The sequence below is a fragment of a genome, unplaced genomic scaffold (genome assembly GCF_019419815.1).
Source record: "Pyrus x bretschneideri cultivar Hongxiangsu unplaced genomic scaffold, Pyrus_bretschneideri_v1 Contig40, whole genome shotgun sequence".
NCBI lineage: Eukaryota > Viridiplantae > Streptophyta > Magnoliopsida > Rosales > Rosaceae > Pyrus > Pyrus x bretschneideri.
Window position 1 is genome coordinate 1,029,346 of NW_025999724.1, and position 72,089 is coordinate 1,101,434.

General features: G+C 36.6%; 4 protein-coding genes and 1 long non-coding RNA gene across 5 annotated transcripts; 2 read left to right on the plus strand and 3 right to left on the minus strand.

Moving 5' to 3' along the window:
- The first annotated feature begins 1,780 nt into the window (after window positions 1–1,780).
- LOC125469156 lies at window positions 1,781–2,839 on the plus strand. The gene is made up of 2 exons (XR_007251518.1): window positions 1,781–2,079; window positions 2,312–2,839. It is a non-coding gene; the product is annotated as an uncharacterized LOC125469156 (long non-coding RNA).
- A 3,576-nt stretch (window positions 2,840–6,415) lies between these two features.
- LOC103956374 (probable protein S-acyltransferase 12) lies at window positions 6,416–10,013 on the minus strand. Its single transcript, XM_009368346.3, has 7 exons — window positions 9,789–10,013; window positions 8,826–9,075; window positions 8,102–8,193; window positions 7,643–7,769; window positions 7,463–7,548; window positions 7,085–7,150; window positions 6,416–6,973 (listed from the first exon to the last, which is right to left on the minus strand). The coding sequence occupies exons 1-7, from the start codon at window positions 9,975–9,977 to the stop codon at window positions 6,857–6,859; spliced, it is 927 nt and encodes a 308-aa protein (XP_009366621.2). The 5' UTR covers window positions 9,978–10,013; the 3' UTR covers window positions 6,416–6,856.
- Window positions 10,014–19,669: 9,656 nt separating this feature from the next.
- Window positions 19,670–22,799, plus strand: LOC125469144 (GRF1-interacting factor 2-like). The gene is made up of 5 exons (XM_048566188.1): window positions 19,670–19,771; window positions 20,367–20,505; window positions 21,367–21,443; window positions 21,877–21,961; window positions 22,045–22,799. The coding sequence occupies exons 2-5, from the start codon at window positions 20,407–20,409 to the stop codon at window positions 22,537–22,539; spliced, it is 756 nt and encodes a 251-aa protein (XP_048422145.1). The 5' UTR covers window positions 19,670–19,771; window positions 20,367–20,406; the 3' UTR covers window positions 22,540–22,799.
- Window positions 22,800–27,945: 5,146 nt separating this feature from the next.
- On the minus strand, window positions 27,946–29,800 carry LOC125469083 (transcription factor MYC3-like). The gene has a single exon (XM_048565993.1). It carries the CDS (start codon window positions 29,556–29,558, stop codon window positions 28,068–28,070), a length of 1,491 nt encoding a protein of 496 aa, XP_048421950.1. The 5' UTR covers window positions 29,559–29,800; the 3' UTR covers window positions 27,946–28,067.
- A 12,356-nt stretch (window positions 29,801–42,156) lies between these two features.
- Window positions 42,157–44,588, minus strand: LOC103964261 (transcription factor MYC2-like). Its single transcript, XM_048565907.1, has 2 exons — window positions 42,916–44,588; window positions 42,157–42,413 (listed from the first exon to the last, which is right to left on the minus strand). Exon 1 carries the CDS (start codon window positions 44,427–44,429, stop codon window positions 42,939–42,941), a length of 1,491 nt encoding a protein of 496 aa, XP_048421864.1. The 5' UTR covers window positions 44,430–44,588; the 3' UTR covers window positions 42,157–42,413; window positions 42,916–42,938.
- Window positions 44,589–72,089: the final 27,501 nt, after the last annotated feature.

Below are 72,089 nucleotides of genomic sequence, written 5' to 3' on the forward strand. Positions count from 1 at the left end.
GAGTTCGTAATATATTTGCCCTAGAAAGGGATTTTTATTTAAGTGAAATGTATAAGAAAAAGCAAAGTTTATTATATCTTTTATTGTATTCTACTTTATGCTAGCTTATGCTGTTTCAGGGTTGTAAAGGTTCAGAGGGAGAAACCTCCAAGACAACTACAAGTGTACAACTACACAAATCAAACTGAAGAATAATAAAAGTGACTTTATGTTGTTATCATTTGCAGAATGTCGAACAAACCAACCCGAGTTATATATATATGGATGACAGGGTTTGTACTCCTGCTTTAGGGTTGCAACAAAATACCTTTCAATTATTTAGAAAAGAAAAATGGGCAAAAGAATAAAGTCCAAGATGTATAAGCAGCTGATGACAGCAAGAGCTGGGACTACCCAAGAACAAAACATCCCAAGATAAACTCTACATTTACATTCGAAGCTGAAAGCTGCACAATCTAATGTCTACGTGTGTGTGTGTGTGCGTGTGCGTGTTGGCGTTCTAAAATTGCAAAATTGCAGAGTAGTTTTCCATACACATACCTGTTTTTAAAGATAAACATATAATAATACTCTAATAATAAAATTTTCGTATGATTTAAATGAACACTTTTTTTTTTTGTACCCAAAACTTGTGATCTATCCTCATTAACTTCAGCTTACCATAAATCTAAGTGGTTAAGAACGTTACCTCTACACCTGAGGGTTTGATTTACATTCGATAATTTGTTTCAAAATGATGTCATAATTTAAAGTTTGATAATTTGGATGATAATGTTACTAATAATATCGTGATGGAGAGGGTAAGGATAACTGCGTATATGTTAACTAATCATGGTTGATGAGAAGAGAAAAGGTGTAGTCTATTTGCCTAAGCTGTGCCCTCGTAGCTAGAGGAGGAGGAGGAGGAGGTGGGGGGGTGGGATGATGTGTCATAAGATATATGGATCCTATGTTTCAATTTTGTTTTTTACATTGAGCCCTGATGGTTATAAAGGATTGAAGCTCATATAGCTCGTTAGATCTTTAAGATTAAACTGGAATAAATGATTTGCTAAATTTAAATTATTTAAGTATACTGCATGTAAAGAAACATGATTTTTCGTGTCGAATAGAAGAAAAATAATCATAAAGAAAATTTATCACCTTCAACCATTTTATTTCCGCAAAGAATAGAATCGATAAGTTTTCTTTAAAATATAGAAAAAGGAATCGCCTCTTTTCCCCTCTATATTTTTTGGAGGTGGATTGTCTGCTCTTCCATTTCCATACTCTCCTCATGTTCTCCTATTTGTACGGTTACGGTTGAGCCATGTCAACATTTTATATTTCTATTATTTTTTGTTTTATTATTTCTATAAAAATTAATATAAAATGTTGACGTGGTTTAACCATGACCACACATCACAGGAAGGTATAAAAATAAGTATGAAAATAGAAGGGTAGAGAATCCACCTCTATATTTCTCACCTTCATTGAGTTGAACCCAAATTTCTGTAGTTCAACAAATGAGAACGAATCCTCAGTTCCACCTTCTAGTCTTGCCGGCTTGCCAGCCAGCAGATTTATGACCATTACAAATCTTGAAAATAAAATTGAAAAATAAATTTTTAATACGTTATGAACAACCACTAGTACAGTTTGATCACTTAAAACAAGCCACTTGTCAAAACAGTGACCAATATATATATTACAAAAATAGATTCATATAAAATCTACCCCAGATAACTTGGCAAATGCGTTGTTTGATCGTGATACGTAATCATTTTTCTCCTTTATATTTATTCTCTTTAACAAATAATAACTTTGAGAGAAAGGCACGTCGGATGTTTAGCTCAATCAGACTCTTTGGTTGTTCTTGTGTGACTTTGCAAAGTCCAAAGCCCTCCTCAGAACCTTACTCCCTTAGTATTAATCCACCAGATCCATGGGACTCTTGCCCTCCAAGCTCCCAACACTCTCCAGTTCTTATTCTTAGGGTTTATGTCCCTCCTTTAACACCTCTCTCTATATCTTCACCCCCAACATCTAACTTAATTTCCACATCTCTCAATCTTCTTCTTCATCACCAATAACACCGAGGTATGTTTCTTTATGCTTTTGTTGTTTTGTTTTATGGAACTTGTGCATGCGTATATAGAAATGTTCTCTTGTTAGACTGTATGTCAGATTAGAATACATGATATAGGAAAAATGTTCTTTTATCACACTGTCTAGCTACTTAACATGGCAAGGAAACATTACCCTACAAATTATGAATTCGATGCTTTGTTAATTTTCGTTCCTTTTCGTTTTTTAACCAATATGATTTCAGGAACAGAGCCAGGAATTTACTTTTTCGATCGTTATTTTGATGGGATTGAACGAGGAAGACAAAGAAACAATAAGTTACTTGGAACAACAAAGAATTGTGGAGACAAGAACAGCTTGCTTTTGGTCAGTTCTGGCGAGTGTGGCTGGAGGACTCATGTTAGGGTGGTGGGAGTATCAGTATCATCCTGCAAATAGGCAGCTGTGGATGGTGCCCTTTGGTCTCGTCCTATTTGCTACCCCAGCCATCGTTTGGTTCTCCGTCGTGGCCTCCGATATCTGTAATCCGAACGACCATTATGTTACGAGGGTGAGTCAACCCGTTCACCTCAATGACTCGGTGGTTCCGGCCAAAAAAGATGAGCAATGGAGTAACCATGTGGATCATGTATAGATATTAAAAAAATAAAACAATATAATATATATCGCCCACCTACAATTTGTTAACATGCGTGGAGTTTTTCTATAAGGGACCTGTTGACTATTAATTAATTTTTGTGGTTTATCTTGATATAGAATTACATTAGTAGTATGATTTAGTTTTGGTAGTTGCTGTATAAAGATTTAATATCTTTTTAAACCCAAATTTACTACCTAAATTACCCTCATAAATTTCATTCAAAATATATATTTATATTTACACTCATTCCTTAACAATTTTCTTGGTGAACTTGGACTTCACGAGCTTCTTGATCACCTTACTTCGGGGCTTTGCTATTACAAGCTGATAGATCAGAAGAAAGAATAAAGCATAAACTCATGATCAAACAAAAATATGAACTATATCAAACAAAACTAGTCTACCATAATATCATACCTTGAGACCCTTTCTACCTACATTTTTCTGGACCTCTTCAAGCATAGTGATCCCGCCAGTATCGATGCTTCCAACATCTGTAATTTGATTTTAATTTTAGCATTAGACTCGTAGTAAAGCTTAATGGCAGATATCGTAAAAGTTTAATTTGTGACCGTTGCAAATTGATCACTTACTGCCAATATCTATTATAACATACTGTAAGCTTGTTTCGCCAAAAGATTTTATCTTGTCTCCCTCCTCATGTATCACTTTGAGATCGTGTGGACCAGATTTTGAGCATAGATTAAATCTCTATCCCGCTGACTACGTTGTTTTCATACATCGATATCTAATTTGTATTTTATTACCTTTTCCTTAAATAGTTTGCATTAGCAAAAGTAGATATTGGTGCATCAATTTGAAGAATAATAACTCAGTGGAATATTATTCGACGTATGATCTATGCTTCCACAAATCGACGATGGGGTCTCATCACCGGACAAAGAGGATACTTGACATCTCCTTTCCTCAGCACGGCATTCAAGGTCATGGCTCCTCTGTTTGCTGTTTATCCAAGGCGTTTGGCTTCTATTGGAATTATTCTTTTGTCAAGTTTGAAGATTAAGCTGTACTTCCTCAAGATGAAATAGATATTGAGCCTTATATGCTTGAAAAAATATGGATGTCTAGTTTATGAAGAATTTTACGGTTCATGATTTTCGATTTTTCTAAAAGATGTTAGTGCTATTTTTAGTGCAGACAACACATAAAGATGATTTCTTGCGAATAAATGGCTCAGATAAATGTTGATTAATTGCGTGATGAAAGTAGGATAAACATTGTGTTATAGTAGAGTTTGATTATTTGGGATGTGGATTTATTGATAAATTTTGGTTTTATTATTAATTTCATCTTATACTTGATAGTAATTATGCAATAGAGTAAAAAAAATAATTCACAATTAAAATTTAAATTAAATGTAGAAAGAAATTATATAGATTCAAATAAAATTTTCCATTTAAAAATCACAAATAAGGGGGTTGGGTGGGATATGGGTCAGGTTTGTGTGGTTGTAATCACATCATTGATTCATTCATTGTTAAATAATATAAAAGGTAAGAGAGCTGTTGGGGAATCAAGTTTATATGATATAATATAAACAGGTTAAGAATGTTGCCTACCCTAGTATTGCATTGTCCCAAATAATATTGATGCTCATCGATAAAAAATCTTCCAGGGAATCTTCCCTTTCCTCGAGTAAAAGATTTTTTAGTGAAACTCTGAATGCGTGATTATTAAAAAAAAAATTTAAGTAAAACTTTAAATACGTGTAATCATTGAAAAAACCATACTTCTCAGGTACACGTAAACGTTGTACCATTTGTAGGAGTTGAAACTAACATTTAAACGGTTGGCTTCTATAGTCATCTTTTTATTGCTAAGGCTGATTTGATATTGTTGTACTTTGAACAAAAAATTGATTTTGTTGTACTGTGAGAATAAGTAGCTGTGAAATAAAGGCAGCATAGTGTTTGGTAAACTTTTTTGTAAAATTGCTTTTGAAAAAAAAAACAGTATTATAATGTTTGATAAACTTTTATGTAAAACAGATATGAAAAAAAGTTGGTTTTTCAAAGCTAGGTTTTGCAGCTTTGTGTTTTTGACTTTTTTTGACCCAACACTATGAAAAAAAGCTGAAGCTGAATGTTTACCAAATAGAAAAAAAATATTTTTTTTCAGAATCACGTTAATACCAAACTAAGGCTAAGTCATAGGCTACTCGGATTTTAATTGAAGGCTTATTTTATGACTTTGCACCTTGAACCTCTATTCACTTCATTTAAACGAGATTCTGTCAAATCAGTGAAAGTGGCGTCTACTTTGCTAATGTGGCCATGATACCTGCTAATTTTCTGATGTGGCAGTCACATCAACTTTTTTATGTCAATTGGTGGCACCCTCCCCCAATCCAAACCTTGCTTTCTGTCTCTCACTCTTTTCCTGGAAAAAGATCTTCTTTGATATCTTTCTCTAAAGATTACAAAACAAGTGATTTAGACTTTTAAAATTTGATTTAATGATTTAAAATTATTATAACTTTTAGAAGCCCGGATTTCAAAAACTGTTGGATTAAAATTCAAGAATCCGGATCACTTGATTCACGGACTTCGAAGGAAGAGATTCGGAAAGGATCCCTTTCCCTCTTCCCTAGCCCCATCTCCCAAGCCGCCCCCCAACTATGAGCACTCTTGCCACCACACGCCACCATCCACTCTCCAAGAAAACACCTCCCCATGCCTAGCACTTTCTGTGGTCAATACAGCACGAGGAACAGCTGTAACGGGCGGCGACTTCCGTGCCTGTATATGTCCTAACAGACACGCATAAACACATGCATACACACATACATACATAAACATATAAATTTCTACTAGTTCGCTATTTGTCTGCCGAGAAGTCTGAGGAAAGTGAAAGAAAAAGGAAATTACTTCGGTATTCTCGTATTCCATAAACATGTAATCATATCCCAATTTCACTTTCGCAAAGCAAACGAAAATCAAAATTTCAAGAGCTGCATATCTTTTTTTCCTTTTCTTTTTCACGAAGAGTTTATGGGAAGCCAAACAGAAAATCCCAGAAAAACTATGTCTAAAAACATTCACTGCAACATTTCCACTGTCTTCTGAAAATCTGGAATCTAAGAACAGTAAATGCACGTAAAGTTCGATGAATAAATGATCAAATGGGGGTGTGCAGTGGCCAGAGAGCTCAGAGCGGGGAGTTGGGGCGGTGCTGGCTTGGGAAATGGGGTTGGGAAAGAGAGACGGAGAAAGAAAGAGGTGGCGTGGGGAAGGTCCCGCCAATTGGCATACAAAAAGTGATGTGGCTGCCACATCAGCAAATTAATAGGTCCGGTCCATCACCACATCAGCAAAGTTAACACCAATATAACAAATTGGTCAGAATCTCGCCAAAGTGGAGCGAATATTGAGTTTCAATGTGTAAAGTGGCAAAATTTTAGTTTTAAGGGGAAAAATGAAATTGAAAGTGAGTTCCTTGGGGCAGTACAAAAAAAAAAGCCAAAACTGAAAGAAAGAAGCGAGCAAATTAATCAAAACTACCCTTATCTAATGGAACACACTTGCGCCTTGATTTATGATGAGCAAATATTTGGTGATTTACAACATCAAACCAAATTTTCAGCCAACTGGACATCCAAATTATCACCCCAAGTCGACATCAACATCCCGTACAACGTGAATGAGTTACTGGCAATCACAATTTCCGGCAACGAATAGTTCGAGGAAGTAGAGCAAACTTAGCTACACATCAATATAGATTTATACATCTCAGTATAAAATCTTCGACGCAACTACTTCAAGCACAGCCTTTTCCCCATATCCAAGAAATTGGGGTACACGTAGTTTGGACGAGGGACAAGACATGGAGCAGAAAAACAATCAGTATAAAAAATTGATGGGTAGCTAACTGAGTTTTTTTTCCCCCAAGCAATCACTTTCCTAGTTTCCTGTTTAGGGTGATCCTTCTGAATCCAATTTTTCTTCAATGTATAAAAGTAAAAATAAAAAACCACGACTCAAATTTAAATCCTCTCTTAACTATAGACTAAGTTGACTGAAATGGACAGGGGTAATACACCTTTATAGACCCACTGTAATCAGCATGTATGAGTCTGTAAAGATATCTAAATGGCTGGTGGGAGGTAAAAGTATGGGAATTCACCAAGCATCAAGCCTCAGTATCTGAAAGTGTTGGAAACTCCAGTCCCCGAAGGGCAGGTACGTTGTCTAAATCCTCTTTTGAGAACAGTGGTAAGAGCCACAGTGCCTTCTTCGTGCCGAAAACCTACAGGAAAGGAAAAGAGTTAAAAATCATCAAATGTCTGATGGAAAAACGGGTTACATAAGCACTAAGTGAGAGAGAGAGAGAGAGAGAGAGAGAGAGAGAGAATTCCACCTGCTCAAAATTCTTCTTCCTGCCCAAGTCATACTTCCATCTGATTGCTCCTCTCTTTTCATGAACCTGAAACATTGTTTCAAATAGTTGCATACAATTGTGATCTTATAAGACATGATAAATCATAAACATGTGGCATTGTTAAATTCTTTGTAGATTCAGGTTACTCTGATATTTGGATCATTTTGGACAACTGTAGCAAATTCTTATTTTACAGTGTATGTATTCATAAATTAATATAGAAACTCAAGCAGAGGGTAGTAGCCAGATGAACATAATTTTATCAGGTAATTCAGGTCTCAAATGGTAAGTGCAAACTACGAAAATATTCATAAATCTTACAAACGGTAGAAAGAAAGTAGCAGGTGAGTGTATTACCTCAACTGTAGTAGTGTTGCTTGACAGAAGGGACGCATGCATAACCACAAAACAAAGAAGACTCAGTGCAAAGGCTAAATTAAGCACTGCAACAAGGTAAACAATCTGTAAGGAGCAAGTAAACAATGAAAGTGGAACCAATATGTGAACATGAAAATGATTTATTCGGTGGAATATTACCAAATGTCAAAAAAATGACTGCAAGATTTCCAGGAGATTCAGAATGATCCGTGGCTTCAGAGAAGAAATGGATAAAATTTGGCAGCAAAACTAAAGTATCCATTGTCGTCTCCAGAAATGTATAAAGCTTTCAAGGCACAAACAGAAACTGGAACGAGTGAGCAAAAACAAAGGGACAGTAAAATAGCCAATTACTCCCACTTTTAAAGTTTATTTGCACACCATAAGGTATTTATTTTATAATCAATTGCATTTCCCATCACTCTCTGCGAGCCCCACTTCCCCCAACGCACACACACGTCAAAGATAACTCAAACATCTCCAGTTCCCAGCCCTAGATTCTGTGGGATTGCCAGCCTTTGAACAAAAAATCTGGTGGGGAAGGAAATCTACACAAATTTCTTATTTCGTGAGTTGTGACTGCAAGTACATTAATAAGAAAAAGGAATATGTCATTACCAAGAAAAGAAGAAAAAACTTGTAGTTGCGTGCACCAACACAATTCACCACCCAAACACAATGGTGATCCATCTTAAGTACACATCTTTGGCCTACAGAGCATAAAAGAAAACAAAATGATTATCACTTAATAGTTAATAGACAGTTTCACTGATCACTGAATGTTAAATAAGGATAGCGACAATGTTCCAAAGTTGTCAGGTTATCAATGACGACATAGAGTTGCAAACAAAGAACACGCCAAAAGGACACATGCTACTACAATTTAAATAACCGGATAGGATGTTAAAGAGTCAGATCGACATTTAACAGTCTTAAACCATCTCTCTATGCATATCTTTGCTGACCAAGTTCTCAGGAACTTCCATAAACAGTGGCAAAGAGAGAAACATCCAACGGTAAATGATAACTTTATTGATAAAACCTCTAGAAACTTTATTGATAAAGCTGACAACACAAAAATGTGAGAGTGAATTCATATATTCGGTACCACCCATGGGACTTGGAAGATTTTCTAGGGAGATATTCTATCACAACACCACCTCAAACCGATGGCATCTCCTTGCAAGAAATATAAAAATCAAGGATAAAAGGTACTCTTACATGCATATGGGAAGCAAAGAAGAAAAAGAAATGCTCCATGGGAAAATGCACAAAAAACAATAATGCATGCCCAGATACAAGCAACATATGTATCGTCAACATTAGAAAAAAAGTTGCTTACAGACAGAGCAATGATGGCATCGTGGTGGCTTGCCATTTTGGCATCGACTACAATACCCTACTTGTGGTCTTCTTTCTCGTCCATCTGAAGATTGTGTTGAAGTGAATGCCTCGGGTTCGATATTTTCTGACAAAGTCAGAGAACTACCAGCCTCTAAGTTTTCCTCCTCTATTAGAGGTTTCCAATTTTCCGGAACAGAACCAGGGTCTTTAAAGACTACCATAAAGTAACTCCACAGTAACATTACAAGCTGCAACACAAATACAAATTCAAACCGAGGGCCAAACTTGAGTTAGTTTTCTACCAAATCAATCTTTCTACTCAATTCGGCTTTCTCAGAAGTCATAAACAAATAACATTATTTATCAATGTATTCTCATTTTAAATTTTGCTATAACAAGCTTGAAAAAATCATATATGACACGAAATCAACATTCACTCTCCTTAGTCTTTGTCAAAGGCAAAACTCCCACGGGTCCTCGATGTAAGTATGAAACATACCTCTCTACTTACTAAGTTTTTTAGAACAGTTGTAAACCAGCCAGCAAAACTGAACCCAATCTTTGATTTGTCTCCCCGAATTTCGGGTCTAATTTCAAATTCAGCTCTTATTAGCTTGTCAGACATTCGAGACCAACTTCGTTCAAGCTCATCCATCAGTCTAAATTAGTAAATTGTACTAACTAATCTAAATTGTGCTCATTGCAGCAGCTATCAGCAGCTATCAATCTACTTAATCTACTTAGATGCTATCTAACCACATCAATTTAACTCTACTAATTAGACCCTAATCATACAAACAATAACATCAACAGAAATTAACACACAACACACAAAATAAAAACTGGGTTGTTTACAATTTCCAATTTCCCGATTGCCCCTTAATTAAGATTAAAAAACAACAGAAAAGAAAAAAAAAGGAGAAAACTTGAAGCATCCACAACTGAAATAGTTGAGAATTACCAGAATATGGAACATTACGATGATGAAGAAAGCTAGAAACGAGTGGACCCCGCCGCGAAGCAGCTCGGGGCCCCAAGTGACTACGACGATGGCATAGTAGGAGACGGAGATGATGGCGGCGACGAGGAGGATCATGAAGTAACCGATGATTTTGAGGCCGGAGCAGAGCCTGAACAGGTTTATCTCCATTCCGGGATTGATTGGGACTCGAAATGGCCGAGATATCCCGATTTGGAATTGCGGGAGGGTGAGTGGCCGCCTGGTTCGAGGGGGAAAGAGGCGTTTCCAGATGTCAGGAGCCAGGATTAAGGTGTTCCGGAGTAGGATTGGAGTGTTCCGGGATTTGGAGATGGAGGAGATGGAGGCGGTAAGGGACTCTGCAGAGTGAAAAGTCGACTTCTACTTTTGACATTTTACTGCTACAGTAGTTGTAACTGAGTTTGGTACTTTGGGCGCGTCGGAGGATTTGTCAGAAACTCATTCCACCTCTTCGTCTCTCCGCTCTCGGTCAGGAAGATAAATTTTGTAGATAAAATTTTGCAAACTAAATAAACTAGAAGTAGATGATTATGTTACTGCATAGTATTGATTAACGTGCTTATTTCTTATTGATAATACATCATTTATTTTTCAATTTAGTATGTACATCATTACCTTAAACAAAAAACAATTATTTGTTATACTCATATTTTATTGAGAGATTATAGAGAGACCGGCAGCTGGCAAGCAAGAGAATTTGGTGATTATGTTGTAATGATTTATTATTCTTTTTTATTTTTTTGGTGAATAGAGGGGGTGAAGAAACCCCAGACGAACTAATACATATCAATTATAATAATAAAGTGGCCCATAAGGGCACCTACAAGATCATTCGTTAGATGTTGTACAAGTGATTAAGGAGGAAACTGAAAAGAACACAGCCCAACTGAAAAGAACACAACCCAAGGTCCAAATTGTAGCTTCATTTGGCTAGCTAATCTGCAACATTGTTCACTTCTCTGAAAATATGCTTTAGCTCACAAAGCTTAATTCTCTCCTCAAATCCCTGCAACTTTTCATAAGGATAGCAAGGGGTGAAAATTATCTTGCACATGCTGGTTCAACAATAATACAGAAGAGGAAGAGTCCATCTCAATAATTAACTTAGATATGTCTTTTTCAATAGCAAGCTGAAGTCTGAAATACAATCTCCAAACTTCGACTTCTATAATTTGTCATTGCCTAGATTAATAGAGAAACCTCCCAAGCAATCACCATTGTGATCATGGAGAATTCCTCCAACACCGATGTTGCTTGAAACCATTTTCCTAGATCCATCTACTTTCAACTTATGCCAACCAAAAACAGGAGGCTCCCACTTCAACATAACATACATCCGAGAATGAGGTTTATCAATTTTTAGAAGGGAATCCATCCATCCAAATCCATATCCAACAATAACCTTTTTAGGATCACTAGGGAGGAAGAAATCCAAATTAAAAATCTAGTGGTTCCTCCATTTCCAGATATACTTGGAAGCAAAGACAAACAAACAATTCCATGCGATCTTGTTAGACCACATTACCTTGGACGTCACGTTAGCCATCAACCAGGTTTTCAAGTCCAAATTAAAAGTATTGCACAATTAAGAAGGAATCCGTAAAATATCCTAAATGCATTTAGCTTTGCTACATTCCCTCAGAATATGTGTAATGGTCTCCAAATGCCCAGAACAAAGGTTGCAAAAGGAATTCACAATTAAGTTTCTTTTGGTTCTTTGCTCATTAGTAAGTAACTTACCTTGAACAATAAGCCAAAGGAAGAATTTAAGTTTTTTTTTTTTTTTGGTGGTGTGGGGGAGGGGGGTGATTTTGAGAGTCCAAATGCCAAGCCAATAAAAACAGGCCTTTTTCTTTACAATCATATAACACCTTATAGGCTGTTTTTACAATGAAAGTTCCATTTGAAGTGCATCTCCATATAAGTTTGTCCTCACAAGCGCCAACAATCCCAGCAGACCAACTGATTGTTTTTGAAAAAATTTGAAATAGGTCCAATTTTATAGGCCACCTTTTGAAATATGTCCAATTTTTAGTAACTTTTGACTTTTGAAATAGGTCCAATTTTTAATTACTTTGGACCCATCCCAAAAGACCCAATTATTTTTTGGACCAAGTTTTTTGGAATAGCAGTTCTTAGCTTATTGACGTCCCACCAACCACCCCGAATGAAAGAAGAGACTGAAAAGTCCTCATCGGGAAAGTTATTAGCATCAATATAATTAAATAAAGGATCATTCAACACCTAATGGTCTTTCCAAAACTTGAAACCATCACCCTTCCTAATTCTCCATTTCATTCCTTTGCGCAACAAATCAGTTCCATAAAGAATTCCTTTCCAAGTGTAAGAGTAGTCAGATTCCTTTCCACTTGTAAGAGCAGTCAAACTTCTCATGTAATTTAGTATCCAAAATAGAGCTCCCTTGCAAGTATTTCGCCTCATAGATTTTTGCCTAGAAACTTGTATCATTAGCATTAATTCTTCATCCAATTTTAGCTAACAAAGCTTGATTCATCTATGCCGTTTTCTTTAATCCCACACCTCTAATGCATTTGGGCCTACAAACAAGGTTCCATTGACATAAATGAATTTTCTTTTTTTGCTGAAAGTACCCCCAAAATAATTTTCTATTTAACTTATCCAAATGTTTGCATACACTAATCAGGAGCTTAGTGGTTTGCATAGCATACACTGGTGTTGCAAAAGTGACTGCTTGAATTAAGGTGGCTCTTCCAACCATTGAAAAGACATTACTCTTCCAAGAAGAAAATCTACTCTGAACTTTATCAATCACACCCTTGTAAGTTAACTTGGAGACTCTATATTGGATCAATGGCATCCCCAAATAATTTCTAAGATTATTAGACAAAGGAGTGCTAAGCAGAATTTGTCAATACATCTCTTCATCACCCTAGCTTGTTTTGGTGTTGCATCTGCAAAGAGTATAAGATTATATGTGGAAAAAAAATAGGCAAGAGACTCCGGGACCAAATTGAGAAGCTTTAATAAGTTTCCATTAACCATAATTGACTTCATTAGTAATAATTTAAGACAATTTCTCAATACAAAGTACAAGCATATAAGGGGACAAAGGATCCCCTTGTCTGATACCATTACTAGGCGTAAAGCTCTCAGTTAATCCACCATTAACATGCACCTGGTATTTAATAGAGGCTATGTAGTCCATAATAAGATGAACCAAACTTTCAAGCAAGGCAATCTTATAGAGCACACCACTAATAAAGCTCCAGTTTAAGCGATCATAAGCCTTGGACAAATCAATTTTCCAAGCCAAAAAACTTTTCTTACGCTTGGACTTTCTAAACTTATAAAGATTTTGTGCAATGAGAATGTTATCTATTATATGTCTGCCAGGCACAAAATTAGCTTGACTTGGACTTATTAATTGAGGGAGAAGATGCCTGAGATTAGCTATAATAATCTTAGTTATGACCTTTTATAAAGTGCAACATAGACTGATTAGTCTAAAATTTAGCATCTTTTGGAGGGTTCTCAATTTTAGGAACAAGAGCAATTAACGTATTGTTCAAATCATGTGGCAATCTATGAGTTTGAAATGTTGTTTTAACCAAATCAATAATATCACTTGCACGTCTGCCCTATTGAGCTTGATAAAAGCAAGTAGGAAACTCATATATACCCGGTGCTTTAGTACCTCCAATACTAAAAATGCTATCCTTAACTTCAACATGGTCAATCTCTCTATTACGTGATCTAATATTATCCAAATGAACAGAAGGAAACAATTTAGGCAGAGAAGTAGCCTGTCTAGACCATTGCCCATGAGAGAACACTGTTTGAAAATACTCCATAACAAGACTCTTCAGGTTATCAGGGTTTACAATCCATTCAACTTGGTCATTCTTCAGTCCCTCAATTCTATTTCTCCTTCTCCTCACAATCGTGGTAAGATGAAAAAATTTGGTATTACGATTGCCGTCTTGTAACTATTTCAATCTAGACTTTTAATGCCAGAAGATAGCTTCTTGATTTAAAATTTCGTTGAACTTTGAAATTAATTCCCCCACCAAGTTGAGAAGAAAATTGTTTAGGCCTCTACACAGTGCTTTCTGGATACCAGCAATGCATCCAAGGAGCTTCATCTTCTTCTGCTTTAAGTGTCCAAAGACATGAATATTCCATTTTTTCAGAGACTCAATTAGACCACAAGTTTTGTCCATGGCAAAAACATGAGAATTACCCCAATTTTCTGCAATAAGCTCATCAAATGTGTCATGCCTAAGCCACATAGCCTCAAATCTAAAAGGTCTTTGAAGAGGATTGAGGACTTGAGTATATTGAAGATTGATTTTAAGAGGACAATGATCAGATTTAGTATGTGGTACGTGGTACGTGGAGAACACATGCTTTTGGGAACAAGTTTCGCCAAGCCATATTACATACGCCTCTATTAATTCTTTCTAGAGTCCTCTTGTTAGTACAAGTGAATTTAGGACCAACATATCTCAAGTCCAACAAACTATTTATATACACCCAAGATTTAAAGTCCTTGATCTTACAAAGAGGAGCACCACCAAGTTTATCACATCCCTCTACCATTTCATTGAAATCCCTTGCTAGCATCCATGACATGTGGTGGCAGTCAGCTACACCATTAAGGTAATCCCACAATTTTCTTCTCTTCGCAATACAAGGTTAGCATAAATGAACGTAAACAACCAAAGGTTATAACCAGCTCCTTTTACACAAGCTGAGATGGATTGATCAGTGGTGCTAATAACATCAACATGAACCTTGCTGTTATCTCAAAGAAGTGATAGCCCTCCAGAAAAGCCATTAGCATCCACTATTTCAAATAAAGGAAAACTTAGCGATTTGACCACATAAATGGCTCTCGTACCACTAATCCTGTGCTCATAAATCGCAAGAATCTCCATTTTGTGGTTCTGCTTTAAATTAGTAACATTATTCTAAAATTTGGTATAGCTAGATCCTCTAGAATTCCACACAATTATATTGATGCTTAAAATTAATATGGATTGAGAAAGCAGAGAGCCAACATCATCCAATACCAAGCACTACACCTCTAAAAATTTTGACAAAACGCATACCCATCATATAAAAATCTGACACTATCTCCCGACAGATCAAAGGTTAGGATACCCAGAAAATCAAGAACACATAAAACCCTATAAATTTGCAAGTACAGATTAACAAAATTGTGGAAAATTATAGAAATTTGGGACGAATTACCAAATTAACTTAGATGGCTTACTAGGTTGCAATCATCTGCATCAACAATTGAGATTGTAGCAGCAAGGATTGAAAAAAGGATTTTCCTTCGATTAGCAGAAGGGCTAGTTTGCTTTCACTAAGAAGAGAGAATTTATTACAAGGGAAAAAGGAGAAAAAACTCTACAAGCAAAAAGGAAATATTGTAATAAAAAGGTGTGCTTGAAAAGATGGAAAAGATGTATGATTTGACTGGGATATGGGGAGGAGATTTTTAGAGGGTCCAATAACACTGTATAGGAACAAGAAAGAATAGGGGAAAATGGCTAATTGGGGAGAATCACGAGAAAAAGGTTGGATTGAGAGGCCAAATCTGGGGGAGAGGAGAAGAAGAGTTAAGGGCTCATCGGGAAAAGGAACAGCAGGAAGAAGCTCACAGATGTGGGGAGTTTTCACAGAGGAAATGGTTTTATTTGTTAGAAGAGTTGAAACTTTGTTCATTGCTAGAGTCACAAAATTTAAATTTAGGCATAAAAGTGGGACGAAAAAAATTTTAGGTATGAAAGTTGGAATTTAACAATAAGTGAGAATTACCAAAAAAACCTCAAAATTGTATGTGCACTTACGCATAATAACCCAAATAATTTTTTCAAAATAAAATCTCAACCCAAAAATAGAAATTGAAGATTTAGAATTTTCTCATAACTAAAAGTCTAAAATGTTGGTTTCAAACTTAGATTATACAATCAAATCCTAATTATCAAACACAACCAAATATATAATACACCATCGTGTGATTCACCAGTGCCAATAATCAAACTCAGGACGTGCCGAGCTATTGAAATTTATTAAAATTGGTACTAAGCGGAATATCCTGTATATAAAAATTATAATCTGCTAGACTGACTAGTCAAGTCCGCTAGTCTACTAAAATAGATTTATTAGTCAATAAATCAAAGATTCAATAACCAATTTCAAATGCCAAAAGCTACCCTAGTCAGTACTGCCTCAGTTCGTTCCAAGTTATTAATGTGTCAAGTGAGCATGATTGTGAGCACATACAAATTAAATATTCAAGTGATACATGTATCATGTATATGTATGTGAGATATGTAACACAATATATATAACTTTGAACACAAGATATTTTTGGCCGGAAAAATCTATCTCTGGGTTAAAAAATGGGGGACTCTCCAGTCTCCACTAAGTCCAATCCACTAGTGTAATCAAGATTTTTACAAAGTACCACGCAAAGCTTAATTCCTAGACCTAGTCTACAAAGCAGTTTTATCTTTGTGCAACCTTGCCTTATACAAGAGAGATTCCTTCGATCTTCACGAAGTGGTAGCTCCTCTTGAGTTCTTCACCTTGTGGCATCGAAAATGTGTTGTCTCCACACTTCACAAGATAATAGCTCCTCCTGAACTCTTCACCTTGTGGCACCAAGACCAACACAAAAGTTATGCATACGATGATATTGCAATGATATGCAAATCTTGATTCAAATGTCCAATCAGTTTCTCCAGTCAAACTGTTGAAGGAAGAAACTGACGAGAATCCTAAATTGGGTCAGTTTTAAAGATTTAAAACTAGAAACACTTGACTCCAAATTTAATGCGAAACCAAAAACAATGCAACCCTCATAAGAAAGTAAACTCCCTTTGGTTAAGCAAGTAAACTACCTAACATCTCTTTTTCATAAAGCATTGGAATAGGCACGAGAACCTGGAATTAGAATCTTTTCCTGATCTTCATGAGGTTAGTTGTAGCTTTGAGATCTCCTGTATCAAAATAAAATTCCAATCCAAACTCAAATGCAGATTGACGTTTTTTTTTTGTTTGAAAAATCATAAAATCGAAATGTCATGTTGTAAGAAAAGAGAAGAGGAGTACATATTTTTTATTTAACGTTTTCCACAAAATGGTGACGAAAGGGATAACTTGTACAAATCTTTACATTTTCCAAGTCGATATGTTTAATGCATGAAGAAGGTTTTGCAACTAAGGTTTCATAAATGAAGAACAAAGAGGAAGGTGAGGCCTTAATGCCCTTTTCTCTCTTTCTCTCACTAGGAATATAATCTGAAAATCTCAAAATGAACAAAGGAATCAGCTAAGAATCTTAATCCCAAAAGCTTTGGTTCATTTTTCAACCCACATGACACGTGTCAAGCTTCAAAACAATATGAAAAGATTAAAGGTGACAAACATACATTCGCCAGAAAGCTCTCAGTTAGCCTACGTGGGCAGGTCTTAAATTGTGTGCCTAGCTTGCTGGAAATCTGTGTGCACGGCAGACTAGACATCTAAGCTAGTTAGACTGAAACATGAATATAGACGTGAAATGCATATGCATGAACAAACCTTGTGAAATGAGATGTGCTACATCCTTGAACATATCTTCACAGCAGACACATCCCATAAACAGAGAAAAACCTAAAGCTAGATTGAGTATGTGGTACATTTATAATGTTGACAAGGAAAGCCAAACCTAAAAGTCTAGACTTCCGATTTATTCACTCAACTAATTTGGTTGCTTTTTAACAATTGTTACTATCTAAGATTGATGTTGGATTGCTTCGTGATAATATAAGTTTCGTTAGTGTTTGGAGTTCCCCTTCCTTTTTTTTTTTTTTTTTTTTTTTTTTTTTTTCAATCTTAAGGGGTTTAAATAGTCATTTCATATAAAAGTACTAAATTCATTTAATAATAAGTGTACTTAACAATATATGAGGTGCTGATAGAAAAAACTTATAATATATACTAAGTAGAAAATGGAATTTTTTTTGAGTAAATTGTAGCAATGGTCCCTTAACTTTAACTCAATTAGAGCAATAATCTTTCAACTTAAAATTCATTACCATTGGTCCTTTAACTCCATTACCATTGGTCCTTTAACTCCATTCCCATTGGTCCTTTAACTCATCAAAAAGTGCAGCTATGGTCCCTCAACTTTAACCCAATTGGAATAATGGTCTCTCAACTTTAACCCAATTATAGCAATGTTCCCTCAACTGTAACCCAATTTTAGCAATGGTCCTTCCAACATAACTCATTTTGACAAAATTATGATGAAGTTGACGAAAATGACCATAGTTACATATTTTGATGAGTTGAGGGATCCCAATTGTAACAATAGACATTCCAACATAACTTATTGAGAAATTTTATTTAAACACATGTAACCTATCTCTACACCCATTTGATTTTTAACTAAACTATTAATATCTCTTTAAACCCAAATTTATTACCTAATATACCCCTATAAATCCAATTCAATATGTGAATTTATTTTTACACCCATTTGATTTATAACTCTATCTTTACGCTGTCTGGAAATGGACAGTGAGAATTGAGGTATGAATTTAGCCATGGCTGACAATAAGACTGACACTTCTGTAGATGTTGACAAAAACCATGTATCACCATCTCTCTGTGTAGTCTCTGTTTCATGAGCATATGTGTCTGCTACCATACATTTTCATAGGAATCTTTCTATAGGCTTCATGAAGTGCATGGAGCACTAGTAATCAAATTGGGTTTGTTCGAAAACATTACTGTTTGTTTGACAAGATAATATCTCTGTAATTTCAAAACTGCACAATCTGATATCAATTGCAAATTTTGCTTATGAAATTCCAATCGATCCAGTACCATCGTACAAGTCTAACCAATGGCCAGGCCTTAAAGATGCAGGGCAACCACCTGCAGCCTAAGATTAGTGGCACACATTAATTTACAAGCACATATGTGGTAGACACAATACTTACTTACTTGCAGGATATCAAAGGTTGCAAATTATATTGAATTATATTGTATTTCAAGATGCATCTTGGTTAGTCTCTGGTGTTTGAATGTCAGAAACATTACTGTTTGTGTGAAATCGTAAATACTAGTTTAGTACATGAAAATTTAAGAATGTACATGTAAAATTCAAAATACTAATCTTCTAAACTCTAAAAAATTGAAATCAAACGAACAAAAAATTCATAAATTGAGTCATACCTTGGTTAGATGATTCAAAACTTCAAAATCACCATCCATCAATAAAAAAAATTTGTTTTTCTCTATGCGAGCTATTAGAGTTTTAGTCGGAATGAACGTAAGATAAACAAAGAGTGATCGTAGGGTTTAATTATAGTGTTTGAGTTTATTGATAAATTTGAGTTTTATTATTAATTTCATTTTGTACTTAATTGTAATTATGCAATAGATTAAAATAGACAACTAATATTTAAAATTTAAGTTGGGTGTAGAAATATGTTACATGAGTTTAAATAAAATTTTCCTAACTTATTTTGACAAAATTCTAATAAAGTTGACAAAAAAAAGATCATGGCTATACTTTTTGATAAGTTGAAGGACCAATGATAATGAATTTTTAATTGAGGGATTATTGCTTCAATTTGATTAAAGTTAAAGAACTATTGTTACAATTTACCCTTTTATTTATTTATTTATTTATTTTTTATTTTTATTTTTTTTATGGAGCAATAACATGGACAGTTAACTGCTAGATGGAAGAAGAGTTGGTGCGAACCGAACTCGCAAATCACATCATGTATCTGGAAAACTGTAATATTATAAATAAATAAATAAATAATTATTTATTAATTTGGGCGCCTTTTATGTTTAGAAGTCCGGAAACGTGGTCGACAACCAAAACTGAAGGGATATTCCCCAAAAACCCACCTCATCCTTTCTTCTACACTCTCGCCTACTCTAAAAAGGTACACGACCGCCTTTTCCTTGTCTTTCTCTGTTTCTCTAACTTCATTAATTTTGTTCCTTTTCCTCTTAATTTCTGCTTTTAATTGATTTTGTTTCTCTTTTGGGGGCTGATTGAGGGTTAGGGTTAGGGTTTTTGAATTCCCATAACCACTGAGAAATTTGGGAGGGAAAAAAAGATGCAGCAGCCACCGCAAATGATCCCCGTCATGCCTTCATTTCCTCCCACTAACATCACCACCGAGCAAATTCAGAGGGTACCATTTTTCCCATTTCGCTCAATTTTTATCTCTTAATTGTTTATTTGGAACTCTTACTGGTTTTTAGGAACTAATTGGCCTTCTGGGTTTTCTGGTTTGTTTTTTAATTTTTTTTGTTATGTTAATTCATTTCCCTCCCAATTGTTTGATGCATATGCTAAATGTTAAAAAACAAGGCTGAAATTGTGTACTTGAATAAAATTTGTTAAATTTTGTCCATATAGAAAAGATTGCACTTTTGCTGACAATATTTAGAGAGGAATTCCATAAGTCTTGCCATCGTTGTATAGTTTCTATGGTGGAGTGATGTATGATTTGTGATGATCATGTATAACAGTGAAGCCAATAAGAATACAGATTCATATTGTACAAAGCATATGAACGTGTGGCATATGAATGATGTTCAGGAAGAAACCTTTAACAAAGCTACGTATCCCGCCCTCAATTGGGTCGTTAATCAATCATCGCCCATTAAGGTATGAAAGAATTTAATAAAGTTAAGGTAATAACTAAAGATTATAAACATATTTCTCCAAATAAGGAATCCTAGTTCACAGTAATAGGGGAAAATTCTTCTTGATTTAAAAGAAAAACCCACAGGAAACAGTCTTCAGTTGGTGTTTTTCGAACATCTTGTTGAAACATTAGGGATGCTTAGGAGTTCTTATAGTTTATTCTCCTAACCTGTGTGAAGTGCCTTTTTAATATCTGTTAAGAATTTTTCCTCCGTCAGCCTATTTCTAGTGGTGAATCGTGATTCAGGCCACTGGATTTCCTGTTGAGAAGCTATCTAGATACCCTACTGCTGTGCAGATAGTACTCCACTGGTCCACCTCTGCTCCGAGTCTCCTCTGAAAAGTGTATCTGATGGGCACACATGATATATTTCTCTTGTCACCAAAGATGTCTTATCTCACAAGATCAGGATTCTTGATAGCATAGGCAAAATGATTTACTGTTTTGGATTTTGATAAATTCTAGTTGATACGGTAGTGGCATGAGTAGCAGTGGTCTTTTGGTAAATTTGTTGAAAGCTTTGTGCTTGTGAGATGGCTTATAGGTTAGATGCATGACAAATCATTTGATAAAATGACTATTTTGGATGTGCTAATCAGTCTTGAACTGAGCTAAGGAGTAGTTTGATGAAAGTAACAGATAAGGTGGATGTATTTCTAGTTACTACTGTAGAAATTTCCATCTAAGCCTGAAGCTATTTTGAAAGGTTGAATTACGCTTTTGGATACCTACCTTGATTGTCAAATATATTGCATTTCACTTGATGTGCGTTGGAATCAAAATTATTTATTAATAATGTGATTTTATAATTCTTTATGCAGTATCTTGATGACAACAAAAAGTTGGTTATGGCAATATTGGATAATCGAAATCTTGGAAAACTTGCCGAGTGTGCTCAGTAAGCCCCCTCTCTCTCTCCGCATATGTTGTATGCATGTGAATTATGTTTTGAATCATATGCTGGGGCTGTATAAAATTGATTGCACTTGTATCTTGTAAGTTAGGGATGATTCTGACTGATTAGAGATGTTAGAATTTTGAACTAGCCTCAGCCCTCATGGTTTGTATTGATAGCATTGTTTATAAGATCCTTAATGTTGAGAACTTGTTAGGTCTTTTGATTTATTGTAATTGTGGGATTAGTCAAAATTATTTTGCATAAAAATACGCATGGCTATGGTTTGGCTTACACATTTATTGATATGGTAGGGGCTACCGTTGGCCATTCATTTAATGCTATCTCCCAGTTATGACTTCGGATATGACTTTCTATTCCTAATTCATGGCCACAATGTGTAAGACATATACTTATTGCAATTGTGATGATTTAGGTACCAAGCTCAGCTTCAAAAGAATATGATATATTTAGCAGCAATTGCCGATGCGCAACCACTGTCACCAGCAGTGCCTGCCCAGGTGGGGGTAGTAAGCATGCCTGGATGTTTGGCTAATTCGTTTTTTTCTAACCACGCTTATCATCTATGTTTTAACACTTGCTGATGGCTCCACATCCTGCTATGCAACAGGCGGGATATTACATGCGACATGCCCAGGCAGCAGCAATGGCTCAGCAACAAGGTATTTTCCCCCCAAAAATGCCGATGCAGTTCAATAACATGCATCAAATGCACGACCCGCGGCAGCAGCAGCAGCTACATCAGCAGAACCAACAAGCCATGCAAGGGCAAATGGGAATGAGACCCAGGGGGGCCAGCGGCATGCCTTCCATGCATTATACTGAGGGCTCATTTGGTGGTGGTAGTGGTGGCCCAAACTCAGCGGGAGGCCCAAATGATGGGTGTGAAGGAAGCAAGCAAGATGCCTCGGATCCTAGGGTAGGTGGTGATGGCCAGGGGAGCTCAGCTGGTGGGCATGGCAACGGTGCTGGGATGACGGCAAGTGAATTGGCCCTTAAGGATGATTCCACATGGAAACATGTGCCTGTTGATAGTAGGTATTTTCCTAAAGTAGCTGTTGTGCTCGGTGATGTGTGACAAATCGAGCGAAGCAGTGAAAGTTGTCTGTTCTTTAGTCTTGAAGCGATTAGGTAAATGAGTTGTGTTGTAAGTCCCTTTGCATGTAGTGGATCTTGGCATCAGATGAAACAAGTGGTGGGATAAGACAGATTTAGTTCATAAGGGCTTTGGGGATGGAAGCATGTGTTCTGCACTTGATGTCTGTCTCAATATGTAACTCATAAACTGCATGCAGCAACGCGCCACAAATTCTGATCCTATTGCAAGTTTTGCTGGTAGGTTTTCGTTTTGCTTTTTCGGTCGTTATGTGTACGGATTTCTTCTTTAGCAAAAATGACTTGATGTCAACAAGTTCAGAGTTCTAAGATTGAAGTTTTAAAAGGCTCTGAATCTCCATACATTTCCAACTTTTTCCTAGAAATTTTAGGGCTTGTTTGGTATCATATTTGAAATCTTTTATAATTTCTCAAGACATTTCTTAAGAATTTTTCTTGAAAACAATATTCTTTAAAACTAAAAAACTTGTTTGGTATGCGATTTAAAAATTTTGAATCTTACAACTTAAATTAGACAAAGAGATCTAAAAGGAAGTGGCCAAGAGAGAGAGATGAGAGAGAAGGAAAGAAAGTAAGAAATGATTGGAAGAAAGAGAAAGAAGTGAGAGGATCAGAGGTGATAGAGAGGAAGAGGAGTGAGATAAAGAGTCGAGAGAATGAAGAGAGCGGATTGGAGGAGAGACGAAAAAGGTAAAAAAAAAGAAAAAAAGAGAGAAAAGGGGGAGAGAGAAAGAAGAAAAGAGGGATAGATTTGGAGTGAGAGGGAAGGAGGGAGAGAAAAGAAAAAAGTGAGTTTAAGTTTAAAAACTCACTTTTTGTGTTTTTAGATATTAGACTATTTTTTAGTTAATCTTGAGTTTAGTTTTTGAAAATAATCATACCAAACAAGTTTTTTAAGACCTAAAACTTGAAAATTGTTTTTGAGTTTAAAAAGTTGAATTCAGATAGAGTACCGAACACTCTTAATGTTAGAGCATCTTCAAAGGAGATGCCAAAATATACACATCAACTATAACAGTAAAAATAGACTACACTAATATTCTCCAACCGAAGTGTCAAATCCTATGTGGCAATGATATGGATTGGTAACAATAGAAATGGTCCTTGAGATTTGCATAACACATCACTTTAGTCTCTGAGATTGAAAATCAATAGAAATGGTCACTGAGATTGTCCATCATCCATTATTTTGGTCATTATGTTAAAAACTCCATTAAATGTCCCAAAGTTCTTGGCCGAAAGTTTTGGCAATTTTCAAAGCTTCATAACTCAATCGTTTCTTAACCAAATTCGACCCAGAATATATCAAAATGAAGATAGGAAAGTGTAGAACAAGATTATATCTATTTAGAAGCCCAATGGTTGCTAGAGATGGCTGGAAAATAGTCTGAAAGGTGACTGGTCCGCGAAAAACTAGAATACTCGTCGGAAACTGGGTAAACTTTAAACGTTCATAACTTCTTCAATAATCAACGAAATCGAGTGATTCAAAAACGAAAATCATACTTCTTGACAATCCAAAAGAATGATATCTTTTTCGACAGCTAAATCCCCGTGGTTTAGCCATCTAGAAAGATGTCATTCTTTTTGGATTGTCAAGAAGTATGATTTTCATTTTTGAATCACTCGATTTCGTTGAGTATTGAAGAAGTTATGAACGTTTAAAGTTTACCCAGTTTCCCACGAGTTTTCCAGCAAGCTAGTCACCTTTCAGGCTATTTTCCGGCTATCTCCGGCAACCATTGGGCTTCCGAATAGGTATAATCTTGTTCTACATTTTCCTATCTTCATTTTGATATATTATGGGTTGAATTTGGTTAAGAAACAATTGAGTTACGAAACTTTGAAAATTATCCAAACTTTCGGCCAAGAGTTTCATGACACTTAACGGAAGGACCAAAATAACAAATGGTGGACAATATCAGAGATCATTTCTATTGATTTTCAATCTCAGTGATCAAAGTGATATGTTATGCAAATATCAAAGACCATTTTGATTAAAAATCATTTAAATTTTATATTTAAAATTTAATATCTTCTTTTTGAAGAAGGTTCCAGGAGCAGATTTTTTCTGAAGTTTTTGTGCATCCCTTGTGATGCAACATGGAAGAGATAAAGGGGCATTTCATTTTCCTTTTCATTTTCCATCATTTCCCAAGATGCCAAAGAAATCCTCTTCTGAATTTGACAAGTTATTATTACTTATCAGTGCTAAAACTGTTGCTCGTCAGCTGTATAATGTACGAGGTGGCAACGTGTAGATACTGGAAAATCAAAATTTGACTGACATTGAAATGTTGTTTTATTTATTTATTTTGTCATGATGAGATTTGACTTTATAAATTGCGTAGCTGTATAATGATGTTGACATGACAATCACATGTGTTTTATTTTTTATTTTTTTATTTGGTCGAAACATGTGTTTTACTTTTTGATACAACAAAATTGGCGTGAAGCCAAGTAGCCAACACTAGGGCTAGAAAAATATCCCGAAAATCCCTATCCCGAACCGAAATTATCCCGAAAGTTTTGGTTTTTGAAAATTTTCGATTCGGTTATTATCCCGAACTGCCCAGTTCGGTTTGGTATTCGGTCTAGCATCTGTGAATTTCGATTTTTTCCAAACCGAACCAATTTTAGAATATTACCTCAAAAATGAGGCCACAAGGATTCGAACCCCTTATCTCCTATTAGGAATCATGGAACTTCACCACTAAGCCAACTCTCGATTGTGGAGAGTATAATACAAAAAATATATTTATATGCTTAATAACCATTAGTTACTTATACTTAACCACGGAGCCAACTCTCTATCTCACACTGAGACTCTCACTAACCTCTCGGATCTCTCTACACTCTCTCATCTCCTCATTTGCTATGTCAACATCCTCGGATTCAACACTCTCTCTAATCCCTCGAATAGTCTCTACACTCTATGCTCTCCTCCTCCTCCCTTTGTCACAAACTCAACACGTTGGCCGTCAATTCATTGACCACTACACCATATTCCAAATCCAAACTTCCATGATTCCACCTCCAATGACCTCCAAATCGAAGCTTCTCTAATCTGAAGGTGCCAAACTTCATGAAATTATTGTACCTTGATTTGGATTTGGATTCTGAAATTGAGGATAAGGGTTTTGAACTTTCAATTTGGGGATTTAGAATTAAAATTAGGATTTTTGTTTTGAAAATCCCCGAATTTCAGTTACTGCATGCTTGATTCTTTGTATTTTTCTGCTTTTGAATTTTGATCAACGGCTTCTTCGATCCTTGACTGTCTGATTTTTGATGGGTTGTCTGCAAATTTGGGATTAGGGGACTGGAAATTTGTTATTTGGGGACTGGATTCATTCGATCTTCCTAAATTAGGTTGATATCTTATGACGACATCCATTCCTGATCCCGAATCGAAAAACCGAAACAATTTCAGGATTCCCGAAATTCAGGAATACCAAAATTCGGATACGGTTTCGGGTTTTAGAATCGTATCCGAAAAGAGTTGGTTTGGGATTCGGGCTTTGGGTTTCGGTTCGGGATCCCGACCCCGAACCACCCTTAGCCAACACATTGAGTTATTCAGAATTTGATTTTTTTTTTTCAAAGTAGATTATTTTCATTAAATAAAAATAGTAGTACATGAAAAGGAGAGTCCAAAAAGCAGTCCATAACCTAAATATAAGTCCAACAACAAATAAAAAAAAAATGCAATAAAAAGGCTCAAAAGTGGCCAGATGAACAACAACAAAAAAACCCTAAAACTGGAATGAAATCCAACAGCTACAAATGTGCCTCTATCGCAAGGCGGCCGCCACCACCAAGACAATGAACCAATGAAACAACTATATGAAAGCAAGCCACCCGAGCAGTGAGCACTCTCATAATCCTACCAAATATTGCACTTTAACAGCTACCCAACACATGAGGAGAAGTACACTGGCCGAGTAATTGAGGCTGGTGGTTGAGGACGTGTAATGGAAAGTAGCAACGAAGAAAGAGAAAGGGCCATGAAAGTCCAGACTTGAGACAAGTTCAGGGAAATTGAGACAAAGTTCAAGGAAAGCCAAAACAACGGCCAAAAAAGAAAAATGCAAAAAATTAAAACCTTTCGAGTGGGAAGGATGGAGAAGAGGAAAGATGCAAAGGGTGGAAAATGAAAGGGAATAGGAAGGAGGGCTAGAAGAAGGTGGGAGTCAGGCTACTACTGACCCCAAGCTGGAGCAAAGGGCAGCGGCTAGGGAGGCTTTCAAATCTAGTTTGATGGGTGAGATGGCATGAGTTTGGGAGAGAAGTAGCTTTTTTCACTGTCTCATTTTTCAGAATCTAGTTACGTACAAGACCTCTTAGTTATCAATATAGAGAAATACTACTCGATTATAATATTAATTGCATCCCATATTTGAACACTCAGAAAATCATGTAGTTTCCTCAAATATTTACTTTCATCCTTGGAGGTTTTTTTTTTTTTTTTTTGCTTTTTCGCCCTTTTACTAATTGATGTATTGGACTAGGACTAGAGTAAAAACAAAGCGATGCTAAAAAGACAGAGAGAGAGAACTACTGTTTGATTTTTTTGAAGTATGATATGCATGTGCTTTAGGAGTTGATCGAGTAATGTTAGAGAGACTAAATTTGTAGACTAAATTTGCAAATTAAATGATGTGTCACAAATAAGAAATAAGCACGCTTATCAACGTTTAACTAATAATCCACTTATTAACTTCCATGTCATTTAGTTTATAAAATTTAGTCTTCTTAACATTACTTTTAGGAGTTATGAGCATCTATGACTTATACATATTCTACCATGATCCGTATAGGTTTATTTCTAGTTTATCTGGTTTGTTAAATTTTCTTAACTCTACAAAGTTTCGATATTAGAATTCTTAGCAGTGACTTGTTCATACAGTAACCTAATCTTCTTGCTTAAAATTAAGAATTTCAGTTATTTGAATCGAGCCTATATTTCTGAGTCAAATGTTGTGACATAATATTTACTTATGTGGCCCATCTGTAGTTGACATAATATTTACCAATTATATGGTCTATCTTACTTAAAATTAAGCTTTTGCACGTTGGTTTTCTTTGGTAATTTTTTTAATATTTGCCACCCTTGTATTCTTTTCTAATTAGGTTTCAACCTACATCGTTTGTTACCACACCAAAAAAAAAAAAAAAAAAACCTACTTAAAAAAAATAATAATCAACGCATAAAAAACACATTTTTGCAATGTGTTTTGTTTTATTTTGTTTAGTATTTTTCCTTCATTATTGGGTGCGATGGCGGGTCCGAGAGACTCTCATGACTCATGTCCCAGGCCCCAAACACACCATCCACATTCCAGATTGGATGTTCCAATCCGTCCCCAAAAGAAACGGCGGTCTTATACTTTTGGCCAAGTTATTCACAGGTGCAGAAAAACGGAACCCTTTTGCCTTTTTCACTTGTCTCTTCGCGTTACCCAACTGATCAAATCGGTTGATCAAAATTCAGTTCTGATCTAATATTCTAAGAAGAGCAGCTTTGATACTCTCTTCACTTCTCATGTTATCAGGCACCTTCACCACAACATCTTGCAGCATGAGCTCGTTCATGCATGACAAGCTCGCATGACACATCTCAAAGTCCAAGTCACGCAGCGCCACCATTAACCTAGCTGACGGGTAGTTCACATTCTCGGACCGAACCCTAATCATGGCGTCCGAACACACTATCTTCACCTCCACCTCGAGCCCCGTAGACCCACTCGCCGACGAGTTGGGGGGCCGCGTTTGATCTACCGACGTCGTGGTGCTCTGATTGTCCAAGTTGTCGACGGTCTCGGCTTTCACTTTCTTGGACTCTCTCTGCACCTGCGACTCCATCTCGTCCACCTTGCTCTTCAGCTCGATGATGTACGAAACGGCGTCGGACAGCAACGATGCCTTGTCCATTCTCGACACGTTCGGCACCACTGCTCGCAGGGCGCAGAACCGGTGGTTGAGCTTCTCCCGCCGCTGCCTCTCCGCTTCCACGTGGTCCAACGTTGCGTCTCGCCCTAGCCCCGGTTTTCGCCCTCGCTTTTTCGGCGTCCGTTTGGGAAACTCCGAATCCGAAGGTTCCGGGTTAAGGTTATTTAGATTCGAAAACGGTATCGGACCCGGACATGCTCTTCCGCACTTCTTCTTCATCGCCGTTATATCCAAGGGGACTTCCTTTTTGTTTTCTTCTTCCTGAACGCCGGCGATGATGTCAACGTCGGCGAAGGAGAAGTTTCGGTTGATGAGATTGATGGGGGATCTGGTTCCCGGTTCTTGTTGGTCCGAAACAAGGTCCGACCAGAATAAGGATTTGGTTTGCTGAACCAGGTTCCAGTTTTCTCTGATCAAATCTGAAGAACCCAGCTCGAGAACTCCGGTGGGGGTTGGGATGCAGACTAGGGTTTGAATCCCATGCATTTGTGCTTCTTTTGCTCTTTCGCAGGCGTAGGATTGGAGCTCATGGCTTCCAGTCAGCCACACCAAAGATCCAGAGCTAAAAGCCTTGCCGGGAACATTAGTACTAATGCTTTCACCGACGGAGAAGGATCGAGTGAACGACCTGACGAAGAACCCCTCGATGTTCGTGGTGTTGGCGTTTAAGCCCATGTTGTGGAGAATCATGTCTTGATAATGGTTATCTGGATTGTTGGTGTCGTTGATGAGGGATTGGATGCCCTTGAGGATCTTCCTTCTTTCGGATAGAACTTCGTAGGGGTTATGGTGGTGGTTGTTGGATGATGCGTCTTTGGGGCCTTGGAAATGGCCGTCTCCCCAGGTCAGGAAGAGACGGCCATTGTACAATTGGTGGTCGTTTGAGGCTTGCCAGAAGATGGCGTATGACCACCAGTCTGGCTGGGATTGAAGAACGAATTGGAGCCTTTGTTGGAGGGATGGATGGTTTTCTTGAGGCAAGGAGACTAGGGATGAGGATGAAGAGGGGGAGATTATTAATTCTTCCATAAGTGGCGAGGCCAAAACTTTTGTGGGGAGATTGAGTCCCGAATTTAGTGGACACAACTCAATGAGTGAAAGATGCTATAGGAGTAGTTTAGAACAAAAGAGATTGCTTGAGGGAGAGATGGGTCCTTACAAAAGTTGGGGTGGATGGGGCTTTATATATGGTTCATGGATACTCAGATTTTATGAGACTGAGAGTGAGCAGTGTGAGAGAGTAATGTGGGGTCCAAGTTTGGTGTTGCTTGGGTTCTAATTTAAATAAATTGGTCCCAGGACCCAGGCCAAGAGAAAAACAGAAAACTTTTATTTCTTTTTTAGACGAGCTGAATCTTTCACTTGCAATTAACTTTACAATTAAAATTTTATAATTCATATCGTTTAATCTTTTAATCTCTATTTGAATATTATATCTACAAAAAATTATTATAACAATAGATCGTTTAATAATCTAAATATATCAAAATAAATCAACGGTTTAGATACCAAGTAGCATATTCATGATGAATTGTTGATTTGTTCGTTACATTTGAATGACTTAACGATCTTCGATTCAAATGATTTTTTGTAAAGAAGATCTTCTAATAAAAATTAAGAGATTTAACAGTTTTTATTGATTATAAATTTTATTTTATTTTTTTAAGAAAAAAAAATGGTCAGTTGGTGGTTTAGCCATGACATTTCACTATTTCGGGGGACGAGAAAAACTCATAGAGGTATTTCAACCTCTCCCTGATCACTATCGTGCGATTCACAAGCACCAAAAATGAAACCTATAACATGCTACGTAAAATACGAACCTAGAATTCGTTTTCGATCACTGAACCACTCCGTGATCATTATCGATTATAAAATTCTAACGGTGAAGATTTTTGCATGTGAGATAATACAAGCATTATCTTTAATTTAATATTGGTTGGAAAAATTAGGCTAATAGAAGCTATATAAAGCCTTAGGAGGGTGAAGTCACTATTGGGCAGCACTAGCAGATGGAGTGAAAGGGAAAGGCATAGTGGCTGATAGGGGCCATACGCAACTGTCTTCCCTCTCTTGCTTGAATGATGTTTAAACGCATCAATTACAACGAATTGTCCTTCCCTTCATCATCAATTGATGAAACTACTTTTGACATGATACAAAGGTTTTGGGTACGTAGTTTTTGAAAAATTCAATTATAAATGGGACCAGATTTAGCCGTGGTCGTTAACAATCATATGTAGTTTTACTAATTACGTATGAATTATTACATACATGTTTTAATTGAAGGTTAGGTATTAATTCCTAATGCATATTCTTTTTGTGATATCTAAGCAAAAACGTACATTTAACATACAATTCGTCTATGATGTTTAGATCATATATAAAGATGTAAGACTCACTAAGTTTTGTGAAAACCTTTTGAAAAACCATGCAACTTTTAAGAGTGTGATGTTCGCCTTAAGTGAAATCACAATTATCAATCACAAGAAGACCTCCTCAATTTCAAAGTGATGTTCCAACAAACATTACATCAAATTATTTGTCTAAATATTTTAATGGTGATCAACTATTAAGACAATTAGATGGTTTATATGCAGGGATTATTAATTCAAAGCAAACATGCATAAATTCATAAGCGAATTGATAAAAGAAAGCATATTCAGATTAAGGCTCTTGACCTCGCTGCAAAAGAAATTAATTACACATAATCATGATTAAAAAGAAAAGTATCATTAAGAAGAAAAGATAGAAAACACCCTTTAAAGAAGAATACAACCCGCCAAAACCTAGCCAAGTTTTCCAAATTAATGTGTAAAAAACTCTAATGGCCTACTAGTGCTTATAATTAGCACCTTATTCCCAATCCTACCTAAATAAGGCATTTTTAAAAACTAGGAAACAAAATAACAAAAGAATAACTTAAAATCACAAACCTAACATAACTAGGCAATCTGCCTAGTCTGAAACACTTCACGTTTGTAGACCAGACCAGCACCAAAACTGACCCAAAAGATCTTGTTTTGAATATTAAGATGTTCTCTACAACTCTATAAAAGGGCCCAACTCCAGAAAATGTCATCTTCATGCTGAAAAATCACAATTAAGCCCAATAGGTCAATCTGCCAACACTACGCATTGATTCTTTAATCCTTCACCACAATCAAATACTTTAGAATAAAATGTTGAAATTTTGATACAACCTTCTTGACAGACTTTTGAATCTACTCCAACTGAAAATTCTCTCATTATTTTTTGCATAGAATAAGGTCACATCTCCTACATTTGAAATATTAAACACAGTATCAAATCTCACCAAATTACACTAAGAATATGGTAAAATATATAATATGAAATCGACTCATCAAAAAGTAGTCAAATTGTTTATTGTGTTATTCAATACTCTTAACTGGGAGTAAAATCTTCAAAACAGTAAGATTTTTAATTGGAATTAAAATCGAAACTAGTGTGGTGTTAGTTAAGCACAATCCAACGTTCAAATTATTTTCTTTGCAATTGTTAAACTCGAAGCAGTAAGCATGAGCTCATACGTAATTGCATTTTTACATGTTCACAAAAAGGATTTCTATAGTAATGCTTTTAGGTTCCTTGTGGTGTGAAATAGGTAAATTCTAAGGAAGTCCGAACCAGAAAACTTTTTTTATGGTACGATATAAGGTGTAAAAGCTTGTTGATGGGAGGGTACGTCGGAGGAATTGGAGAAAAAAGTTGGAATAGAGTAATCTGAGTCAAGTGAGGGAATATACGTAAAATGGGTTTTCCTTCTTCCACACGTTCCCACAAACTGTTGTGTCTTAGCATAAACCTAATTTGGGTAAAATCTGATTCAATATGGGGAACTTAGGTTTGGGTCATGAGGATTCTCTTTGGATTCTCTTTGTAGGGATCTGGAGGATCAATCAATCGTTTTGCATTCATCGTACATTATGTGGTTAGTTTTCGTAAGGTACTATTTATCTTTGATTTTAAATAAAAAATTTAAAATGATTTTTGACCACACAATGTATAATGAACGGACACAATTAATTGATCATCTGGATCTCCACAAGAAGATCCAGCTAGGATCCTAATCCCATGCTTACGGGGAAGGAGTGGGTTTAGCTTCACAATGTGCTAGCAATAATGTTGTTCAAATTCTTCTTTGACAAGAATCGAACCTCAGACCTCTCACTTGCAAGTGAAGAGGAATACATACTAGATCGTAGTACTAAGTGGCAACTCTAAGAGCATTTTATATTTTCGTTGTTTTTTTTTTATCGATGTGGCAGGACAAGACCGATTATCGTACAAAGTTTCTTTTTTTTGGAAAGGAGGGTTGAAACCTATTTTCTTCACCATATGTTGCGGATTCACCTATTGAATCCTAGCTTGTAAGAAAAGTTAGAGATGTAAAAAATTTCTTCTTCTCATTTCACTCACATGCAGAATAATACATTTACATCAGTATATATAGATACAATTCTATTGACATAATTGACCCTAGCATTCACAGCTAATTACACATTGCCCTTGTTTAACTAACTCCAACTATACAACTACTATTAGACTCTTTACACCCCCTTAAGCTAAGACTCGGGGCATGAAAGGTGGCAAGAGGAAGCTTGGACTGTAGAAAACAGAATTTGTGCTTTGATAGAGATTTGGTGTGTATATCAGCTAATAGATTCTGGCTGCAGACATATAGAACTTTAACCAGATGCGCCAAGACTAATTCTCGGATATAATGATAGTCAACCTCAATATGCTTTGTCCAAGCATGAAAAATAGGATTGGAGGCAAGAGAGATTGTTGAAAAGTTATCACACCAATTGGTTGGAACTTTAGACAGAGGAAAACTTATATCAAAAAACACTTTGCAAATCCAAGTAATTTCAGCTGCAGTGTGAGTTAAAGATCGATATTCAGCTTCGGTTGAGGATCTTGCTACAGTTGGTTGCTTTTGGGCATTCCAACTAATCAAGTTCTTACCCAGAAAAACACAAAAACCAATTTTAGACCTCCTATCATAGGTGCAACCTGCCCAATCGACATCAAAATATGCAGTGAGGTCTAGAGAACCTTTTTTAAACCATAGGCCTTGTGTAAGTGCACCTTTGAGAAACCTGAGAATCCGTTTTGCAGCTTGCATATGTTGTTCCCTTGGCGCATGCATGAATTGACAAACTTGATTCACTGCAAAGGAGAGATCAGGTCTTGTCTAAGTGATATATTGCAAGCCACCCACTATAGATCTATATTCAGTGGGATTAGAGAGAAAAAGACCACTGTGATCAAGTTTAGAAGTACCAAGAGGAGTTACACAAGGCTTGGCACCTGCCATATTAGTCTTGCTAAGAAGATCAAGTAAATATTTACTTTGATGCATGAATATGCCTTCAGAAGTTCTTTGTACCTCTAAACCCAAAAAATAATGAAGGGGTCCCAGATCCTTAACAGGAAATACTTGGTTGAGTTTGTGAATGAATTGCTGACATATATATTTGGTCCTGTCACAAGGATGTCATCATCATAGACCAAAACAATAACTGAAACTAGAACTTGGAGAACACATAGTTAAGCTTTTGAGGAGGATTGCTTGAAACCAAGTGTGTACAATACTTGAAAATTTTTGTCAAACCAAGCCCTGGGAGCTTGTTTTAAGCTATACAAAGATTTGTTGAGTTTACAAACATGACTAGGGAGATTGGAATCAATGAAACCAGGTCGTTGAGTCATAAAAACATCTTCCTTTAGATCCCTATGTAAAAAGGCATTGCTAATGTCTAATTGATTAAGAAATCAATCAAAGTGAACAGCCAAAGTTAATAAAATCTGAATTGTGATTAGCTTAGCTATTGGACTGAAAGTATCTTGATAGTCAATGCCCTCTTGTTGATGAAACCCTTTGGCTACTAAACTAGCTTAATACCTGTCCACTGTACCATCAGGTTTTCTCTTAATCCTGAACACCTATTACAACCTACAATATTCTGAGACTGAGAGTGAGGTACCAAGTTCCAAGTACCAGTGAGTTGAAGAGCATTAAACTCTTCCCGTATAGCCTTTCTCCAGTGTGCATACTTTGAGGCTTGTAAATATGTAGAAGGAACAAAATCAACATCCACAGGTAAGGGATGCTTAGTTGCAGAATAAGCCTTTGGTTTAAAGATATATGGCTTAGATCGTGTGAGCATAGGGTGGGTGTTGATAGCAGCAGAATTGGATGTAGCATTTGATGAGAGTGTTGGATAGGAAACATTCTCAGTTGAGGAAGGCACATCGGATTGAACTTCATGATTTGAAGATGAATTTGAGTCCTGAGAAGTTGTAATAGACTTCTGTGGTACAGAGAAGTGCAAACCAATAACAAGAGATGGAGAGTGAGAGTTCTGGTAAACTGACACAATGGAAAGAAGATGAAATGGAAACTATGTTTCATTGAATTGCACATGTCTTGAGATATATATTCTCTGAGTAGTAGGATCAAGACACCAATAGCCCTTATGCTGCAAGCTGCCCAGAAATACACATTCTTTACTCTTGCCTTCTAACTTGAAGTGAACATAAGGCTTTAACCAGTGATAACATGAACAACCAAAAACCTTTAACTTGGAGTAATTTGTTGAAGACTTGAATAAAATTTCCCATGGAGAACTTTTCAAGCTAGAAATGGGCAGTCTATTTATTAGATAAATGGCAGTAGAGAATGATTCAACCTAATACAAATGAGGGACTTTGGATGCTACTAATAAAGTCCTTGTTGTCTCAACCAAATGTTTGTGTTTTCTTTCAACACAGCCATTTTGTTCAGGAGTATGTGGACAATTGAGTTGATGAGAGATGCCATAAGCTTGAAGAAATGATTTAAACTGGTTACTAGTAAATTCACCCCCTGAGTCTAACCTCTAACATTTGATTTTATTACCAACATAATTTTCAACATAGGTTTTGAACACAACAAAAGTGGAATATACATCAAATTTGGCCTTTAAATGAAAGAACCAAGTATATTAGTTACAATCATCCACAATTAAGAGATAATACTTATAACCACAAATAGAAATAACTGGAGCTGGGCCCCAAACATCACAATGTAACAGACTTAAACTAGTAGTGGAAAAGGAACTAGATTGAGTAAATAGAAGCTTATGATGCTTTGCAATTGTAGAGTTGGAGCAGAAGAAATCAACGAAGTGCTTCCCTTGCAGTGCAAGCTTATTTGTAGATAGAACTCTCCTGAAAATGGAAGAAGAGGGCTGCCCCAAGCTACTGTGCCAAATATTCACAGGTGCTTTAGTACATACTAAAGCATGAGATGGCGAATGAGATTGAGAGAAAGAAGCAGGGATACCTTGAAAAAGATAGAAACCATTTCTAACCGATCCCCGCAAAAGCATCTTCCTCGTAGAATGATCCTTAACAACAGATCCATTTGAGTTCAAAGTCAAAGCACAATAATTATCTTTGAGAAATTGATATGCAGAGAGTAAATTGTGCTTCATTTTCAGAACATGTAAAACATTGTTCAATTTAAAAGAAGCATGAGCAACATTTAAGGACGTCTTGCCAGTATGATGAATGGATAAACCTTTGCCATCGCTGGTATATACCTTATCTTCATATGTGTAAGAAGTATGAGAAGTAATGTTGGAGATGTCATGTGTGATATGAGAGGTAGCACCAGAATCAAGAATCCAAGAATGAGATGGTTTGGAGGCATAATGAGTGTACATGGCAGCAAGTTTGGTAGGAGGTACTTTCCCAAAGATGTCTGGATTCATTCGTTCATAGCAATTAATAGCTTCCTGGCTTGTGGATCCACAAATTTGACAAATGTTACGAGAGCCAGAGGAACCTTGAGAATGAAATCCTTGATTGTTGTACTTGTTGAAGCCAGAATTAGAGTGATTTCCCCTATTGGTGCCATGATAGTGGCAATTGCCTCTGTTGTTATGAAAACGATTGTTATTCCGGCCATGATTAGAGTTGTAGTGAAAATAATTTTGCATAGCTTGATTCTGAGCTGTATAAGCCTGAGAGGAATAGGGTGTGGGAAGTAGTGGTTGCTGATTCTAAGCTGCATAAGCTTGAAATGGTTCAATAGCAACAGATTTCTTGCGACGAGCCATTGACAATTCTTTGGTAAGAAGAAGACCATGAAGTTCATCCAAAGTAGTAGATGATAATCAAAAAGTGATAAAATCAATAAATGAGTCAAATTCCTCTGGTAGACCATGTAATGTAGCAGTAATTAAGTCACGATCGGACATAGAAGCACCAACGGCTGTTAAGGAATCGAAAATTTCCTTGATTTGTACAAATACTTAGAAATCAATTTAGATTCTTTTTTAATAGACTAAAGGTGAGATTGAAGCTGATGAACATGAGCATCAGAAATTCTCCCAAAACGATGTTCCAATTTAAGCCATAAATCACGAGAAGAAGAAACCCCAACCGTGAAAGGAATGATCTCATCCGAGAGTGTAGAATTCAACCAGATCAAAAGATTTTGATCTTTTTCATACCACTGTTCAAATGCATGATTGAGTGAATGATCAGGAAGCAGAGGAGATGGACATGGCTCAGAACCATCAGTAATACCGAGAAGTTTGTAGCAACGAAGAATTGGAGCAAATATTGAACACCATGGAAGGTAATTTGAGCTCCAAAGCTTGATCAGTAACATACTCCCAATGTTCTGAATTGTGAGAGAGGTATAGCTTTGCACCAAATTAGGGTTTGGAGAAAAGGAATTTGGGAGAGAAGACGACGAATCGGATGCTATGCTTGAAGGAAATATCAAGATTCAACCAAATAGCCAAACAAAATACAGAGAGGTAAGAGAAAATTCACTAGAGATCGAAGAGGAGAAGTCGTGAGGCGATGAGGATCGAAGATTCACCAAGGTCGTGAGGTGGTGGCGATTGATACCATATTGAATCTTAGCTTGTAAGAAAAGTCAAAGATGTAAAAAATATCTTTTTCTCATTTCACTCACTTGCAAAATAATACATTTACATCAGTATATATGGATACAATTCTATTGACATAATTGACCCTATCATTCACAACTAATTACACATTGCCCTTGTCTAACTAACTCCAACTATACAACTACCATTAGACTCTTTATCACCCACGTATCGACCTAATATATGTCGAATTGAATAAAAATTGTTGATTTATTGGCCAAAATATATAGAGCGAATAATCTGAAACTTTTTAACAAGGGTAATGCTAGGGAGAATAGATTTTGTAAGTCAAATGATATGGAATTGAAGATTTGATTATTACTTAAGTATTGGGTAACATGCTTATTTCTTATTGGTGATACATCATTTAGTTTGCAAATTTAGTCTATAAATTTAATTTACTTGGCATTACTTTAACAACTTCACCCGATAGCGTGGATACGTTATAAATAGATTAAATTGTAGCAATGATCCATCAACTTTAATCAAATTAGAGCAATGGTCTCTCAACTCAAAATCTATTACCATTGGTCCAGTTCCTAAACTCATCAAAATGTGTAGCCATGGTTATTTTCGTCAATTTCGTTAGAATTTTGTCAAAATGAGTTATGTTAGAATCACCATTGCTACAATTGGGATCTCTCAACTCATCAAAACGTGAAACTATGGTCATTTTTGTCAACTTCGTTAGAATTTTATCAAGATGAGTTATGTTGGAAGGACTATTGCTACAATTGGGTTAAAGTTGAGGGACTATTACTCCAATTAGATTAAAGTTGAAGAATCATTTCTCTAGTTGGATTAAAGTTGAGGAACCAATGATAATTGATTTTTAGTTGAGGGACCTAGCTGCACGTTTTAATGAGTTAAGAGACTAATAGTAATGAATTTTTAGTTAAGGAACTATTGCTCAAATTGAGTTAAAATTAAGAGACAATTACTAGTAAAGATTAAATCATGAAAATACAATATAACTGGGTCCTCCATAAGTGCCTCCAAAATAAACTTACTTTAAATTTTACTTTTATTATCTAAGACAAACAATCGGTCTAATCAGACATGTGTTGATATGATATTTTCTTATTTGTATCGTTGCATCAATAGTTTTGTGGTCCCTCCAAGTCCACCGCATTGGTCCTACCACTCCTTATTTACAAAAGCGAAAAGAACCAAACTAGGATGATCTTCTCCGGATCCTCTTTATGAGGATCTTGGGAATTCTTAAATCATGTCCGTTCATCGTATATCATATGGTTAATTTTCGTTAGGTGCTATTTATATTTAATTTAAAATAATTGCACAAAGAGGATCCGGAGCAGATCCTCATTCAGAACCAAATATTGCATGTTTTTACTTTTACAAGTTATACCATTCCTCCTTTCCAGGAACAGTTATGCTGTTAACTAATGTTCTCATGAACAAGCATCAACATTGTTCTGAGAAATTAAAAAAAAAAAAAAAAAAGACAATATCATTAGATTCATTATAAATTTAATTTTCATCAATAAATAATAGTCCATATGGATTTAGATCCTCTCCTGAGCAAGGGAGACAAATCCTCCTGACCTAAACACACGGGCCGTTGGATTTTGATCCAATGACTACAAACAGGGGGCCCTTCTAAAAGTTACAATAATTGTAGCCGTTGGATCAAAATCCAATGGCCCGTGTATTTGGGTCAAGAGGCTCCATCTTCTTTGCTCAGGAAAGATCCAAATCCGGTCTATATATATATATATATATATGTATGTATGTATGTATGTATAAATTAACAAGTTATCTAGCTACCCTTTTCTTCATTAAAAACAACAGGAGTGTGTATTACCTAATAATGGGTGTTAAACTTTTTCATTTTTCATACAACAATATTCTTTTATAAGAAGATGAAAAAGACATTGGTACCAAATTATATTAGAAAGCGACGACTAATTTTGAAATTAGTGTTAAGCAGCACGTTGAATCATTCAAATTTTAACATCAAACTAGTCATGCATACGACTTCCTAGTTACTGGTGTAGAGAAATACTATTATACTATAGTATTAGTAGCATCCCAAATCTAATCACTCAGAAAATCATTTAGTTTGCTCGAGTTTTTACTTTCGCCCTTGTTGTTTCTGTTATTGCATTTTTGCCCTTGTAGTCTCATGTTGTTGCATTTTTGCCCTTGTTGTTTCATTTTGTTAGCATTTGTTAGTCTAATATGTGAAATAAGGCAAACCTTCTTCTAATTTGAGTTTTTCATATGAGAAGATGTGAAAAAAATCAACTAATTAAGTTGATGTATTGGACTAGGACTAGGGGTGGAAAAAAAATACAAATATCCCAAACCAAACCGAAAAAAACCCAAATCAGGTAAAGTTCACAAGCTAATTTAGGGTTTGAATTTTAATTTAGGGTTGGAATTCGAGATTAGGGTTTGTGAAATTTAGCACTTAGAAGATAAAGTAACTGCATACTGAGGGTTTTGGGGTTGAATTGGTGGTTGGAATTCGAGATTAGGGTTTCTCTTTTGTCACAGACTCACAATTGAAGCATAAATTTGTTACGGGTTGATAGTTTATAATTATAGCAATAATTGCAGCTGCTGAAATGAATTTCGAGAGTTGGTGTAAATTGATGAATGGAATTCAGAATTAACCGTGGGATTTTGGGATGTTTGTAATGCAGTGCCATAAATGTATTTACAATTTGTTTAGTTGTTCTTTTATATATGAAGATGTTGAACTGATGAACTGTCAAATACCCACATAATTGCACATCATTAGGTTAAGGAATCTTCAATTGTAATGCTAGATCATATATCTTTCCTCTCTGTTGTTATATTTGACCAGGTAGAATTGGGAGTCTAGTAGAAAACGTCTCTGACTCATCGAATTCAACACTTCACTTCTTTTAAGTGCCTCATCGAACATTTCTGCCTATATAAACAGTACGGTTGCAATAGTTGCTTTGATAATAGTATTTCTTATTTTTCATAAAAAGTATTTGTTTCTTAAAAACATTAGTTAGATATGAAATATGAATTCTCTTTATGAATAAATGACTCTTTAATTGTGTTTCCTCTTTATGAATATATATGAAGCTAGTCCTATGCTTAAGGAGAAAAGAAAATTTTCGATTACGTTTTGTACCGTTCTAGTCCTACTTTATTAATGGAATCCTTGTAACAGGAATACATGTCCTTTTCTTTTGATGTTGTTGGCTACCTTGTGTATATAACGTTTGCAAATTGACACTAGGAGGCCTTTCACCAACAAGAAGGGAGCAACCACAACCATCAACAAGATCAAGGGGCCGAAGAGGCCAACAATCTTCATAAACTTTAAGTTTTTCATTTTGCTTTTGGTTTGTAACTATTTTTTTTTGCTTTTGGGTTTGTTACTTCATTTATTTTGAAACATTGGCTTGTAATTAATTTTTTTTCTTTTGGATTTGTTACTTAATTTATTTTTGTTGCATGCATGTGTAGTACAATAAGCAGAGCAGATTGCCTATTGTGAGTAGGGGATATATGCAAGGAATTTGGTTTGATTTTATTTCTACAGAATAACTTGATCATTTCATTTATGCTTGGGAACTATAGATATGCAGATTGGCTGCACACTGCATAGCAGCACAGGCAAGTTATTATAGCAGAAGAACTAAAAAGCCCAAAAGCCTAAAAGAAAGCCCAAAAGCCCAAAATTATTTCGGGATTTCCGATTTGTCCCGAAATCCAAAAATTATTTTGGGATTCTCGAAAATTGGGATTCCCGAAAATTTGGTTTGGGATCAATCTTGAAATTGAGAATCCCGAAAATTTCAGTTTGGGAATCAGGACAACGTTTTTGGTTTGGTATCCCATACCGAACCAGCACTAACTAGAACTAGAAACAAAACGATGCTATAAAGAGAGAGAGAGAGAGAGAGAGAGAGAGAGAGAGAGAGAGAAACAGCTACTGTTTGATTTTTCTTAGGTTTGATATGCTTATGCTTTAGGAATTATGAGCATCTGTTGATTTATACATATTTTACCATGATCTGTAGGTTTATTTCTAGTTTGTTTGGTTGGTTAAATTTTCTTTAACTCTACAAATTTTCAGTAACGAAATTCTTGGTAGTGACTTGTTCATGCAGTAACTTAATCTTTTTATTGCTTACAAATAAGTGTTTCAGTTATGTAAATCGAGCTATATTTCTGAGTCAAACGTTTTGTGACATAATATTTACCTATGATATGGTCCACCTGTGGTTGACAGAAATGAAGGGCCCGAGGAAAGTTAAGCAAACTGTTTAAGCTTAAGCTTGAAGGCTTAAACCCACAAATAAAAACGCCAAAACACATAGAGGTGGGATATCATCATTCACCTACGTGTGGGTGAACAACGAATGGCATGCTGGTGGGATCCGTAAAGCATCGACATTGTGTGCGCTAGTTTTTGCACGTTGCTTTTCTTCGTTTTTTTTTTTAATATTTGCCACCCTTGTTTTCTAACCTAGTTAGGTTTCAACCCACATCGTACGATACCACAAAAAATAATAACAATCAACGCATAAGAAGCACATTTTTGCGGTGTGTTTTGTTTTGTTTTGTTTAGTATTTTTCCTTCGTTAGTGGGTGCGATGGCGGGTCCGAGAGATTCTCGTGTCCCAGGGCCCCAAACACCACATCCAGATTCCAGATTGGATATTCCATTTCGTCCACAAAATAAACGGCACGAGTGGTTTACTTTTGGCCAAGTTATTCACAGGTGCAGAAAAACGGAACCCCATTTCCTTTTTCACTTGCCTCTTCACCTCACCAAGGACCCAAGTAGTCAGTCCACTCACTCTCTTTAGAAACGTGCATAAATATCTGTCCTTCCCACACATGGAGTCCTTGCTTCACCCAAATTATATAGATTGTTCCACTGTCTTTGTCCTAAAACCACCTATGTGCCACATACACGGGGAACACAAACAACTATTAGTGTAATGACTTCCAGAATCCAAATCTCTATTTTTAAGTCGTCATTTAGTCATTAAATTAGCAGTAATTCATCAAATCAAGAATATTTATCGCTGCATCTAACGTTGAATGGTGAACGTTGAACTTTCTCTTCACGTAAAAGCAAAAGTACTTGTAATGAGTGAGAGAGAGTTTCTTGTTTTTGTTTTTAAGGTGAAATAGTAGAAAGAGAGTGTTTTACTTACGGAATTCGTCACATGATTCACAATATATGTTGTGTTTATAATCTAAAACATTTTTAACAATTCTAGAAGCAGTTTGACAAAAACTTTTTGAAGGAAAAGAACAAATCGTTATTGATATTTAATTATCTCCTTAATTACATATTTTACACAACAAAAAATTAACAAGGAACATAATTATTTTAATAGAAAGAGAAATAAATATCAAGCTTAAAAAATATTTAAAATTAAACGTTACCCAACTGATCAAATCGGTTGATCAAACTTCAGTTCTGATCTAATATTTTAAGAAGAGCAGCTTTGATACTCTCTTCACTTCTCATGTTGTCAGGCACCTTCACCACAACATCTTGCAGCATGAGCTCGTTCATGCACGACAAGCTCGCATGGTGGATCTCAAACTCCAAGTCACGCAGCGCCGCCATTAACCTAGCTGATGGGTAGTTCACATTCGCGGACTGAACCCTAATCATGGCGTCCGAACCTACTATCTTCACCTCCATCTCGAGCCCCGTAGACCCACTCGCCGACGAGTTGGGCGGCCGCGTTTGCTCCACCGACGTCGTGGTGCTCTGATTGTCCAAGTTGTCGCCGGTCTCGACTTTCACTTTCTTGGACTCTCTCTGCACCTGCGACTCCAGCTCGTCCACCTTGCTTTTCAGCTCGTTGATGTAAGAAACGGCATCGGACAGCAGCGACGCCTTGTCCATTCTCGACACGTTCGGCACCACCGCTCGCAGGGCGTAGAACCGGTGGTTGAGCTTCTCCCGCCGCTGCCTCTCCGCTTCGACATGGTTCAACGGTGTGTCTCTCCCCAGCCCCGGTTTTCGCCCTCGCTTTTTCGGCGTCCGTTTCGGAAACTCCGAATCCGAATGTTCCGGGTTAAGGCTATTCAAATTCGACAACTGGAGCAGACCCGGACATGCTCTTCCGCACTTCTTCTTCATCGCCGTTATGTCCAAGGCAACTTCCTTTTTGTCGTCTTCTTCCTCTACGCCGGCGATGATGCCAATGTCGGCGAAGGAGAAGTTTCGGTTGATTAAATCGATGGGGGATCTGGTTCCAGGGTCAGGTTGGCCCCAAACGACATCCGCGCCGAATAAGGATTCGGTTTGCTGAACCAGGTTCCCATTTTCTCGGATCAAATCTGAAGAGCCCAGCTCGAGAACTCCGGTGGGGGTTGGGATGCAGACTAGGGTTTGAATCCCATGCATTTGTGCTTCTTTTGCTCTTTCGCAGTTGTAGAATTGAAGCTCATGGCTTCCAGTCAGCCACACCAAAGATCCAGAGCTAAAAGCTTTGCCGGGAACATTAGTACTAATGCTTTCACCGACGGAGAAGGATCGAGCCAACGACGTGACGTAGAACCATTCCACGTCGGTGACGTCGGCGTTTAAACCCATGTTGTCGAGGATCAAGTCTTGATGATGGTTATCTGGATTGTTGGTGTCGTTGATGAGGGACTGGATGCCCTTGAGGATCTTCCTTCTTTCGGACAGAACTCCGTAGGGGTTGTGGTGGTGGTTGTTGGGTGATGCGTCTTTGGGGCCTTGGAAATGGCCGTCTCCCCAGGTCAGGAAGAGACAACCATTGTCCACCTGGCGGTCGTTCGAGGTTTGCCAGAAGATGGCGTATGACCACCAGTCTGGCTGGGATTGAAGAATGAATTGGAGCCTTTGTTGGAGGGATGGATGGTTTTCTTGAGGCAAGGAGACTAGGGACGAGGATGAAGAGGGGGAGATTATTAATTCTTCCATAAGTGGTGAGGCCAAAACTTTTGTTGGGAGATTGAGTTCCTAATTTAGTGGACACAAATCAATTGATACTTGGGGAGTGAAAGATGCTAGAGGAGTAGTTGAGCACAAAAAAAGAATGCTAGAGGGAGAGGGAGGTCCTTACAAAAAAGGTTGGGCTGGATGGGGTTTATATGGATATCCAGATTTTATGAGAGGGTGTGAGTGAGCAGTGTGAGTGTCTCATGTGGGGTCCAAGTTTGGTGTTGCTAGGGTTCAAATTTAATTAAATTGGCCCAGCGACTACAGGCCAAGAGAGAAACAGAAAATTAAAATCATCCATACAAAAAATTTACATAAGTTTATATTATAAAAATTTAATAATCAAAACTTTTTAATTTCTTAATCTGCATTTGAAATCCCCCATACAAAAAGCTTAACAGATCGTAAATTGCTTAGTTATTTAAGTGAGTTAAAATAAATCAACGAAGTAGATACCAAATAACATATTAATTATAAAGGATTCATTTGTTCAATATATTTAAATGACTCAACGATTTCAGATTTTATGTTTTTTTAAAAGAAGATGTTCAAATGAAAATTAAAAATGTTTCAATCGATTATAAAATTTAAGAATGACGATATGATATTTAAATGGGAGGAATGCAAACATTATTTTTAATTTAATATTGGTTGGAAAAATTAAACTCATAGAAGCTATAATAAGGCTTTGGCGGTGAAGTCACCATCGGGCACCACTAGCACGTGGAATGAAAGGGAAAGGCTTAGTGACTGATTGGGCCCCACACACTATTGTCCCTCGTAGGGTCTCTCTCTTGCATGAATGAATTGATTATGAATGATATGTTATAAATACATCAATTTTTATTTATTAGATAAAACAAGAAACAATTAATTTTCCTCTCCCTTCATCGTCAATTGATGAAACTACTTTTGACATGATACAAAAAATTTTGGTACGTTGTATGTACCAGCAAATAGTTTTAATAACTTGAGCAAGATTTTTCAAAATTTTACGTCGTGTTTTCAAAAAGAGTTTGAGATGAAAAACATAAAAAATGAATTAATTTTAAACATCTAAATAAAATTTAAATTTTGAAAAGATTGCTATGTAAAAAAGTAATTTTATTTTTCAAAAGAAGTAAAAAGTAATTGACTTCTTATTATAAAATATTAGGAATGTGATATCCACACACCTCTTTTTACTTATCCCACATCTTTTTAGTTTTCAATCTTCAGATTAGATGGATTGAGGAAGATCAACAGATATAAATTAACAAAGGGTGTGTGAAAGTAAAAAAGGGTGAGTGAATAGCGCACCCCTAAATGTTATTACTCCCTTTAATTGTTATGAACAAATAGTTATTGCATATAGTATTACCCTAACATATATATATGTATGCGTTCAAAAATATATAGTACCACATATTGTACTAATTAATTTACATATATGCAACGAGCAAATAAAGTATATTTTGTAAGTAAATTAATTTTGTAATATAATTTTCGTGACTTATTTAAGCATGTATTATTACATATGTTAGGCATGTTTTATTGTTATTATATATTATGCAATGAATCTATAACATTAATTTTTATTCTTTTTGTAAAATCATTAATCTCCTTTACAATCCCCATGGAATTAATTGTGTACATCAAACATTTAGATAGGGTATTTTAGACGTCCAAAAAAAATTTTAATCTGGAAAGTAAAATATAATTAATAAATTTGCTGATGTGGAATCTAGTCATTGGATGAGGCGTGGGTGAGGCGTTCGAGTGATAGCCCAGCCTAGGGATGAGGCGTGAGACGAAGCCTCACGAGACCTAAATTTTTTAATATATACACTGAGCGTACACATATATTATATTAAAAAAAGACTATTAATCAATAATCACCCTGAACACACACACACATATATACATATATAATAGAGGATGAAAAGAACAATGAGCACACATATAACAATGCACGCAGACAGCACACACATCCATTGTATAAAAAAAAAAAAATCAGAAAAAAAAAAAAAAAGGCAGAGAGACGGTAGTGCAAGGAAGAGGTATGAGGAAGTTAAAAGCTACCCAAAATTTGGGTTTGGAAGTAAAAAAAAAAATAAAAAAAAATCCCCTAAGGATCACCTAGGCGGCTCCGACGACACCTTCCGCCCACTCCCTCAAAACAGAGGCGGCAACCCTCATGCCCAGCCTCAGAGGACGCCTAGGCGAGCCTTTTAAAACATTGCTTTCAATACAAGTAAGTTGCAATTTAGAGAGTATAATACTCTCAATATGTTGTGGTAAATTTCAAGCCTAACAAATGGATCATAAATTGGGTGACTGAGAACACGCGTGGCTGCTACCATGAAGGAAATTGAAGTTTCACACTAAAACTAATTGGCAATATGAAAAATAGTCCAACTGTTTATTGTGTGATTTAATACTCTTGAGAGAGAGTAAAATCTTTAAAACGGTGGAATTTTTTATTGGAGTTAAAAATGAAACTAGTGTGGTGTTAGTTAAGCACCATCCCGTGTTCAAGTCATTTTCCTTGCACTAGTTAAACTCAAAGATTTATATAGCAATAGTTAAACTCAAAGCAGTAAACTTGAACTCATACGTAATTACATTTTTTCATTTTCACAAAAAAGATCTATATAGTTTTGGTATGTATCCAACCCTGACGTGATGCCAATTTTGCGAACCCTAAGAGCATTTTATCTTTTCGCTGTTTTTTAACCGATGTGGTGACAACACCAATGATTGAAATATTAGCACAACTGTATATATTTCAGCCGCTATATATCATCATAAAAGGTTTGGGTGGGAAGGGTTGGGTGTTGAAGCCTATTTTCATCACCATCTGGCGAAAATATATAAAGCGATTAATCCCAAACATTTTAACAACTTCCCCACCACCAATCACTCCAACCCCACCACTCCACCACCCCCCCCCCCTTTTTTTCTCTCTTCTCTCTCCTGTCGCCTCTCTCACATCTGAGAAATTTTTAATTGTGAGGGGAATACAAGTGGTACACCACATGTTTTAATAGGAGTAGTGGGAAATTTTATTTTTTACGTTATTAACTTTTTAGCACATATATCCTATCATTTGTATAATGATACGTGGTGTACCCATCTCATGTATTAGTCACATTAAAAAATCTCTCCCACATCCAGTAGTTACGATGTCCTAAACCTCAAAAAGGGCCCACCAACCATCAATGATGACGTTGAGGAGAGTAAGAGGACTGCGATGATACATGGTATACCATCTCATGTACTAGTCATATTAAAAAAATCTCTCCCACATCCAGTAGTTACGATGTCCTGAACCTCAAAAGGGGCCCGCCAACCATCAATGATGTCGTTGAGGAGAGTAAGAGGGCCGCGATAAAATCGTCGTTGCCCCACGAAGATCCAGAGGTTCTCAACGCATGGGAAGTTGGGAACTCATGGAGGGGCTCAAAGAAGGAATACCATCTCGTCTGCTCCCTCTCATTCCCAGCCGACAAAACCATGCCGAAACACCACCATATTTTCTAGCAAGACCAGATTCGGATTCGGTCTTGGCATCGTGGGCTTACCTAAATTGCACCAATTGCCCAGATTGTATGGGAAGATGGACGTGCTTGGAATTCATTTAGGATGCCTTAGATTTTAGCCCTTATAATTCATAATTCTTAGATAAAAACCCAATCTAATAAAAGTCCAAATTTAAAATCTGTAGCCACATCGGAACACTATTGACCTACTAATACAATTTATTTACGCCCATGCCACTTTTTCAAATCCCTAAATTTATTCCAAATTAAAAGTTCTAGAAAAAGTGAAATAAAATATATAAACTATTGTATTGCATTAATTGTATCCAAATCATACCAAAAATTTATATATATTTTGCATTAATTGGGAAGTAAATTCATTTGTTCCAATTTTTTTTTTTTAAAAATATACTAAATCCATATTATATATTTTGAATCAAATAACACTTCTCTAACTTGTAGGTAAATTATTTTTCATGTATTGTTACATATATTAGACACGGTTTATTGTTGTATAAATGTAGGTATGACATAATATTTTTCAATATAATACATCAAATTACATTTCTTCTTGTTATGGGTAAATTATTCTCCATGTAGTAGTGAAAAAAAGATATTATATTACTCACGGGGTATAATTTTTTGTAGGTAAAATATTGGAAATTAATTTGTAGGTAGGCAAATTAATTTGTTCCAATTATATAAAAAATATATATAATACACCTAGATTATATATATATATATATATATATATATATATATATATATTTGGAGAAAACCTAGATTATATATTTTGAATCAAATAACATTTTTGTATACAAGGTAGGTAAATTATTTTTCATGTATTATTACATATATTAGCCTATTAGGGACCTTTTTTGGTAAAAATATATAAAGTAATATGTTTATGATTGTTTGTAGGTAAAAAGATAAAATCAAAAGCATGATCCAATTCCTAAGTTTATACAATATCTTGTTGTTGGTATGCAATATTTTGCGTCATTGAAAATCAACATTTCAAATAGTAGGTATGTCACGTCCCAGCCTGGGCCCCTACCACATCCCGGGCTCGACTCCGCTGGGCGATGTTAGATGTAACAATCCACCCCCCATAGGGGCCTGACGTCCTCGTCGGCACACATCCGACTAGGGATTGGCTCTGATACCAAATTGTCACATCCCAGACCGGGCCCCCACCACATCCCGGGCTCGACTCCACCGTAGCACGATATTGTCCTCTTTAGGCCCCGACCACACCCTTACGGTTTTGTTTTTGGGAACTCACGCAAAAGCATTCCATGATGGGTGACCCACTGGGAAGTTCTCGTGTGAGTTCCCAGAATGGGGTGGATTGTTACATCTAAGGCTTACATACAAGGGGGGTGGAAGTTCTCGTGCTAGGTAGAGATGAGAATATACATATAAGGCTTACACAATCACTCCTCTGGGCGATGTAGGATGTAACAATCCACCCCCCCTTAGGGGCCTGACATCCTCGTCGGCACACATTCGACTAGGGATTAGCTTTGATACCAAAGTGTCACATCCCAGCCCGGGCCTCACCACATCCCAGGCTCGACTCCATCGTAGCACGATATTGTCCGTTTTGGACCCCGACCACACCCTCACGGTTTTGTTTCTAGGAACTCACGCGAGAGCACTCCATGATGGGTGACCCATTGGGAAGTTCTCGTGTGAGTTCCCAGAAGAGGGATGGATTGTTACATCTAAGGCTTACATATAAGGGGGTGGAAGTTCTCATGCTAAGTAGAGATGAGAATATACATATAAGGCTTATAAGATCACTTCCCTAGGCGATGTGGGATGTAACAATCCACCCTTCTTAAGGGCCTAACGTCCTCGTCGTCACACATCCGACTAGGGATTAGCTCTGATACCAAATTGTCACATCCCAGGCCGGGCCCCACCACATCCAGGGCTCGACTCCACCGTAGCACGATATTGTCTGCTTTGGGCCCCGACCACACGTTCATGGTTTTGTTTCTGGGAATTCACGTGAGAGCACTCCGTGATGGGTGACCCACTAGGAAGTTCTCATGTGAGTTCCCAGAAACAAAACCGTGAGGGTGTGGTTGAGGCCCAAAGTGGACAATATCGTGTTACGGTGGAGTCGAGTACGAGATGTAGTGGGGCCCGGGCTGGGATGTGACAAGGTAGGTAAATTAATATGGTCTAATTATATAAATATATACACACACACACATCCGACGGAACAAATAACATGTGTGTACATATATACATACACACACACATTTTGAATCAAAAAACATTTTTGTACATGGTAGGTAAATTACTTTTTTTTATGTATTATTACATATATTAGGTTTTTTTTTTTATTGTAAAAATATATGTATGAACTCATAATGCCAGATGCATAGAATTAAGCCAACAATTCTCATATTTGATATTAATATGCAATGAGTTTTTTAACATTAATGTCTTATTTTTCTTTTTGCAAAATCATTGTGCATAGAATTAATTATGCACGTCAAATATGCAATTGGGGTATTTTAGGCATATAAAAAAAGTAAAATGTGTAAAGTAATATGTAATTAATGAATTCATTTAGGTGGATCCTAGTCACTAGATTTTGTTTTGAGTAAAAAAATTATGTTGGATTTTATATGGAAAAAATTGAACTTGAGAAGTTAAAGTCATATTTTCAGATTCATTTATTATTGCCCAGATTGCCTAGATTGCACGACCCAGATTCAGTCTTAGCATCGTGGCATCGTGGACTTGCCGAAATTGTATGGGAAAAGAGATGGATTTTTAGACTTGCATATCTGGATGAAGAATTGGACGGAGAAAATGAGGGAGAGGAGATAGAGAGTGCGTCTCCTTGAAAGCGAGAGTGTATGTAGAGAATAATTACATATTAAAAAATATGGATGAATAGTCTGTCCATTTTGGTCATCATACATACTCACAACACTTCCATATAAAAGTTTATTATACACTTTAATATTATTATTTCTTGAACTCAAAGCATTTTTGCATATCTAGTTTACCAAAACTTAGCTACTTTATTTCATAACTAATTAAACCTACAACATAACAGAAGTAATTTTTTTTTTTTTAAACAACGAGACGTGTTAATGTGATATATTCTAATTTCTACTATGCTCAGAACCTGTCCGTATTGCATAACTTTGCTTTGCATGGTTTACTTCTTCAGTTCACTATTGTTCAGTGCCTTTGTTGCATCAATAATTTTTGGAGTGGTGCTATTTGCATTTAATTTTACATCTCACATACGTTTAGTTAATTCATGTCCTTTGATTTTTTTTTCAATTCATTCGATTAAACAATCAAAAATTAAAAAAAGTGTGTGAGAAGGTAAAAATGAACTTGCGGATAGCACCACCTTATTTTTTGTGGTCTCTCCAAGTCCACGTCTATAGAGTCATTGTTCAATCTTTTAATGAAATTATTTTGTTAAGTGGATTTGTTTTTTGGATTTCTAATTGGACCAAATGGTTTGAGGAATTCTTCTCTCTTTTCTACACATCCCCTCCTAGCCCCTCCTGCCACCCTCATTGGTCCTACCACTTCTGATTTACAAAAGTAGAAAGAGTCAAATAATGTAGGTTTTTACTTTTACAAGCTATAATGTTCTTCAGTTCCTAATACAATCTATGCTAGGGCTAGGTTCGGTTTTAATTAGTTTGGTTTTTTGTCAAAATCAAACCAAAATTACTATTTGATTTGATTTAGTTTTTTCGATTCGATTTAACTTTGATTCAATTTTTCGGTTTGATTTGAGTTTGGTTCGGGTCTTTCACCAACAACAACAAACATTCTAAACCAATCCAAGGACCAAAATCATTCTAATTTTCCTTGTGTACTCAATGATTTTCTTCCTGTAAAAATGAAAAATATAGAATAATTATTTAGAGATGGAGACACATACACAGCTCGCATAAGCAAAGAGCAAAGAAGATCAACAAAAATATGAACTCATTCTTTGAGTGTATGAGTTCATGCAGCTCCAAAAGAAAATTAAAAGGTCATCATATTACTGAAGCACAAGCACTCACGCTCTCAAAACTAGGAGGTCAACAAGGACTAATATGGTCAACTCTCGATGAAACTTGGGGTCAAGGTTAAATAATAAAGAACAAAGTTTTTAAGTGCTTCGCCCTTAGAATGGGGCTACTTTCACTATAGTGATCTATATATATTTGATGTGGATTACAAATAGTGCTTTACAACAACATGATGCAAATTTACTCTTGTGTTTGACCCCTTACAAGAGTTACTTGTCCTTCTTATATCGGCCCTTAGTGAGTCCCAAAAGTCTTAGGATCTCAAGTACTTCACCATTCTAGCATTAATGAACTAAACGCGTATACACAACTTGATGGCTACTCCATTATTCAATCGACATGTGGAGATGAAGTGACACTTGCTCATGGCTAGTTACAAGGTTTCCCAGGCCAACATGTAGCAAGCCCCTCGCTCGGCCAAGAGTGGCCGAAAAAGCACTTTCCCGAGTGCTAGGCTTGTCAACCTTTACGTCCTTTCATAGACCTCTGCTCTTGTTGGTGACCAACGCATGGTTTGGAGTTGATGCCTGGTAAGCCTGGGCTTTGTGCCATAAAGTTGTCAGTTTACTTAATGGGTGAAATCTCAATTTATTCATGGTACCATAGTAGGTTGTCTCGCGTGTGAGTTCCAACAGTCACATGTACTCCATGCCACCTGATTTGTTTTGTCCACCTATTAGGCTTGAAAATTCATCACACGTGAAGGGACAGATTGAGAACACGAATCCTAAATCGGAGAAGAAGAGAGATTTTGCATGTGCTTATAAGTAATTAGGCTAATTCCCATACTGTTAACTGATTTTATGATAAAACCACAACTTTTTCAGTGTTGTATTTGTCCCATGCAGATTATGACACGTATATAATTGGACAAGTTTAATCGACATGTGGGCAGTGCCTTAGCGATCAGACAGAACCCTTTGAGCCTGCCAACTCAACTACCATGCAAGAAGTTGAGCTACCTAGCTTTTTAGCTATATGCATAAATTAAAACTAGATATTGTCCAAGGCCATGCAAACATTTATTAGAAGGAATTTATATATTTGATAAACAATATTGATGGAGAAAAATCTTGAATTAGTGTTGGCATCTCACATGCTTGTCACTGTATGCTCGACACAAGGAGATCAATCACTATTATCCTTCATTGAAATGTCCTCTATTGGTACGGACGTATATGCCCCATGAGGTGCATATTGCCTATCGTTCGACTTCCCAATTACTATTGCTATTAGCTCGATGTATTGGAAGGATTCAAATACTCGTATATTTACAAACACAAAAAGTTCATTTCTCTCCATAAAATTAAGTAAACTGGCCGCGTTATTCCATTTTGTTTAAATCCAATATTTATCTCTCCTGCTTCCTATCTACCACGCGAAGAATGTTCGCACATTTTTATTCAACAATATCCTTAAAAGAATATTGATTATTTTATCATAACACTTTCTAGGTGTTCCCAATATCTTACTGCAAATTCTTTCACCCTCCCATCAACTTCGATGATTAATTATCATGAGAACAATTAATGACACGTCAACCCAAAGGCTGTGTAAAAAAAATATTCATAAAACGCATCAAGTTGGACAACGTATTTCCTTTCATATAAAAATAATAACAACAATTTGGACAACGTATTACACACGTACATCCGCTTAACATCACGCGATTTTAATGTGCCTAGCTTGCATGCATCATATAATAATATGTACACAGATACATGTGTCTATACATATGCATTATTATATGAAGTCTACTTCATCATCTTTTAATTTGGTGTGACCTAATTAAATTTACGTTCATGGTAAGTGAAAGATAGTACAAATTAATCAAAACAGACTTTTTCAAATAGGAGGGACAATTAACCAATAGGATTTTACAGCACGAGGAAGGAGTTGCCAGAAAAATTAAGGAAACATATTTTTTCCCCTATTTTATTGGTATGTTGATACTTGATTAATCAAGCTGCAGCTTAATTATTATAGAGACATTATGGTAGCTTTCATGATAGCTTATTATGTTTTTTGTTTTTTTTTTTCTTGGGAAAGTGTATTTCATTTAGAGAGTCCAAAAGACAGTTAAGGGTTGACACAAATACAAAGAGTCAAGAACTCACAAGCATAAGAACCAAACAATATAATCCAAACAAGATACACAAGTCGAACTAAACAAAAAAGTCCAAAGTACAAGAAACCCTAACAACAACAATCTCAAAACACAAACAATAGTTGCCAACGAGGACTCCACCACCACAGAACCAACAGAAGAGAAGTGTCAAAAGATACCTAAGAAAGGGGTCTTGTGAGGATGGAGGTGTCACCATGCACATCCTCAATCGACCAACTGGAGACATAGTCGCTGAGACACCGTAGTCCACCAAGGTGTGGTTTGGAGAGCTGAGGAAGAAGGAATCCGTAGTGGAAAATCCAGCAACAAAGGGAGAAATTGATGCAAGGGTAAGAGACTTGAGGCAAAGGAATACATAAAACCCAGATATGAGACAAAAGCTTAGAAGGATTGAGATCAAAAGCTCACAAAAAGGCACAAAAAACCGAAGTCAAGGATAAAAGAGAATAAAAAGACCTAAAAATAAGGAGTCACCAACCCTAACTGGAGTTAGGGCCGCCGGCTAAAGGAGAAGGCTGTATTGTTTGTCTCTGGTTGTTGTGCTGTTTGCCACTTAGTACTACGGTCTAGTGGCATTCGTCTTCACTTGTAAGTGAAAGGTTTTAGATTCGATTCTTGCTAAAGGTGAATTTGAACCACATAGCCCACTGTGAGGCTAAGCCAACCCCCCCTCCCTTCAATGTAGATAATATTGTTTGTTCCCCTTAAAAAAAAAAAAAAAAAAAAAAAAAAAACCAAACAAACAGGAAAGCGGGAGAAGAAATGGATTAGAACTGTTGTATTTGAAGATTTGGTTAAAGTATGAGTATGTTTTTTTATCTATTGTGTTTATTTTTAAAAAATGGGGATAATTGGTGACAAGTTACGGTTATCCATCTCTTCTGGGCCAGAGATGCTATAGGGAATTTTAACCTGCTTGTGACCACAGTCAAGCAGACTCATCAACTCAGAGCATCGAACCCGAGACCTTTCACTTTTTTTTTTGTTTTATTGTAGAGCTGCAGTGCGCGCCCTTACCACTGGCCACTTGCTGTGGTTTCTAAAAATTATCCTCAATCATTATAGTCAAGAAAAATTTTAGGGAGGCCATTACCATATTTAATAAATAACATGATGTAGGAATTAATATGGTACATCATGTGATTTATTACAAAATATAATAAAAAAAGATGATCTATCTACAGTCACCCCACGTCCAATAATGAAAGGCACTACATGCAAATCAAGTCACCATAAACTGGAAAACTAGCACGTCCTGCGTGGTAAACGCTTTCTGAGTTTCCTTTTCTCTATATATTGTACTGTATATTATGTTTATATATATGTATGTGTAATTCTTAAAGAGTAATGGTAGACAGGTCAAATTTTTAGATCAAATTTGCAAATCAAGTGATATGTCATCAATATGAAATATGAACGGTAATCAACATTTAAAGTAATAATTCAATTGCCAATACTACATCATATGGTTTACAAAATTTAATTTAAATAATTGGTCTCCTATCTTTACCAATTCTTAAACTCTATATCGAAGATACCACGGTATTGGAAGTTTTAATTTTTTTTAATCCCCCCGTTCTCCCAGTATTGATCCTCTTTGGCACTCCGCAATGCGTATAAGAATTGTTTATTTTTAATGTCACTAAAGATCACATTCTCGTTGAAATGAAATTGAATTATTTTGATGGCAGTAAAATGGCAAAGTAATTTCAAATTTGATTATTTTCTAGATCCTTAAACAGAAAGTATAAAACTGAACGAGTCTGAATCCTTCCTATCGCATATAAAGTTATATATGAACATCTTTCTTTGAAAAGTTTTCTACAAATAAATGAAGTGTGTGTGTGTCTGTGTGTCTGTGTGTGTATTAACGAACATATTGTTGTGTACTGTCTTTCTTAATAACTTTATACACCGTAGTAACCGTACGAACAGTTCAATAGGTGGAGCTGCATGTGTTAGTTCTTTTCATTTCGTTTTCATATAATTATATCGGTGGCTACTCTCTCACATGCCAAAATTGTGTAAACAAGCGATAGCTAACTAACAAATTCATATATAACGCACGCACTCCTCTTTTTTGTCATTATTTTTCATAACAGTTGGTACAGAAAGCAGAAAAGAATACAGAGAGTTTTAGAGAGAGTTTTAGAGAGAATTGTAAAGTACTTTTGTATTAGAGAGATAAAACCTTCATTACATTGTAAAGAGCATCTCATCACTATTTATAGTAGATAGGAAACTTAATAGCTAAGTAACCATCTAACTAACTAACATCCAACGGCAACAATCCTCCAATCTAACTAGAATCTAATGGTCTACAATCAAAGCACATGTTATTAACTAAGCTAAGATTGTGCCACTTGGCATTACATGGTTAATGCCCCCCCTTAATCTCAAATTGGGAATCCCAGTTTGAGATTGGAAGAAACAAAGGACCATGTAAACCCTTAGTCAACACATCAGTGACTTGATCTGATGTGGATATATACTCAACCTGTAAGTCACCCTTATGTACTCATTCCCGGACAAAATGAAAGTCCGTATCGAGATGCTTGATTCTTGTATGAAAAAATGGATCAGATCAAAGAGCTAGAGTGGAGATATTATCACAATATAGCAGTGGAGGATGATGCAAGTAAACATGTAAATCTTTCAAAATTAATCTAATCCATGCTACATCTGTTGTTGCATTGGCCAAAGCTTTGTACTCAGCCTCTATAGAACTTCGAGACACCCCTCCTTGCTTCTTAAACTGCCATGAAATAGAGTCTTGACCCAAAAACACCACATATCCAGTTGTAGACCTTTGAGTATTAATGTCAGATGCTTAATCTGCATCACTAAATGCTGTCCATCTGTGAAGTAGCATAATAAGTAAGACCACAGGAAATAGTGCCTTGTAAATATCTGAGTATCCGTTTAACAAGAGCAAAGTGAGAATCTGTAGGAATGGCCATGAATTGACAAGCATAATTGACTGCAAATGCTATATCTGGGCCTTTGGATCAACTAAGGGTATGCCTTCATCCTTAAGTAACTATGTATAAGGTTTACAAGGAGTTGGACAAGGTTTACATAACTCTAAACCAGCCTTCTTCAACAAGTCCTTCACATATTTTGACTAAGATATGAACAGATCACCATTATCCTTGTAAGTAATGTGTAAGCCTAAAAATAAAGTCAATTTGCCCATATCTTTCATATCAAATACTTTCCCCAAAGAATCTATCACTTATTGAATCAAAGAAGAGTTTGATCCTGTGATGATTATATCATCAACATGAAGAAGCAAAATCATCACGTCAACCCTGCGTATTAACAAAGAGACAAGTATCTGATTCCAAGGCAACAAAACCCAAGGTAGGCAAGAATGTTGTAAATTTGGAGTTCCAAGCTCGAGATGCCTATTTCAGGCAATACAAAAACTTTATCAACTTGCAGACATAATTTGGATGCTCAGGATCTTGAAAACCTTGTGGTTGCTTCATAAAGACCTTTTCTTGCAAATCTCTATAAAGAAATGCATTATTCACATCCAGTTGTCTTAAAGACCATCTATGAGAGGCTGATAATGCTAGTACAATTTGAACTGTGCTATGTTGAACTACAAGACTGAAAGTGTCTTCATAATTCAGTCTTTGTTCTTGACTAAAGCCTTGAGCAACTAACCTTGCTTTATACCTAGAAACCAGACCATGTTGATCTCTTTTAACTCTATAAACCCACTTGCTGCCAGTAATATTTTTGTCCAAAGGTGGAGGAACCAATTCCCATATGCCTTGTCTTTGCAAAGCTGTCAATTCATCTACCATAACATCCTTCCAGTGAACACTATTAACAGCAGTCTCATATGAAGATGGTTCACAACTTTCAGTAATACTCATGAGAGAAGTATAACCACATAATGTAAGATCACTTAATATAGGAGATAAGTGAGATTGGACAAAATAAACACTGTAATCCTGTCTTTGTATAGTACATGTTTTAAGTCTAGTTTGCATAGGATGCTCAGAAATATAATTAATCTGAGTAGAAGGATTAGCTACATTTGAATCATCATTTGGAGTAAAAGGAAGATGTACCTTTGGTTAGGTGGAAGCTTGGACAGGCAACAAAGAGTTGGAAGCTGTTGAAGAGAAGAGAGTTGTGTGGGGAGAATAAACTTGTAACTGAGTATCTCGAACAGCTTGAGAAGATTCTTGTAAAGATGAACCAGATTGATGTTGTCCTGAGACTAAAGAACCATTCAGAGAATCGAGATGATTCATGCATAGCTGACATAGAGTTACTTGTCCTTGTAATGTCACTGATTGAGACCTTTCAGTTGAAGATGGCGACATATATGGAACTAGAACAGGATGAAATCTAGCAGATGTACCAACAGTTTTTGGAATACCACTTGTATTACTATCTTGATGAAATGGGAAAATCTACTCATCATGAATAACATGTCGTGAAATAAACAACTTTCTCTTAGCTCTATGGTAACATACCACACCTTTATACCCAAGAGCATAGCCTAGAAAAACAAATTGATCTGTTCGAGCATCCAACTTAGAAGAATTGGATAAACTGAAGTGCCAAACACTTTCAGAGAATTAAGCACTGGTAGAACCTTAAATAGCTTGAAAAATGGAGAATGCATGCCTAAAGACTTACATGGCATCCTATTAATTAGAAAGACAACATGTGCACAAGCATGATACCAAAAATTATGGGGTAATTTGGCAATTGTAAGGAGAGTTCTAAGATATGCCGATGTTTTCATTCAACAGTACCATTCTGTTGGGGTGTATATGGGCAAAAAATCAATTGAAAAATCCCTTTAGAAGTTAGAAATTTCTTAAATGCAGCACTCATGTATTCACCACCACCGTCAAATTGAAAGAATTTAACAACTGTTTGAACATGAGTCTGAATAAAGGCATAGAAAGATTGAAATACTTCAAAAACTTGAGATTTGTATATTAATGGAAAAATCCAAGTGAACGTAGTACAATCATTTATAAAACTGACATAGTACTTGTAGCCTTCCACATATACAATAGAAGATGGACCTCATACATCAGTGTTAATTTTCTCAAAATGTTGTATAAACGCCAAAGTACGAGACTCAAATACTTGTCTAGACATTTTGCCTTGAAGACAGAAACTACATACATGCTTATTTATATCCCTAGTGTAAGTAATCTGAGATTGAGACATCATACTGTGAAAAATCGCATTGGTTGGATGCCCTAGCCGATGATACCACAATGATGCTTTGACTAACTGCCCAAGAAATGCCTGATAGGAGCATATTCATGCGACTTAAATGGCTTGTTCTCGTACATTTACGTTATGTTTCTTTAGTTATTTTAGTCCTTTATGCTTCTTTTGTGTGTTTTCAAGTTCTAAGGGCAAAGTATGCAAAATGGTGCATTTTGCTGCATTTTGGAGTAGTTTGGGGCGTTAAATGGATTGCATATACTTGAAGCCAAGTAGATGGACGAAATTGAAGACCAAAGGAGGCCCTTTGTACCAGAAATTCACACCAACACATTGATAGGAGCATATTCATGCGACTTAAATGGCTTGTTCTCGTGCATTTACGTTATGTTTCTTTAGTTATTTTAGTCCTTTATGCTTCTTTTGTGTGTTTTCAGGTTCTAAGGGCAAAGTATGCAAAATGGTGCATTTTGGAGTAGTTTGGGGCGTTAAATGGATTGCATATACTTGAAGCCAAGTAGATGGACGAAATTGAAGACCAAAGGAGGCCCTTTGTACCAGAAATTCACACCAACACATCCCATTTCAGATTGCATTCCAATCATTCCAGCCAAGCCACATGCACTCCCTTTAATTTATTCAACCTAGCTGTCAAAGCACATGCACATTCACCCTAATCATTCACATACACAATCTGCCATCATTCACACATTCATTCCACATGCATTCCCTTCACAAATCAGCCACATGCACTTTGCCTTTCATCATTGCACCATAAATCAACCACATGCACCCATAATCATTCAACCAACTTTGCACATGCATTCATCATCATAACCTAGCTATCATTACCCTTTAATCACCTGCATAAATCAGCCACATGCATCTCCCATCACCATTCCAGATTTCCACCAAGTTCCTAGCTGTCATATTCCCTCATTTTCACTTATAAATAAGCATCCATTGCAGCCACAATTCATTCATTTCCCATTCATACACAATTCATTCACCATTCAAGCCAGAAATGCATCCCCTCTCTATAACACATCCATACTTCACCATTCTTCATATTTTCTGCCCAAAAAGAAGCCTTGAGGTCTCCTACATCCATCCCTATCCTAAACACATCATTCTACACCATCCATAACTCCCCATCCCTCCAAACCTATCCTTAGACCTTGTGCTACAACGAAGAGGAGGAGAAGAGTGCCTAAACGTTCATACAATTCAAGTTTGAGTTGTTGGAATGTTTAGGTGTTTCTTTTCCTCGATTCCAATGTTTAATTTCAATTCTCTTTGTTTTGTACGTCTGAGGAACTAAACCCCCCCTTGGCTAGGGGGGGATTTGAAATATATGTTTATGCTTGCATTTTGATTTGATTACTTCTAATTGCGTTTCATAAGTTGTGGATTCAATTTGTTTAACTGTTTGATTGATAACTTATTTATGTATGTTTATTGAGAGTATACACTTAATTTTCATGCATGAATATGATGCTAGAATATAAGTGAGTTTCACCTAATAGTTACGAACTTATATTCACAAGTAGTGGAGGTTGCTTATAAACAATCGCGTTAAACGAATTCTTGGCATAAGTTTCATGCAATCATAGTAACGAATGCCTCGTCAACACTTATAATTTTCATAGAGCGTAATGATTCTTGCTTGTATCTCTATTATGCAATCATGTAGGGGACTTGTGGGGAATGTTTTGGGTTGTCGTATGCAATCATCCAATTCAATAACATTAGGAAGATTTGAAGGTTAATTAGTGCATCACGGTTAACTTGGGGTGTTGAGAATTCATGGTTTATTGAAATGCAATTGGAAATCTTTTTACTATGCAAGTGTAACATGTGTGGAGATGAACCCCTTAGCTAGCCATCCCATGCATTCAATTCCATCACATTCATCTTTACAATCTGTTTTTAAATACAATCTGTGCATTTTAGTTAATTTCGTCAAAAACTCAATCCCCCTTTACTTTAGTGTCCAATATAGTTAGAAAGTGTCTTAGTTTGTGTTTCTAAGTGTTTTGATTCAAGTTATTACCCAAATTCGTCCAAAGTACTCAAAGTGCTCAAAACTGCCCAGAAAGTGTTTTTAAGGCAGTTTTGAGTGTTTTGGTGTTGTTTTGAGTCTTTTGATTTGTTTTAGTGTTTTAAAGTTTAGTTTTGCATTCTTTGAGTCTAGTATAGTGTTGTATATTGTGTTTTTACGTTTTTGAGTCAAATCCAAGTGATTAACAATCCCTCCTAATCCCCGGTCCAGAACGATCCCTACTTACATATCTATACTACAATTGTCAAAAAGAGGGTTTAATTTGTGTGCGTATAAATCTCGCATCAAATTTTGGCGCCGTTGCCGGGGATTAGCAACTTTGCTAATCTCTTGGATTGTTTTATTTTCGTTTGTGTGTATATATTTTTAGTTTTATTTTGTTGATTTTAGACGCAAGACATGGCACTTGATAATGCTTCCCTTTTGTCACAGCTTATGGAAGAGTACCAAATGCAAAGAGTTGGTACATTTGATCATAATCAATCAAGGAACGACGTGTTTTCCAATAATTACAATTCGGATTGGAGTGATCATTCAAACTCTAAGTGGTGGGAACCTCAACATATTCAACAAGAAGGATATTGGCAGCCCTATGAAGAGTTCTATTCAACGTCTATGCATCCACCACAACCTCATATACAATATGCCCAACCAAACCAAGGTTTGTCAATAGATTATAATCAAGCTCTTAATGAATTAATTTCTTCGGTGCAGGGCTCACAAAACCAAGTCGAGGAGGCTCAACAAGGAGAATATTGGCAACCATATGAGGAGTTCTATACAGCACCTATGCAGCCACCACAACTTGCCCAAAGCAATGTAAGTAATTCAAGTGATAATGATACGATTTTTCAATTACTTACTACTTTGACGCAGGAAGTCCAAACTCAAAACAAGGACGAACAAAATCAAGAAAAGAAGTTGGGTAAATTGGAGGAGCAAATTGGGCAGATTATGGAGTTCATGAAACAAATTCAAGAGCAAAGTGAACTCTCCAACTCAACTATTGAAAACTCGAAGGAAGATTTTGAAATCCATAATGCTATCACTTTGGGAAATGCTATGGAGGTTGGAGCTGACCTAAAAATGTCCAAACATAGCCTAGAAGTGGATGAGGAGCTGCTAATTGAGGAAGAGGAAACACCTTTGCCGCAGGCACCTATTGCTCATACGCCATCCAATTCAGGTAAGGTTGTTCCAAAGTTAATTATTTCTAACCCCGTTCCACTGAATGTCCCTATTCCTTGCAGGATCATGCAATCCAAGGAAGAAGAGGGTGAGAAAGGCATCTTCGAATCCTTTTCAAAGAATCAAGAGCAAGATGTGACGGGGGAATATCAAGAATTCGTCAAAGAGGACATATTTGAAACCACAAAACCCAAAGAAGTTGAATTTGATGACATTGGACAAGTCATAACCATCACATGCAATCTGGCCAAGTCCAATATCCCTGAAACTTTCAAGGGAGTGGTGTTTGTCATTGAGTTCTTGTCAGAGCACACAGGTAAGCCGCCTCCCCGAATTTCAATTTTGTTTTATACTGATATGCTGTTAATGATCCAGGCACCCACTCTAGAATTTAAACCATTACTGGATCATCTCAAGTATCACCCCCCATTCAAAGATAAATTCCATGCCGTGGGTTCCAATTGAGCCTAAGAAGGCTTCGTCCGGCTGCAAGACGTAAAAGAAAACGCTACTTGGGAGGCAACCCAATACAGTGAATAAAACAAAGCTTGTTTATTAATTTTCGAGAAATTACAATTGTATCTAAACATGGCAGAAAGATGGAGCCTTCACAAGGGTTGTGTACGTGAGGCCCCACTACGTGGCAACACTCTCGGAGCAGGAGGCATCGGAGCAGGAGGCATCGGAGCAGAAGGCATCGGAGCAAGAGGCATAGGAGCGGGAGGCACCGAAGATAGATCATTCAAGGCCCCAATCCTTGGTGGAATGCTGGATGACCCAGGGAAAAGGTGCCTCTGGAAGAAAGCCGCAAGCCTTTGACGGTCATCAAGCTCATCAAGCTTCCTCTTCATGCCTGTCGAATAATTGTTGGCAAGCACGTGCAAACTTCGGTTCTCATACTTAAGCTGTTTGATCTCCTGCTTAAGATTCTCCACCTCCGCCATCAAGGATTCAACCTGACGGGAGCGAGCAAGTAGGCGTTGGCCCATGTTGGACACAGAGCCAGCGCACTGAACACTGAGAGCCAGGGACTCTTGAACGGCCAACTCATCGGACCGTCCTGAAAGCAGCTGACTATCTTTGGGAGTGAGGAGGTTCCGAGCTACTATCGTAGCCGTTGTTGCATCCGTCATCACAGAGTCCTCATCTGTAAGAGGGCCATGAGAAGATAAGAAAGACGGGCACCATACCTTATCCTGACGCGGCGCAACAGGATCATTGCTTAGACTCAAATCTAAGCAAATGTTCGATGGGTTAGATGAGCTAGCCATTTTTCAAGAAGTTAAAAGAGAAGGGTTGGATGGAGTGAAATCTCGACGGGCCGGAGACGATTTTTGGGCAATTTTCAAGTGTGCATGCTAGAGGTGATCGATCACCTCTATTAAAGGAGAGGCGTTCACCGATTTAGAAATGAAGAGACACCACTCTTCAAAACCGGAATTTCCGGCGTAAAGATCGCCAGCTCGTCAGACGCAATCCCGGCTTTTCAGAAAGCGTGTGTAACTTTGTCAAAAGCTCCCAGCTTTTCAGAAGACGCGTGGAAGGCGAGAAATCAGCTGCACACTTTTGCCGACAAGCGTGGGAGACAAAGCCGAAAGCTCCCGGCTTTTCAGAAAGCGTGTGCCACTTTGTCAAAAGCTCCCGGCTTTTCAGAAAACGCGTGCCATTTTGTCAAAAGCTCTCTGACAAAGCTGAAGACGCGTGGAGGTAATTTCCGCATCCGCATTGCCACTTGCCATTACAATTCCTATATACATCAACATTCATGGCAAGGCATACACCCAGAAGCGCATGACTTTCCTTCTCGGCCGAGAATGTAAATGCAACCAACCCTCTCAAACATGCTCAGTTTTCTCCTTCTCTTGAGAACACACTTTCAACCATGGATGTATCCCCCAAAGAAGATACCAAATGCCTGGAATACAAAGGAGGCAAGAGGAAACGGTGGATCGAAGCATGTGGATTCATTCGCTGCCTCTTCGAAAGCAAAGGTATCTCATATCATCAAGGGCGAAAGCAAAGGTATCTCATATCATGCTCTTTCCCTGTCTTTTCCTTTGTCCTTGATATTACTTGCATGGCAAAGTGAAAGAAGCAATCAGCCGGCACTTGGAGTCTATCTGGACTCTATTCCCTGGTTGCTTACCTAGCGTTGTTCTCGAGTAGTCATCTTCAACGGTTGATACACTTCCAGAGAAGGGACCACTTCTGCAAAGGGGAGCAAGTAAGGCAAAGGAAAATGATACATTGAAGCATGAGGAGACAAGCATATGCTGAGCTATCCTCTAACCCTCTTCAATACGAATTGGAGAGATTGAACAAAGAAACAGATAAAAGGAGTAAGCTCAGACCTTCGGGGGAGACCAAAAGAATCCTGCTGCCCAGTTCAAGAGTAGCACAAAGGAAAATCAACGATCGGAGGAAACCAAAAGAATCTCCAGCTCAGTTCAAGAGTAGCCTGTGGAAAAACTCAAGATGAAGCCTCACTGCAATCACCAAGGAGAAGATGGAATTTACACTCTATAACCAGATTTGCATCCCTAAACTCTTCTCTTTGTTAGATACATTCTGCCATGTTGAGTATGTTTAGTTGCTTTTTATATGTTTACTTTTGTTTGGTGTGTTTTAAGCTTAAAACATTGAGGACAATGTTTGATTGAAGTGTGGGGGGGTAACTAAGTATGTTGATGCAAATTCGTTGGATTTTATCACCCATAACTTCAAGTGTTGTTCCTTGCTGTTTTAAAATGTTTTTAAACTGTTTTAGTGTGTTTTGACTTAAAAATTCGAAAATCCCATAAAAATTTGAAAAATTGTTTTGAAAAACCCAAAAAGAGTTGTTTTAAAGTTGTTTTTGTGTGTGTGTTTGTGTCTTAGGGTACCTTCCAACACAATGATAAGGATTTGGTTTGTAAGTGCATGACTGTTAAAAAGAGTTATAAACATAGAGAAAAGTTTGATTTACTCTTGGTATATGCTTGGTTATGGTTATAATGTATGACTTCACATGCAATCATAAAAGAAAAATTCGTTTTTGTAACATGCCTGAAGGAATGAACTCAAACAAACGCTACAACCCTGAGAGACTTGAGCTTATAACGTTCTTTGGAAAGTATAATCTGTGATTTCTTGTTTTCTAAAGTCGTTGCATGATCTCATTATTCTTTGCTTGGTTACTACTTAGAAGGCGTTTCATCATATAGTTCCAAATGCTAGAACTCATGCCCATTTCATTCAAAGCATGTTATTGATTTGCATAACACATATTCAAGAAGAAGTTGTGTAGTGACCACCACCATAGCCAAATAGCCTTACTTCCCATATTTCGTATATGTTGTAAGTTTTAACCCCGTTGAGCCTTGTTTAGCCTTTATTCTTTGTTTACCCACATTTTCTTCCCCTAGCCTAGTTTAGGACAATCCCCACCCTTGTTCTTAAAAGATAGTGAGCATGACTTAATTGAATTCCTTTTGAGTTACATTATGAAAGAAAATGAGTGTGGGGGAGATAATGTTTAAGTGTTTATGTATGTTTTGAGATTCAAAAGAAAAGAAAAAAAAAAAAAAGAAAAGAAAGAAAGAAAGAGAAAAAAAAAAAAAAAAACTTGAAAAAAAATGAAAGAATGAGTGATTGAAGAAAGGGTCCAAAACACCAATTCTGGCCGTAAATTGTCTAAATTCTCCCTTTTTGTTCAAAAGTTGAGTTTTCATTCAAAAGTGAATTCTAAGTTGATTCAAGTGCTTTGCTCACTATTTCTTTAAGAACCTTTGTTTTCCATATCCCTTCTTTGTTATCCACACGCCCCGAACCCCATTACAACCCGTGACTTCAATCTTGAGTGTTATGTGTTTCAATTTGTGGAGTTTGAACTTGGTATGAGCATATGGTGTCACTGGTTCTCGCGTCTAAGTAGTAGCATTTCATTCATGAGATCATATCTAAACATGCTTATTAACTCCAGAAATTGCGTTCTTTGTGATACATATATGTGAGTGTTCGGTTTCATGTTTACATCAATCTTCTCACATATACTTAGTGTAGGGTGTGTAGTCAGAAAATCTGAGTAAAAATTGAGTGCATATCTTGTGAGGAATTGAGCAAATTCTCTAAGGCATGTTACTACATTCAAAACATGGTTTTAAATGCTTAATTGTGAAATAGTATGTGGTGACTGTGATTAAGAATGTAATTAAGTGTGAAGATGACTAAAATCTGTGGGAATGATGATTTTTAACATGTCATGTGCATTGGAAATCCCTAAGACGATTGTTGGAAGGTTTAGGTTGTGTTTTACTTGTTTTGTTTCGTTTTGTTTTGTTTTGTTTTTCTTTCTGTTTTGCTCGAGGACTAGCAAAAGATAAGTGTGGGGGTATTTGATAGGAGCATATTCATGCGACTTAAATGGCTTGTTCTCGTACATTTACGTTATGTTTCTTTAGTTATTTTAGTCCTTTATGCTTCTTTTGTGTGTTTTCAAGTTCTAAGGGCAAAGTATGCAAAAGGGTGCATTTTGCTGCATTTTGGAGTAGTTTGGGGCGTTAAATGGATTGCATATACTTGAAGCCAAGTAGATGGACGAAATTGAAGACCAAAGGAGGCCCTTTGTACCAAAAATTCACACCAACACATTGATAGGAGCATATTCATGCGACTTAAATGGCTTGTTCTCGTGCATTTACGTTATGTTTCTTTAGTTATTTTAGTCCTTTATGCTTCTTTTGTGTGTTTTCAGGTTCTAAGGGCAAAGTATGCAAAATGGTGCATTTTGGTGCATTTTGGAGTAGTTTGGGGCGTTAAATGGATTGCATATACTTGAAGCCAAGTAGATGGACGAAATTAAAGACCAAAGGAGGCCCTTTGTACCAGAAATTCACACCAACACATCCCATTTCAGATTGCATTCCAATCATTCCAGCCAAGCCACATGCACTCCCTTTAATTTATTCAACCTAGCTGTCAAAGCACATGCACATTCACCCTAATCATTCACATACACAATCTGCCATCATTCACACATTCATTCCACATGCATTCCCTTCACAAATCAGCCACATGCACTTTGCCTTTCATCATTGCACCATAAATCAGCCACATGCACCCATAATCATTCAACCAACTTTGCACATGCATTCATCATCATAACCTAGCTATCATTACCCTTTAATCACCTGCATAAATCAGCCACATGCATCTCCCATCACCATTCCAGATTTCCACCAAGTTCCTAGCTGTCATATTCCCTCATTTTCACCTATAAATAAGCATCCATTGCAGCCACAATTCATTCATTTCCCATTCATACACAATTCATTCACCATTCACGCCAGAAATTCATCCCCTCTCTATAACACATCCATACTTCACCATTCTTCATATTTTCTGCCCAAAAAGAAGCCTTGAGGTCCCCTACATCCATCCCTATCCTAAACACATCATTCTACACCATCCATAACTCCCCATCCCTCCAAACCTATCCTTAGACCTTGTGCTACAACGAAGAGGAGGAGAAGAGTGCCTAAACGTTCATACAATTCAAGTTTGAGTTGTTGGAATGTTTAGGTGTTTCTTTTCCTCGATTCCAATGTTTAATTTCAATTCTCTTTGTTTTGTACGTATGAGGAACTAAACCCCCCCTTGGCTAGGGGGGGATTCGAAATATATGTTTATGCTTGCATTTTGATTTGATTACTTCTAATTGCGTTTCATAAGTTGTGGATTCAATTTGTTTAACTGTTTGATTGATAACTTATTTATGTATGTTTATTGAGAGTATACACTTAATTTTCATGCATGAATATGACGCTAGAATATAAGTGAGTTTCACCTAATAGTTACGAACTTATATTCACAAGTAGTGGAGGTTGCTTATAAACAATCGCGTTAAACGAATTCTTGGCATAAGTTTCATGCAATCATAGTAACGAATGCCTCGTCAACACTTATAATTTTCATAGAGCGTAATGATTCTTGCTTGTATCTCTATTATGCAATCATGTAGGGGACTTGTGGGGAATGTTTTGGGTTGTCGTATGCAATCATCCAATTCAATAACATTAGGAAGATTTGAAGGTTAATTAGTGCATCACGGTTAACTTGGGGTGTTGAGAATTCATGGTTTATTGAAATGCAATTGGAAATCTTTTTACTATGCAAGTGTAACATGTGTGGAGATGAACCCCTTAGCTAGCCATCCCATGCATTCAATTCCATCACATTCATCTTTACAATCTGTTTTTAAATACAATCTGTGCATTTTAGTTAATTTCGTCAAAAACTCAATCCCCCTTTACTTTAGTGTCCAATATAGTTAGAAAGTGTCTTAGTTTGTGTTTCTAAGTGTTTTGATTCAAGTTATTACCCAAATTCGTCCAAAGTACTCAAAGTGCTCAAAACTGCCCAGAAAGTGTTTTTAAGGCAGTTTTGAGTGTTTTGGTGCTGTTTTGAGTCTTTTGATTTGTTTTAGTGTTTTAAAGTTTAGTTTTGCATTCTTTGAGTCTAGTATAGTGTTGTATATTGTGTTTTTACGTTTTTGAGTCAAATCCAAGTGATTAACAATCCCTCCTAATCCCCGGTCCAGAACGATCCCTACTTACATATCTATACTACAATTGTCAAAAAGAGGGTTTAATTTGTGTGCGTATAAATCTCGCATCAATGCCTTTGGTGTAGACTGCAATAGTTGATTATAATTGAAGAAAAGCTGCTTTGGAATGTGATATAGACCCCCACTACTATTTCCTCTCATGAGTATTGTCTTTGTTGCCTTGTCCTGCACCCAGAATCCAAATTCATCAAGAATAACATAGCAATTATTATCATTTGATAAGGTATAAACAGAGACAAGACTTGTAGCTAATTCAGGTACATGCAAAACAGTATAAAGATTCAAAGGTTTAGAAGATGTTTTGATAAATGATGAACCCGTATTCTTCACAAGTAAGCATTCCCCACTACCAATTGTAATTTTTTGGTCTCATTCGAATAGTGCAATCATGGTCATATCTTCAATGTTTCCAGTTATGTGATGAGTTGCTCCAGTGTACATGATCCAAGATTGATTAGGATTAAAAGCAGTTGTGGATTGATAGTTTGAGGTGGTTGAGCTCCTTAGTATGAGTAATTTCCTCAATGGAAGCAATTGAGGGCAGTATGTCCACATTTACCACAAATCTGACACTCGGGAACAAGAGCATTAGAAGCAGTTTGTTCATTACTGTAGTAGCAGTTGGGAGTAGTATGGCCCCTCTTACAGCAAATCTGACACTGGTATTATATTGGATCTCTATCCATTATTTCCATTCCAAGAATTCTAGTTTAAGTTGCCATTGTTATTAGTAGAAGAGCCAGAAAAACCACCACTTCTATTATTGAATCCTCCAAAGTTGCCTCTTCCATTGAACCTTGATCTTTGATTGAATCTAGGACCATTGTTATTTCTTGGTCCTTAAAACTATTGATACTATGAAAAACTTCCCCCATTAGATCTATTTCCACCATTACCATTACAAGAGTTCCTTTGATATTGCCCAACAAATCCTACACCATTATAGGTTTGAGCATTAAAACTAAAATCATATGAACTATCTCCTTGGTATAACTGCATGTTAGCACCCATAGCAGAAGACTCTCCTTGATAAAATTGTCTTTGAGCTCCACTTGCAAAAGATTCACCCTGAGATAACAAGCCTATCATTGGAAACTGCATTGTAGTTTGGTATTCTTCAACCGTTCTTTTGGCACTCAGCAGTTGGGCACAAAATTCCTTCAAGGTTATTGGTGACTCTCTTGTCACAATCACAATTCTTATCATGTTATACTCAAATGGTAAACCAGCTAATACAGCAACAATCAAATCATTCTCTGAAATACTTTCTCCTGCAGTATGTAATTGGTCCTTTAAATGTTTAAGTCTCAGCAAATATTTCTTGATTGAATCAGCCCCTTTCTTGATTGTATGTAACTTAGTCTTGAGATAATTATCCTTGCCTATGACACAGTAGCATACCTATCAGTAAGTTGTGTCCATGCCTCATGACCTATCGTGCTTCCTACAACATATTTAATTGCCTCATCACCAAGTCTTGCAATCAGAAAACTCAGTAATGCCTTATCAATCTTTATCTACTAATGATACGCTACAATTATCTCCTTTGTGACTCCACTCTCCAAAGACACTACATACTTAGGAGGATAAACATTGGTCTCGTCAAAGTAGTCAAAAAGATCATATCCTTCCAAGACATATTGAAATTGAAAGGACCACTTAGCAAAATTATCATCTTGCAACCGAATTATAAGCATTCCCAACACACTGTCAATCTTGAGTGATGTAGAACTCATGTTGTTATAGACAACGAACAACAATTAGCCAAACAGACAATTCCACAAAGATCATAATTCTACAAAAATCACAGTACCAAATTTAATCACCTTATAGCAATCTAATTGCCTTATATCTCTAGACAATATAACAATCAACAATATTCTTGTGCAAACAAAATCTTTAACCCATCAAATAACAAACTTCGTGTCATATAAGACCAAATTCATACACATCAGAGAGCTTCATGCCCTAATTTGTGTTTTTCTGAATAGAAATGAAAGCTTCGTGCTATAATCTTCTTCAATAATTCAAGATTTTATGAAACAATAAGCGTTGTGCTATTATAATACCAGAATCACATTCAATATCCAAGAAAGATATATGGCTTTGTGCCTCAACGATTTTCCAAGAAATTCAACATTTTTTCAACAACAACAAAAATCTGGATTGCTTTGTGCCTCAATTTTAATCACAAGAACAATCAATCACCCTGAGAATTGAAAGAAGAAACCTGATTTCACAACACAAGATCCAAACAGCACCGCCATTGATAAAACTTCAAGAAAAAGATTCAATAATCGATCTCTGAATCTCAATCTGAACCAACACCAACTTACTGCAAACAACACTGACTTGTGCCACCGACTAGCTTCGCTTAGCATCAACTTGCTCCGCTCAACACCAACTTGCTCCGATCAACACCGAGCCCCCCCCCCCCCCAAAAGAATGAACCGGCTCGGTACCATCATAACAGTTGGTACAAAAAGCAGAAAAGAATACAAAGAGTTTTAGAGAGAGTTTTAGAGAGAGAATTGTAAAGTCCTTCTGTATTACAGAGATAAAACCTTCATTACATTGTAAAGAGCATCTCATCACTATTTATAGTAGATAGGAAACTTAATAGCTAAGTAACCATCTAACTAACTAATATCCAACAGTCAACAATCCTCCAATCTAACTAGAATCTAATGGTCTACAATCAAAGCACATGTTATTAACTAAGCTAAGATTGTGCCACTTGGCATTACATGGTTAATAATTTTCTAAGAAATACAAACTCCACACACTCCTTCATATGGATGCCAATTTTATGTAACTCCATAATTACATGAAATGACATTTCTGGATAGTTAATTAGG

Coding starts and splice junctions, on each gene's coding strand:
- LOC103956374 (XM_009368346.3), bottom strand. CDS start 9,977: ATGGAGATAAACCTGTTCAGGCTCTGCTCCGGCCTCAAAATCATCGGT. Junction 9,076..9,788: donor TCGTAATGTTCCATATTCTG/GTAATTCTCAAC, acceptor TTTGTGTTGCAG/CTTGTAATGTTACTGTGGAG. Junction 7,151..7,462: donor GCAACACTACTACAGTTGAG/GTAATACACTCA, acceptor ACAATGTTTCAG/GTTCATGAAAAGAGAGGAGC.
- LOC125469144 (XM_048566188.1), top strand. CDS start 20,407: ATGAACGTGTGGCATATGAATGATGTTCAGGAAGAAACCTTTAACAAA. Junction 20,506..21,366: donor ATCAATCATCGCCCATTAAG/GTATGAAAGAAT, acceptor TTCTTTATGCAG/TATCTTGATGACAACAAAAA. Junction 21,444..21,876: donor AAACTTGCCGAGTGTGCTCA/GTAAGCCCCCTC, acceptor GTGATGATTTAG/GTACCAAGCTCAGCTTCAAA.
- LOC125469083 (XM_048565993.1), bottom strand. CDS start 29,558: ATGGAAGAATTAATAATCTCCCCCTCTTCATCCTCATCCCTAGTCTCC.
- LOC103964261 (XM_048565907.1), bottom strand. CDS start 44,429: ATGGAAGAATTAATAATCTCCCCCTCTTCATCCTCGTCCCTAGTCTCC.